General features: G+C 57.0%; 1 protein-coding gene across 5 annotated transcripts; it reads right to left on the bottom strand.

Moving 5' to 3' along the window:
- Window positions 1–838: 838 nt before the first annotated feature.
- PPARA (peroxisome proliferator activated receptor alpha) lies at window positions 839–52,796 on the bottom strand. Of its 5 annotated transcripts, none has more exons than XM_081129446.1 (8): window positions 52,778–52,796; window positions 50,691–50,838; window positions 24,328–24,577; window positions 18,120–18,280; window positions 14,592–14,730; window positions 13,377–13,579; window positions 6,477–6,924; window positions 839–2,965 (listed from the first exon to the last, which is right to left on the bottom strand). In XM_081129446.1, exons 3-8 carry the CDS (start codon window positions 24,533–24,535, stop codon window positions 2,718–2,720), a joined length of 1,407 nt encoding a protein of 468 aa, XP_080985572.1. In that variant the 5' UTR covers window positions 24,536–24,577; window positions 50,691–50,838; window positions 52,778–52,796; the 3' UTR covers window positions 839–2,717. The 5 variants fall into 5 exon arrangements, with proteins under 5 accessions (XP_080985572.1, XP_080985570.1, XP_080985571.1 ...); XM_081129444.1 differs by lacking the exon at window positions 52,778–52,796 and adding an exon at window positions 51,811–51,921; XM_081129445.1 differs by lacking the exon at window positions 52,778–52,796 and adding an exon at window positions 51,350–51,650.
- Window positions 52,797–56,110: the final 3,314 nt, after the last annotated feature.

The raw sequence follows: 56,110 nt of genomic DNA, 5'->3' as shown, positions 1-56,110 counted from the left end.
GCGCGGCCTCTGGCGCTCTGACCGTATTCAGTATTCACCCTCCGAATCTGCCGGCGCCCGTCGCACGGGGCACGTCCTGTGTCTGACAACCTTGGACGCCACCCACAGGCCTTCCTGCAGCGCAGCCCTCGTGGGTGGTGGGTGCAGAATCCGCGTGTGGGACACCCAGCGGGACGGCAGGACGGGCGGGGAGGACCTGTGGGGTGCGAGCGGAGCTGACCATGCCGCCAGCAGTCGCGTCTTGGAGGAGCCGATGCCCCTTCGTTCCCATCAGCACTCGAGCCCAAGGTGTTTGCGGCTGGTGGTCCCTGAGGACCGGCACTCTCACGATGACAAGTCCAGCAGAGGAAGACGCACGTGTAAAGGGACCAGCGGTCCCGGGGCTGCGTCCCCCCAAGGAGGCGGCTCCACGCTTGGGGCTGGAAGCTTCTGGAACCTGTGAGGGTGCCTGGCGTCCTCTGTGCTGATGTTCGTGGACACCCGGCAAGCACACGGGCACCCGGCAAGCACACGGGCACCGTCCACGAGCCCCTATCTGAAATACTGCGGGACCCGAGCTGGTGCGTGACTGTGTTTGACGATCGACGCTCCGAGAAACCTGATTAGTTGGCCCCAAATATTCTGAGTGGCAGTTAGTGACTCTGTTATTTAGAACGAGTGGGAATGTGTCATTTTCTTCCTGTTAATAAAAGTTAACGATGTCAAGCGACTTCCGTGCTGGGGTCACGTGTGGCCTCCTCTGTGGCTTCACCGGGGACGTGGCCGGTCGTCCAGCCAGGCCCAAGAGAACCAGCGCTCAGGAGCGCGGCGAACGCACAGCCGCGCCCGCCGCGAGCTCGGCTGCCGCTGCGGGGGCGGGTCAGGGGCGACTCCGCGCGGGTTTCATGAAACTGAAGCCGAACGAACAGCTTCCCTGAGGGCCTGGGTCTCGAGGCCGGTGGTCAGGGAGCACCACAGACCCGGGTCTGGGATCCATCCCCCCAGCGACCTTGGACCGACCTCTTGGCCCTCTGGACTCCTGGGGGGGGTCTCATTCAAGGACAGAACCTTGACACGGACACTTCGTGGGACTCGAAGCTCAGTCCCTCCAGACCGGCACCGCCACTCGCCGGTGTCATCCACGTGTGGAGATATTTATGTGCTTCCAGGGGGTCCTTTGGCCGGATCTTAAAAAACAGCAGCTCTGTGCGGAATTTTTAAAAGGACGTCCTAGTGGCAACTTTCGCTCTTTCCCGGTTGAAGCCTCAGTTTTATTGTTCCTTTTACGGCTGCATTTTCCTAACTCCGGGAACTTCACCAGCATCACCCCTAAACCTTCTTTCACCATAAATGACAACGGCCTTAAAGAGCCAGATTCTCCAGAGATTTGGGGGGGGGGGGGGCGCAAGGAGACACCAAGCAGGCGGGGACAAAGCTGAAATGTCTGAGGGGACAGTGGATGCACTAAGGTGACAGAGAGGGAGAGGGACAGGGCTTCCAGTCACCTGCCCGGGGCACCGTCAACATCACTTTCCCAAGGGACCTGGCTGAGAGGCTGACCTTTAGGGCAAAAACGAGTATTTCAGGTGTGGGAACAACCACCTTACGTATGTGGTTGGAAAAGGGCACTGAGCGGTCAGTCTTTGTAAAAACCACCAGCCTGCTGTGAATCCTGAGACTAAGAGAAACCTTTTAAAGGACCGTGTGCCCCCCCCACCCCCGCCTGGGGCATTTTCCTGGTGACACCCCCCACCCCCATTATAAAGTCACATTTACCTGGTTTTCTCCGCTCTGGGGAGCAGCTACTGCCACCAAGGTTACAAAAATAAAGCTGAAGATTTAAAAAGCAACACAGGGAACGACCAAGGAGCTGCCTTCACACCTGGGGCCCAGAGACATTTACAAATAATTGTCAGGCTGCCCTGAAAATACGACTGTGGCCCCAAACAGCCCTGCTGGGCAGGTGCAGATGTGAGAGGAGCCAGGTGAGAGGACTGGGACACTGAGGTACTTTCGGGTTCATGACCGTCCTGCCCACGGACGCCAGCTACGTACAGGCCCGTGGTCCAGACCAGGGGCGGCCGAGACGCGGCCCCCGGGACCTTCTGCACCGACCTGGAGATGGGCGTCTCCATGCCCCAGATACAACCATTCACACAGGGAACCGGGCGACACCACGACCCCGTTCAGATAGCTTATCCAATAATCTTCTGAAATTCTAAATCCTACGATTAAAAAAGAGCACGTCTCCCTTCGAATTCAGGAACCGGAACCGAAGCCTTCCGAATAAATACTTTGCAGCTTTTAAAATAGCTAACCTTTGGTTACATCTAGATATACAGGATTACAAAAGTTAAAAAGTGCTGATTAGTTTTCAAGATTACAAAGGAGCCCAGCGGTCCGCAGTGGTGCCCGGGGAAGACAGACCACGATTCTGAGGTCACCAGGTAAACTCCGCGGTAAATCACTATCGCGACGTAAGGGAATCTGCAGCGATCTAACGCCAGGCAGGCTCAGGGCAGCCGGCCGCACACCACTCCCCGAGTTCTCCACGCCCCGACGGCGCGCTCAGAAGCGCGAACTGGGTGAAGGGAGGCGGCGAGGACGGTCCCGTTACCTCGGGCGCGCGGTCCGTCCCAGGGGTTAACCAGCGACGTTGGGAAAGGCGGCCTTGATCCCACTCCTCTGCAGCGCCGGCACCTCTGAACAGTCCCTCGCTCCGTGTCCACTCCCGAGCCTCAGTACATGTCCCTGTAGATCTCCTGCAGCAGCGGGTGCAGCGCCGCGTCCGACTCGGTCCTCTTGATGACCTGCACCAGCTGCGCGTGCTCGGTGACCAGCTGCCGCAGGTCCGCCATCTTCTGCAGAAGTTTCGGGAAGAGAAAGGCCTCGTCTGGGTGGTTGCTTTGCAGGTGGAGCTTGAGCACGTGCACGATGCCCTCCTGCATCTTCTCGATCTGCCCGACGTTGAGGAGGCCGGGGCGATCTGTCCCCAAAGGAGAGAAGAGACGAGTGAGTGGACAGTCGCCACGGCGCCGCCTCACAGCCGGACCCGCCTGAGACACCAGGATCCTGGTTTTACCCGGGCTTCCTCACCTGGAGCTTCGGGCTTTAGGCACCACAGGCCCGACTACAGGACAACCCGATATTCCCGAAGTCGCCAGGCTCACGGGCAGGCAGGACAAATACTCCTGGAAGTTTACACGGCTGTAAATCCACTAGACCCTGTCCTCTTGCATTTGCCGGTTACTGCCGTCAGGTGAACACCCCCAAACACTAGGGGTCAGTATACACTTGGACGATGGTTACAATGTACAACCAGCTTTGCACGATATGGGAGATGAAATTCTCCCTCCTGAGTTAAAACTAGATACGCAGGCCCTAGATGGTTTGGCTCAGTGGTTAGAGCATCGGCCCTCGGACTGAAGGGTCCCGGGTTTGATTCCAGCCAACACCACGTGCCTTGGTTGCAGGCTTGTCCAGAAAATACACCCTGTCCCCACCCCTCACCCCATATTTAAGAGGCAGTGTAAAGCGTCACCCACTACTACGATTTTCAAAAGTGTTGCTCATAATGTAGATTGTTCTTTTTGGGGGGGGGGGGCTGTAAAATACACAGCTGACCCTTGAACGATGTTGGGGTTAGGAGTGCCAACCCCCATGCAGTTGAAAATACGTGTCTAACTTTGGACTCCCCTCAAACATAACTGCAGTCCCTGGGTATCTGTGGGGGATTGGTTCTGGGGCCCCCTGTGGACACCCAAATCCCTATGTAATACACGGGGCAGATCAACATGCACGGTCAGCCCTTCTCATCCACGGATCCCCAAATAGGGATTGAAACTACTGTTTTTAACCTATATGATTTTATTAACCAATGTCACCCCAATAAATTCAACTTTTTTTTTTATATCCTGTTTTTGACCCATGGCTGGTTGAATCTGTGGATGTAAGACCTGAGACACGGAAGGTCAACTGCATATTTACTGAAGAAACCGAGTGTGAGTGGGCCCATACAGTTCAAGGGTCAGCTGTAGTTAACTTTTTAAACAGAAATTAAAAAAAATAAAGTGACCCCCCCCCCATAATTGTAACCCCATCGTGCAGGTGTAATGTGTGTCTCACCTGACATCTCTGCATCGGGTCGATACATGATCACAATGCCTTTTATGAGACTGTGATCACGCTACATATTAATAGTTCTTTAACTTCTCTGTACCCACAGCTCCCACCGTGGGCGTCCAGCTGCGCTGCCACTTACTCTCTTTGCCAGAGCGTGAGGGCTCCCCGCACCGGCTGCCCGCCTGGGCGGGAACAGGGAGACCTCGTGGGGCTGGGCTGCCCTCCCCCGCGCCCCCCCAGCTCTGCCAGCGAGTCCATCACGGCACCGCACAGCTTCCAGGAGTCTGCGGTGCAGGAGCCCCATCGGTGCCCCCAGGCTGGGCGAGATAAGCGGACTTTACAGTAGGGCGATGACCTTCTCAGACCCGGGACAGCACTATTTACAGGAATGAGACACTGAGCCAGACACCTGGGGGCTGCAGAGCCGGCTTCTGCGGAGAGGCCAAGTTCCCTTCCTGCAAAGCGAACTTCCCGACTGCTGCTGGTGACTACTGGCATTTCTCATTATGAAACGGCATGAACGTATCAACAGCGGGCAGCAGTGACTGCTCTGACCTGTGTATGGCACCTCATAGGACACACGAATATAACATTACAATAACATGATTATGACATATAGTCATGCACTGCCTAACGACAGCATATGTCCTTAGAAATGCATCGTTACGCAATTTCGTTGTTCTTTGAACATCACAGAGCACACACATACACACCTGGACGGTACAGCCCACTGCACACCTGGAGCCACTGCACACCTGAACGGTACAGCCCACTGCACACCTGGAGCCCACTGCACACCTGGAGCCACTGCACACCTGGAGCCCACTGCACACCTGGAGCCCTCTGCACACCTGGAGCCCACTGCACACCTGGATGGTACAGCCCACTGCACACCTGGAGCCACTGCACACCTGAACGGTACAGCCCACTGCACACCTGGAGCCACTGCACACCTGAACGGTACAGCCCACTGCACACCTGGAGCCCACTGCACACGTGGAGCCACTGCACACCTGGAGCCCACTGCACACCTGGAGCCCACTGCACACCTGGATGGTACAGCCCACTGCACACCTGGAGCCACTGCACACCTGAACGGTACAGCCCACTGCACACCTGGAGCCACTGCACACCTGAACGGTACAGCCCACTGCACACCTGGAGCCCACTGCACACCTGGAGCCACTGCACACCTGGAGCCCACTGCACACCTGGAGCCCTCTGCACACCTGGAGCCCACTGCACACCTGGATGGTACAGCCCACTGCACACCTGGAGCCACTGCACACCTGGAGCCACTGCACACCTGGAGCCACTACACACCTGGAGCCCACTGCACACTTTGGCTGTATGGTGCAGCCTCGTGCTCCAGGGCTACTGGCCTGCACAGCACATAACTGTCCAAAACAACAGGAGATTAAACTGAGCACAGGAGGAAATGGCACGACCAAGAGACAGATAAACACAAGATGTGCGAGGCCGCTGCTGGCGTAACACGCTGCTGTGTGACAGCTAACTTGTTCTAAGAAGTCAGAAGAATTCACTTAAAATAACAATTAAAAGGCCCTGGCCAGTGTGGCTTAGCAGTTAGAGCGTCAGCCGTTGGACCAGAGGGTAGCGGGTTTGATTCCCAGTCAAGGGCATGTACCTGGGGGCAGGTTCAATCCCCGGCCCAGGTCTGGGCATGTGGGGGGGCAACCAATCGATGTTTCTCTCTCCTCTCTCTCTCCTCCCTGGTGAGAGTATCCTCTGGTGAGCACTAACCAAAAATAAAAACATAACAATAAAAAGCGCAGTAAACACCTGGGCCAGTAACAGTTGCTCTTCACCATCGAGCGTTGTGTCCTGCGCACCTGTGCGCTGTACGATGCACGGCTGTCAGCGCGGCCGGTTGTCACACCAGTGTCTCCAAGCGCGCGGGGAGCGGCTGTGCCCCGACGTCACGAAGCCGCGAGCTCCCCAGGGACCCGAAGCTTCAGCTCCATCACCACCCGTGGTACCTGCCCACTGTGGACTCACACGTCCTTCTGTGGCCCTTGGCTGTATCAGTGTCACACAGCGCACACTGTCATTACCAACCACACCAGACACACCACCTGACAGGACTGTTATGTTCTAATCACAGAGAGTGTGTTTATACGTTACGACTGTGAACGGAACATACACAGCCAACGTGCACCATGTGTTCACATCACGACATGCGACGCGGTGTCGGTGCAGCTCTCACTGGCTTCCAGCAGGTGGCGATGCAGGGCGCAGACCCCCCCACCCGTGCCCACCCCACAGGGACGCCGCCCCCGTGGATGCCACTGCCAGTCCTGCACAACGGGCCTCCGTCAGCGACACGGGACCAGCAGGTCACGCCGACGACTCACCTCCGCAGCAAATGATGGCGGCCACGAAAAGGGAGATGTCGCTGTCGTCCAGCTCCAGGGCATTGAACTTCATGGCGAAATCGAACTTGGGCTCCATGATGTCGCAGAAGGGCTTCCTGAGGCTCTTGAGGAACTCGCGCGTTATGAAGCCGTTGCCGTAGGCCACCAGCATGCCGTCCTTGTTCATCACGGACGACAGCATGGCGAATATGGCCTCATAGACGCCGTACTTCAGCAGGGTCACCTGGTCGTTGAGGTCCAGGCCCGCGAAGCCGGGGATGGACTTGGCGAACTCCGTGAGCTCCGTGACGGTCTCCACGGACGTGCACTGGCAGCAATGGAAGATGCGGACCTCCGCCTCCTTGTTCTGGATGCCGTTGGCCACCAGCTTGGCCACCAGCGTCTTCTCGGCCATGCACAGCGTCTCCATGTCGTGTATGACGAACGGCTGCGGAGAAAGGCGCGCAGTGAGTCGGGTGGCCGGCGGCTACTGTCCCCCGATCATCACCGCGCCCAAGGCACCCGGGGAGGGCCGGAGTGTGTGCAACACGCAGTCCCCGTGGGGGCGGGCAGACAGCCGAGATATTCTCAACAATACAGATCAGTGAACAAACAGCAGCAGCCCGGCCAGCGTGGCTCAGTGGTTAGAGCGCCGGCCCGTGGACTGAAGGGTCCCGGGTTCGATTCTGACCGAGGGCACGCACCTCGGTTGCAGGCTCAGTCCCCGGCCCCGGTCAGGGTGCGTGCAGGAGGCAACCGACCCACGAGTCTCGCTCACATCGATGTCTCTCCCCGCCTCCACTCTCTCTGAAAAGCAATGGGGAAAATATCCTCGGGTGAGGGTTTAAAAACAACAACAGCCCAGCGGGCGTGGCTCAGCGGTTGAGCGTCGACCTGGGATCCAGGCGATCGGGGTTCGATTCCCGGTCAGGGCACATGCCCGGTTGTGGGCTTGATCGGTGACTCTCTCATCACTGATGTTTCCCTCTCTCTCTCCTTCTCCCTTCCTCTCTCTGAAATCAATAAAGATATATTTTAAAAAAATAAAAAATAAATAAATAAAATAAATAAAAACAACAACAAACCAGGCCCCGTTCTTAAAGAACCTCGGCATCCGCGGGGCAAGGGGACCTCGACAGCGCTCACAGCCGAGGCCGGCAGGACATTCAGTCCCCGCCGGACCCTGGGGGGCGGGGCAGGGATTTTGCTGCTGAGACAGTGAAGCACTGATCTCGGCAACAGAGCCGACGAGATAAATTAGCAAAGCGCTTTTACCATTTTATTATAATATTCTCCAAACACCTAACTACTGTAGCAGCCTTATAGTTCTTAATTTTACCATTTTATGAACTTTAACAGGTAATTATACTTAACACTGACTGTTGTTTCTGTTTCTTTCCTCTTCACCCTAAAAGTGAGGATGGGTTGCCTCCTGCACATGCCCTGGCCGGTGGCGGAGACTGAACCTGCAACCCAGGTACGGGCCCTTGGCCAGGAATTGAACCTGGGACCATCAGGGGCGCAGCTCTAACCACTGAGCCACGCCGGCCGGGGCAACGCTGACTGTGGAATGAATAAATCTGGGTTGTAAGTATATACGACTCGGAAAGCTGGTGTTTACGTAGAAATAAGCACTCGGGCATGTTAGAGCCTTGCCCGGGGGGTAACCAGAAAGCCTTGGAGAACCCGTTTCCCATGCGTGGGCCTGGCGCCTTCACATCAGAGCTCAAGTTCTGGAACAGGCGCCAAGCCCCGTGGCAGCCGGCTGCATGTCCCCACTGGCCCTGCCCTTGATCAAGGCTTACCGGAGGAAAGAGGAGATGCGGGCCCTGTAACCTGAAAGCAGCCTGCCCCGAAGGGCGCACCTGTCTGGGAGGGTGCGGGAGAGCGGCCATGAGCTCCCGCACCGGGCAGAATCACCGCCGGACGTGTGTGCAGAGCGGTGCGAGTGGCCGGGCCACCGTCGGCCGAAGATATAAACAGAGCACGCGAGCAGCCCACAACTTTAAAGATCACCGCCCGGGGGCCACATGCAATGCCACAGGCATCTGGACCATGGCCGGACGCGGCCCCTATGTCTGGGCCACAGAGCATCCGAGAAGCCGCAGCACAAAACCACCTGCGGGCACAGGAGGGTGGGTGTGCCAGGACCCCCCGACGGGCTGCCTTTGAGACGCTTACGGAATTGAGAATGTGCGATGCAGTGCTGGGAAAAATAACCCGAGTCCACATCTGAGGCAGGGGGATGTTTTCAAAGTTACTCTGAATGGGCGGGAACATTCTGCAACGAAATCTAAAGCCAAATTCCTGTGCATCTCAGTGTGACGCGGGGAGACAAGAGAGGCCTCTCTCCAGAGACCGTGCAGGCAGCCAGACCGCCGTGTAGTAAAAACACGGGGGCAGTCCCGCGGCACAGGAAGTCGGGGCTCAGGCTAAGGCGCTGACATCTGCAGGATCCCCCAATTCCAGAAAACAGACTATCAGGCTGCCTCGACTTTGTTCAAATCCCTGGCTTCTTAAAGTGTGTTCAGCAGGGGTAAAAAACGTTTTGTTTTGTTTTAAAAAAAAGAGTTCCAAGAAACCGTGAGTTGAAGGAAACAGGGCCTCCCAGAGTCTGTGACCTGAGCGTGGGCTGCGGGTCTTCCACACACCCGGCCGGGCGAGCATGGTTCCCACAGTCTGATTACAGATGCCGGACTTGCACAAGGCCCCGTGCAAAAGGCACGCAGGGAGCCCTTTGCTCGAAAACGGTTAAGAATCTCAGGACAGCAGCCGCCGAGCTTGCACCCCACGCGGCCTCCTGAGCAGGCCGGGGAAAGGCCTCCTGCCCACGGGGCTGGCCCCGGACGAGCGTTACGGGAAACACGCTCTCACAAAGGGGGGCTCAGAGGGAGCAAGTACTTCATTTCCCTTTCATCAAATCATCGCTTGGGTCTGAGAAGGCAGGCCTCACTAACGGGCAAATTTGGAAGCCATCTGAATTCGGACCAAGCGGGGGGCTTGAAGAAGCCAACATGAGTCCAATCTAGAGAGAAGCTGTAGCTAAAACGCTTGAAAATTTGCCAGAATGAACCGATAAACATTCGTGATAGGACTGTTTAAAAAAAAGATCTGTGCAGCTGATAATTCACTTTGGAACGTGCCCTTTGCGCTCAAGCCTGAACACGCACACACCGGACACAGCCGGTGGTCACTGCAAACGCGTGAGCAAAGCGTGTGGTCGGGACCGACACAGAGAGGCGGAAAGCTGCCCGGTGTCCCCCGAGGGCGCCCGCCCGGAGCCCAGCAGGCTGCCAGCCGACACGCCACCTCTGCCTGCGTCACCGCCGCCCTGTGAGCTACAGTGTCGCTCATAACCACCCACCTCCACGACACAGCTTCACGGCATCTTCTATAAAAAATCAGGCAGTGCCCCCTTTTAGAAACACTCGAGAATTTAGAAAAACTCGGTGGAATTGCTCTGGATGAAATTATTTAATGAACATGGGGTTGGGTTTTCCCACACGTTTCTATGAAACAGTATAAAATATTAAGCCCATTTTTCAATCCAAAGACAACTTAAGCTGTACACAGAATATTCCCACCGCGCGCAGGAGGAAGCCCCGGGTGGCGCCAGGCGGCTCGTCTAAGGGGCAGTGCGAGCCCTGGAGGTGCCAGGAGTCCCGTCCGGAGGCCCGAGCTGTCGAGGACAACGCGGGAACTCCTCCCGCAGCTAGTTTTAGGGCCTGTTCTCGGCCACATGGGGGAAGTTAGTTTCTTTGCTTAATTTCTACCCCCGCCCCGAACCCCAAACAAGACATTTGGCTCCATGTGACTCCGTTTGCACACCAGGCTGGCTGCAAACCACTCATGGTTTTGTCTAAAATTCAATTTCAGTTTCAGAGGATAAACATTTTTTGTAACTAAAAATATTTAAAGACTCTAAAGACAGTTCCTGACAACATTGAGCAATATGGGAATCCCTGAAATAAACACACGCTGTCCCCTTCATTTAAGTGGAATACAGTCCTGGCACGTTTGTTAGATTTAAAGAGCAGGACGACTTAGGTTTCACCTTATATTCTGAGTCTCTAAAGTCTCAATGGTCAGTGCAAACGTGTTGCTGTTTTAACTGAGTAACCGGCACCCATTTCTCAGAGATGAGGTAGCTCCCAAAGCCAGAGGCAGCGAAGACTGAGGGTGAGTGTGCGTGTGCGAGTGTGTATGTGTGAGAGTGCACGGGTGCATGTGTGAATGTGTATGTGTGAGTGTGCACGGGTGCATGTGTGAGTGTGTATGTGTATGTATGTGTGAGTGTACACGGGTGCATGCGTGAGTGTATGTGTGAGTGTGCACGGGTGCATGTGTGTGCGCACAGATGTGTGTGTGTGTGTGAGTGTGCACGGGTGCATGCGTGAGTGTGTGTGAGTGTGCACGGGTGCATGTGTGTGTGTGTGTGTGCACGGGTGCGTGTGTGTGTGTGTGTGCACGGGTGCATGTGTGCGCGCACGGATGCATGTGTGTGTATGTGTATGTATGTGTGAGTGTGCACGGGTGCATGCGTGAGTGCACGGGTGCATGTGTGAGCACGTGTGTGCGTGTGTGCATGGGAGTTCATGAGTGTGATGTGTGCATGTGCGAGTAATGAGTGAGCACGCACAAGTGTGCATGAGTGTGGGAAGTGAGCCTGGCCCAGAGCAAGCCGCGACCCCCAGGCAGCGAGGGGCGGTGGACGTGTGGTCCGCAGGCTGGGGGGCAGGCACCGCTCCAGCAGCACCCCAAATCCCGTTTTTCCGATACAGTGAAGCCCAGCCCCAGACCACGGCCCATTACTTATCTCCTCAGAGCAAAGGACAGCTTCTCCTCTGAGGGGAACCAGCTGCCCGGACGTCATCGGCTCTGGCCGAGGGTGCTGGGCTCCTTCTGAGGCTCGTGGATCTCCCGGGCCTCCCGGGCCTCCCGGGACACTCCATGGGAGTCAGATTAATATTCAACAAGAGCGTTTGGTTAAGAGTAAAGATGGGCCCTGGGCAGGGTGGCTCGGTGGCTGAGCATCCGGGCACATCCCAGGCACTGAGAGGTTGCCGATTCCTGGTCAGGGCCTGTGCCCGGGTTGGGGCTCGAGCCCCAGGAGGGGGCATGCAGGAGGCAGCCGGTCGATGTTTCTCTCCCTCCCCCTTCCTCTGTCTCTCTAAAATCAATAAAAACATTTAAAAAAACAGAGTAAAGATGACTTGTAAGTTTGCTTTAAATTCTGAAAGTCCAAGGAAGAAAAAAAAAATCTCAGAAAGATCCAAAAAGATCTGAAAGAGATCAGAATTTTCGGTCACTCAGATTTTGGGCTGCACTTACCAACTGCTCCCAGGATAGAAATTCAAAGTTAAAAGGTCAGCCCTGGCCGGTGGCTCAGTTGGTTAAGTGTCATCCCAATGCTCCAAGGCTGCGGGCTCAGTCTCAGGTCAGGGCACATGTAAGAAGCAACCAATGACTGTGTGGATGGTGGAACAACAAACCCATCTCTCTCCCCCTTCCTCTCTAAAATTAAAAAAAAAAAATTAAAAAAAAAAAAAAAAGGTTACTTTGCTTTAACCCCTATGACCCAAAGAGGGTCTAATTTGCTCAGGCCTCCGGGCTGCCCGGCGCAGGTGTGGCTTCACCAGTTTAACAGAGTTTGCTGAACTCTCCTAAAATGTCTCAGCCTATTTCATTGGAGAATTCACTGAAGAATTAAGACTCAGTAAAAAAAGAGGTTGGTCTGTTCATGAAAGTAAGGAGCTTGTGAAATGCTTTATTTTCCTGTGACTAAAAATCCCAGCTCGTAATTCCCAGTAAGGACTGTTTCAAGCTACTCATTAGCGCAAATGAAACCCGGTTCACCGGGCTCGGAGGAAAACGCCAAATGTCTTTATCTGCCAACCTCGGCCGCCCCGCTCTTGGGAGGCAGCTCGGAGATTAGTTCTGCGATGCAGACGGACTTGGTTACGGACGGGGTGGGGGTGGGACGAGGCTAGGCTGCCAGGCGACGGGGTGCCGGGGCCCCAAGGGGCACTCACTGACGCTCTTGAGAGGTCCAGAGCTGTCCAAAAAGACAGTCAAGTTTCCGTGAAGGAATCGCCCTTTCTAAGCCCTCGGCGTCACTGCCTTCTCCCTGAGGAAAGCGTGCGCGCAGGGGGCGGGGGTCAAAGAGGACGCCGCAGTTTGGGGAGAAAGGGAGCAAGAACGCGTTTTGAGTGGAGAGTGAATGGTTTCATTTTCTGGCATTAAAATGGGGATTTTTAAAAAAATGCACTTCAGGCCAGGCCGGCGTGGCTCAGCGATTGGGCGTCGACCTAGGATCCAGGAGATTGCGGTTCGATTCCCGGTCGGGGCACATGCCCGGGTTGCGGGCTTGATCCCTAGTGGGGGGCGTGCAGGAGGCAGCTGATCGATGACTCTCATCATTGACGTTTCTCTCTCTCCCTCTCCCTTCCTCTCTGAAATCAATAAAGACATACAAAAAAATGCACTTCAGAAACGACCCTAGAATCTGGTAGCTATTAACTAGGTTGTGTGTATGTGTATGTGTGTGCTCGCGTGTATGTGTGTATGTGCACGTGCATGTGTGCATGTGTGTGTATGTATGTATATGTGTGCATGTGTGTGTGTGTGCGTGCGCGCATGTGTGTGTGTGTGTGTGTAAATTACTCATTTTAATAGCTTGGTCCCCAGGAGCTTTGAGGTAGATCAAACCCACAGATGGGAGCTGTTGTTAAGCTACATTTTAGCATCTCTGGATGAAATGTATCCATCCCACTGTGGCCCGGCTGCCTCGGGGATACACAGTATCTTCCCAGCATTCACACCTGTTTTCTCACACACACCCCCACGCTAGCTGCCGGGCTGCCAAGGGAACACCCGGGACTCGCACTCGAGGACACCTACTGGGTTGTTGCTGGCCTTGCCGGCGAGGATGACCCGGGCCTTGACCTTGTTCATGTTGAAGTTCTTCAGGTAGGCCTCGTAGATCCTCTTGGCCAGGGACTTGAGATCCGCGGTTTCGGAATCATCTACGTCGTGTTCGCACGTGAGGATCTCCGCTTTCAGTTTTGCTTTTTCGGATCTTGGCATCCGTCCAAAGCGAATTGCTGGGGGTGCGGTGGGGGGAGAAACGGGATAAGGGGGGGTAAACAAGTGAACAAGGAGCGTGAACCGGGCCGACCCCGGCGCGGGACGCAGGGGCAGGAGTCAAGCTCTGAATGAAACGCAGAGGTGAGGCCAACCCGCCTCGCGTCCCACGCGACGTCCTACTTTGGGGAGGAAGGTGAGACTCCAGCTCCGTGCGTCCTGGGCCTTCCCAAAGGCAGCCGGGCTAATGAGTCATTTCAGTGGTGGGACCGGGGCTGGGGCCTGATGGCGCCTTTCGGCCAAGGAGGCGACAGGGAGCCTCAGAGTGAGCTCATAGCAAACCTAGTCTTTTTTTTGCAGAAAGTAGACATGCAACTTTTGTGCAGTCGTTATTTTAAATTCACCTTTGCGCAATAATCGGCATGTTCTAAAATCAGGGTATGATTGAACGCAATTAAATTCAGGACGGGGTAAGATGCTTAAAATGGCACGTGCTTGCCGGGTGTGATATAAACACCACAACAGCCCAGTGGTGTACAACTGGTTTTAAAACCTTGTATCAGCGCCTGGCCTGTGCGGCTCAGTGGTTGAGCAACGCGCCCAGAACCAAGAGGTCACAGGTTCGATTCCCGGTTGGGGCACATGCCTGGGTTTCAGGCTCGATCCCCAGTAGGGGCCGTGCAGGAGGCAGCCGATCGGTGATATTTCTCTTCCTATTCCTCTCCCTTCCTCTCTCTCTAAAAATCAATAAAAACATTAAAAAAAAAAAAATCTTATATCCAATAAAAAAATATAGAGATTTTAAAAAATCTTGTATCCGAGTCTTACCGTCTGAAGTTTCTAACAGTAACTCCAGTGCTGGGCCGAGTCTCAGCTATCCGAGATTCTTATTTTTTTAGGTTACTATGGTTATAGAATGACGTGGGTATTAAATGCCACAGCACCTTCGTTCCAAATACGGTCTGTTCTGAGCAGACGAGGAAGGGAAACTGAGGCACGGGCTGGGAAAATGCGAGAGACAACCTTACCTACCGTTATGGGACATCCCAACTGAAAGGCACTTGTGGAAGCGACAGTACTGGCACTTGTTACGGTTCTTTTTCTGAATCTTGCAGCTACGGTCGCACTTGTCATAGACCAGCTTCAGTCGAATCGTTCGCCGGAAGAAGCCCTGCGCGGGGAGTATTCACAGCGTCACTGTTTCAGTCACTTTTTTTAATTAATTAATTTATTTTTTTTAATTTCAGAGAGAGGAAGGGAGAGGGAGAGAAAGATGGAAACATCAATGATGAGAGAGTCACTGATGGGCTGCCTCCTGCAGGCCCCCGACTGGGGATCGAGCCGCACCCCGGGCCTGCGCCCTGACCGGGAATCGAACCGCGACCTCCTGGTTCGTGGGTTGACGCTCAGCCGCTGAGCCACGCTGGCCGGGCTGTTCACCCTGCTTGCTGTTCATTTATTATCTCCTTTAAAATGAGCTAACTTTAGAGAAACAGTTCTGAAAGGTCTGATCGAATTGGGATGAATTGAAAAATTTAAATTTCAATACATGTAAAATTAGAGACAAGAAATCGAGGCCGAATCCAAAGTAATTCCCAAGTGTCCCCATCTGGCCTGGAGGACACGACCGTCATCTCCCGGAGAGGAGCTCAGTCCCGTTAAAATTTACACAGATTTAACTTTTCCCTCTCGTCACATAACCGTATTCGTGACTAAAAACTTTCTACGGATTTTTGTAAGAGAACGTTAACTCCCTGAAAGACAAAAATTATAATAAAATATGATAAAGGGAAGCCAGCTCTACGTAAACAATTTTCCTGCTTTATAAAAGCATCTTAAACTTTCTCCAGTAAGTAACGACTTTATACTTAAAACTAAAATTTTATTTAAAATCTCTGAACAAAAGTAATAGTTTATAAGCAGCTTTCTGAAGGCGTGTGTTAGAAAGGCTGGGAAGCGGTTCGCGCTGGCACCGGGGCCCTTCCTCTCTCTACGTCCCGCCGGGCTTCGTGTCTGCCTGAGGGTCGGGCGGGCCACAGGCGAGGGGACCACAGTTCCCCGGGGAACGAGGGAGGAGGCCGTATCCCCATTTGATCAGTTATCTAGGTGTGGAGAGCAGGGTGGCAAAGGGTGTGTGAGATTATGGGAAAGGGTAAGAGAGGATGGTAAAGGTCAGGATGCAGAGACACCTGGCTCACGGGCCCGTCCTACCTGTGCACCAGGCCGGGCCACGTGGCCCGTCCTACCTGTGTACCAGGCGGCCCACGTGGCCCGTCCTACTTGTGCACCCCATGGCCCATGTGGCCCGTCCTACCTGTGCACCGGCCCGGCCCACGTGGTCCATCCTACCTGTGCACCGGGCTGGCCCACGTGGCCCGTCCTACCTGTGCACCAGGCTGGCCCACGTGGCCCGTCCTACCTGTGCACCAGGCGGCCCACGTGGCCCGTCCTACCTGTGCACCAGGCTGGCCCACGTGGCCCGTCCTACCTGTGCACCAGGCGGCCCACGTGGCCCGTCCTACCTGTGCACCAGGCTGGCCCACGTGGCCCGTCCTACCTGTGCACCAGGCGGCCCACGGGGCCCGTCCTACCTGTGCACCAGGCTGGCCCACGTGGCCCGTCCTACCTGTGCACCAGGCGGCCCACGGGGCCCGTCCTACCTGTGCACCAGGCGGCCCACGGGGCCCGTCCTACCTGTGCACCAGGCTGGCCCACGTGGCCCGTCCTACCTGTGCACCAGGCGGCCCACGGGGCCCGTCCTACCTGTGCACCAGGCGGCCCACGGGGCCCGTCCTACCTGTGCACCAGGCTGGCCCACGTGGCCCGTCCTACCTGTGCACCAGGCTGGCCCACGTGGCCCGTCCTACCTGTGCACCAGGCGGCCCACGTGGCCCGTCCTACCTGTGCACCAGGCGGCCCACGTGGCCCGTCCTACCTGTGCACCAGGCGGCCCACGTGGCCCGTCCTACCTGTGCACCAGGCGGCCCACGGGGCCCGTCCTACCTGTGCACCAGGCGGCCCACGGGGCCCGTCCTACCTGTGCACCAGGCTGGCCCACGTGGCCCGTCCTACCTGTGCACCAGGCGGCCCACGGGGCCCGTCCTACCTGTGCACCAGGCTGGCCCACGTGGCCCGTCCTACCTGTGCACCAGGCGGCCCACGGGGCCCGTCCTACCTGTGCACCAGGCTGGCCCACGTGGCCCGTCCTACCTGTGCACCAGGCGGCCCACGGGGCCCGTCCTACCTGTGCACCAGGCTGGCCCACGTGGCCCGTCCTACCTGTGCACCAGGCGGCCCACGGGGCCCGTCCTACCTGTGCACAGTCCAGCCCATGTGGCCCGATGTGGGTGTCTGGAGCATGCAGAGTGTGCAGGGCACCACTAGAGGCTGTGGCATATTCCAAAAGTTAGTGATCACGTCAGCGTACGCAAAGGAAAGGGACTTCGGACGTTAACCAACGTCACTGTTTTAGTCACGTTTCTTTCATTTTTTTATTTTTTTAATTTCAGAGAGAGGAAGGGAAAGAGAGAGACACGTCAACGATGAGAGAGTCACGGATCGGCTGCCTCCTGCACGCCCCTGACTAGGGATCGAGCCGCAACCCGGGTATGCACCCTGACCGGGAATCGACCAGTTCTCCTGCGTCCCCCGGACGTGAGCTGCAGAGCCCGAGAGGTGCACGTAATTCTAAGAGGATGCAGCGCGGCGGGAGCTGCGGGGTGTCGGGAGGGGGCCCCTCTTACTGTCATGCTGAGAAGTCAGGGGGGCCCGGGACCCAGGGGGCAGGATGCTGCAGACATGGCCACCCCCTGACCTGCTGCTCTGGGCCACGCGTGAGGGTCTGGCCGAGCTGGCAGGAGAGCGAGGACACCAGGGTGCCCGTGGTTGGGGTGGAGAGACGCCCGACACCCAGGAAGGGGTGCCAGGGGTGGGGAGCAGCGCCGGCCTGGGCGTCACCCGGCACGTGCTGCGGGGTGCTGAGCCCGACACGGTACGTCTGATCGCCGCGGGAACCACAGCCCCCCGACGTCCTAGTGAGGGAGCGAGGGGCCCACACTCTCTGACCTCGTATCCAAACGAAGGGATCACCCTGGACGTGGTGTATTTGCCTTTAAAACACGCATTTCTCACCCGGCCAGTGCGGCTCTACGGTTAAGCGTCACCTCATGCGCCAAAGGTCACCAGCTCAACTCCTGGTCGGGGCACCTGCCCCAATCCTGGGCTCGAGCCCCAGCAGAGGGTGTGCGGGAGGCAGCCGACTGATGATTTTCTCTCACCCATGTTTCTCTCTCTCCCTCTCCCTTCCTTTCTCTAGAAAATCAATAAAAACACATTTTTTAAAAAAGAAAGAACACCCTTCTCCGAGGCATTTACAGAGCCCAGCCGGCGAGGCGCCGGAGACGCTCTGGAGAGAGAAGTTCACCAGCTGCTCAGGCCGGTTTCGTACCTACAGCTTTCCGCAGGTCTTTGCAATGACAAACATTTCAGTATAAAAATAAAAGGAAGCCCTCGTAGTCCCTGACGCAGGCCACCCGTCTCCGGCCCCGGGGCCCAGCGTACCTTGCAGCCCTCGCACGCGTGAACCCCGTAGTGGTAGCCCGAGGCTTTGTCCCCGCAGATCCTGCACTCGATGTTCAGCGCCGTGCTGGAGGGCTCGTCGGCGCTGCCGGGGACCACGGGGCACGTGACCGACGAGGGACTGGAGGCCGGCGAGAGGGTGTCTGAGGACAGGCAGGAAAGACGGGTGAATGTTATTTCATTTTTTATTTAATGTTTTTATTGGTTTTATTTTTTGTTTTTTTTAAATCTTTTTTTTTTTAAATTTATCTTTATTGTTGAAAGTATTACAATGTCCTCTTTGGTTCCCCGCTGACCCCTCCACCCCGCATCCCCCCACCCCCAGGCCTTCTCCGCACTGCTGTGTGTCCGTGGGTTATGCACATATGCATGTAAGTTCTTAGGTTAACCTCTCCCCGCCCACCCCCTTCCCCCTGAGACCCCTCAGTCTGCTCCGTGCTTCTCTGTCTCTGGATCTATTTGTTTATCAGTTTATTTTGTTCATTAGGTTCCACCTATGAGTGAGATCATGTGACACTTGTCTTTCTCTGCCTGGCTTATTTCACTCAGCATAATCCTCTCCGGGTCCCTCCTGCTGTCTCGTAGGGCAAGGGGTCCCTCTTTTTCACAGCTGCATAGTATTCCACGGTGTGACTGTTTCACAGCTGCATAGTATTCCATGCCCACCCACCTACCGCTGGGCATCTGAGAGAGGAGGGAAAGGAGAGAGAACCCCTGGTGTGTGAGGCGTCCATCAGCTGCCTCCCACACCCCCTCCCTGGAATCAAGCCTGCAACCTGGGTACGGGCCCTGACCGGGAATCGAACCTGAGACCTTTGGGTGCGTCCGAGTGAACCACACCGGCCAGGGCATGACTGATGAATTTTCAAAGCACCCCCAGTCTGTGTCTCAGTCGGGCCTATGAGGATATGATTGCACATGGGAGGCAGCGGCCGGTGGCGGGGCTCCAAGCCTGTCGGTCCCTGTCCTGGGCTGTCTCACCCCCTTCTGTGCCCCTGCGGCTGCTGTTGAGCTGGCACAGCTGACACGCCCGCTGAGCTGCCGGGTTCTGGGCCCACAGGCCTGGCTGTCTCACAGACCCCCCACCCATGGGCTCCCCAAGCCCCCGCACTTGACACGTCCTACAGGATTTGCCACTTTGTCTGCTTCCTTCCAGCTCTTCCGCAATTGTTAACTCGGTAAATGGCACCAGAACCCACGTGGACACCCGGCCGGTGTGGCTCAGCTGGCGGGGCATCGTCTCATGCACCAAGAGGTCGCTGGTTCGATTCCCGGTCAGGGCACAGGCCCAGGTTTCGGGCTCAGTCCTCAGTAGGGGGCGTGCAGGAGGCAGCTGATTGATCTCTCTCATCAATGTTTCTCTCTCTCTCCCCCTCTCCCTTCCTCTCTCTGAAATCAATAAAAACATATTTAAAAAAATTTTTTTAAATCCACATGGGCCGTGCCAAAACCATAATCCACGAAAGAAAAAAATAAGTTGGACTCTCTTAAAATTAAAACCTCTGCTCTGCAAAAGACACTGTTAAGAAAATCAAAAGACAAGCCACAGACAGGCAGGAAATATCTGCAAAACACAGCCATCTGATAAAAGATTTAAAACCCAAATATACAAAGAAGACTTAAAATTCAACAATAACAAGACAAACGACTCAATTTAAAAAAATGGGCAAAGGTCTGAACGGACGCCTCACTAGAGAAGACACACGGGTCAGAAGCAAGCATATAAAAGATGGGCCGCGTCGCCGATCGTTAGGACACCGCGAATTGAAACCACAGAGAGACATCACGAACACCCATCAGGATGGCCAAAATCCAAAACACTGACCACACCGACTGCTGGTGCGGATGGGGAGCCGCGGGCACTCTCCCGCTGCTGACGGGCCTGCGACAGGCTCAGCCACGTTGACAGACAGCCTGGCAGTTTCTTGTAAGCGACGTCTTACAGGATTTCCACTCCTAGGGATTCACCCAAGTAACCTGAAAACTTTCGTCCGCACGAAAGCCAGACGTGAACGTTTGTTCACAGCAGCTTTATTTAACTGCGCAAATCAGAAGCAGCCCAGGCGCCCTTCAGCGGTGAGTGGAGAGCAAAGAGCCAGACGGAAAGGCCGCGCACCGTGTGATTCCGGAGACCCGACGTTCTGGAAAAAGCAGGACTGCAGAGATAGTAAAGAGATCAGCTGCACCCGGGCCGGTTTGGCTCTGTGGTTAGAGCGTCAGGCTGAGGACTGAAGGGTCCCGGGTTCGATTCCAGCCAAGGGCACGTGGCAGGCTCGATCCCCCACCCCCGTCAGGGTGCGTGTGGGAGGCGACCGATCGATGCGTCTCTCTCTCATCCATGTTTCTCTTTCTCCCCTTTCCACTCTCTCTGAAAAGCAAAGGGAAAAAATATCCTCGAGCAAGGATTGAAAAAAAAAAAAAAGATCAGTTGCTGGGGCGGGAGTGGGCCAGGCAGGGCTGGAGACCAGCAGCACAGGGGGTTTCTGGAGGATGTGAAACTATTCATGTGACAATGTTAACAGTGGATATGTGACACTACGCACTTGTCAAAATCCACTGAACTTTACAGAGAGAACCTCAACGTTGCAAATAAAACAACTCAGGAGGTCTGGGAGCCCAGGACGGAAGGCCGAATGCACAGAAGAATCTAGCGGCGTTCAGAGCATGAAACAAGCTCACCGACGGCGAGGTGGGGCTGGCCTGCCGAACCCTGGGAACGAGCGGGGTCTGAGGCTAAAGGCAAAGGAACTGATGTAATCACTGTACATTGGCCGATACGGTAACCAACCGGGGGCTGGGTCAGCAATTCTGAAACCACTATACAGGTACCTGGACATGAACAATTAATTCAATGAACGGTGGGTGGTGGGAGCTGGGTTTCTCGCTGCTGGAGTGGGAGGGTGCAAACAGCAGTAGGAACTCATGTTTACCTCAATACAGATACGGACGGCTACTGTAGAGGGGTGTTTGTGGGTACGTGTACATGCGTGAGTTAATATGTCTTTGCTCTATCAGCCGAGAGAGCCTGAAAGAAAAGAGACCCCAAGCAACCTACAACAATGAGAGGGGACAATACCCGGGACTCACATGGGGCTGGATGGTGTCGGGGTCCCACCGCTCACAGTGGGGTCTCAGAATTCGTGGGGCATTTGGGAAAGTACTCAAAAGGGCTCTGCCTCAGTGTTGAGCAAAAATCACCTCCAGAATCAATACAAAGCTTAAAAACAAGACCTGAAAAGACAAAATATTTTTCAAGGAACTTAACTGCCTCCTAGAACAAAGCTCAAGAATATTTGTAGGAAAACAAAAATATTCATCACCGACACAGTTCACACTGTATGACATCCAATAAAAAAAAAATGACAAAACACACAAAGAAGCAGAAAATATGACCCATAAAATGAAATATCAACGAGCTGAAACTGACCCAGAAATAACCCATATGATAGATTTTGTAGAAAAGATATTTGAAAAGTTATGATGACTGTATTTATAGATGTTCAAGAAGCCAGATGAAAGACCGAACATGTTAGGTAGAGAGAGGAGGTGAAAAGCCAGTCGTGCTTCCAGGGATGGAAACTATAATGTCTGATATGAAAATACCCTGAATGGGATTAGGAGCAGATTGGACACTGCAGAAGGAAGACTAGTAAACTTGAAGACATAGCCAAACAAACTACCCGAAATGAAACCGATTGAAACAACACTGGGGAAGAAACAAACAAAAAAAAGAACATTGTTTCATCTGCGAAATCTACCGGCATTTAAGGAAGAAATAAAATCAATTCTACTGAAGCACTTAAAGAAAACAGAAGAGGAGGGGGTGCTTCCTAAATCATCCACGAGGCCAGCGTTAATCTGACACCAAAGCCAGACAAAGACGACAAGGAAAGAAAATAGAACCAATACACCTCATGTACGTGGATGCAAAAATTCTTAATAAGACGTCAGCACATCAAATCCAACAGTATCTGAAGAGGGTAACACATGATGGACAAGGAGGGTTTATCCTGGGAATGCAAGGTGGTCTTCGCCTTTGAAAATCAAGGGATGTAATTCACTATATGAACAACACTGACAAAGAAAAAACAATCTGATTATCTTACTTGATGCAGGAAAAGTACTGGAAAAAAATCCAACGTCGATTCTAGATAAAAACTCACAGAAAACTAGAATTAGAAGGGAACCTGCTCAACTTGATAAAGAGCATGTAGAAAAAACTACAGCTAACATCACACCTCCGGGGAAAGACCGAACGCTTTCCCTCACGGTCAGGAACAAGGCGAGGGTGTTTCACATCTATTCAGCGTTGTCCCGGAGGTTGCGACCAGTGTGATAAGACAAGAAAAAAAAATAAAAGGCATCCAGCTTGAAAAAGAAGCAGGAAAACTGTCTTTATATACGGATGACATCATCGTCTGTGTAGAAAACCCTAAAAAAATGTATATAAAACCTCTAGAACTAATTAATCAGTTTAACAAGGGTGCAGGATACATGATCCATATTCATAAATCAATTGTATTTTTATCAATAGGAGTAATCAGAAATTGAAATTTGAAAAATACCTTTTACAATCACATCAAAAAATACAAAACACTTAGCAATAAATCTGACCAAAAAAATGTAAAAGGCCTGTACAGGAAAAACCACAAAACACTGCGGAGAGAAACGAAAGGCCTAAAGTAAATGGAGAAGTAAGTTCATGGCTCAGAAGACTCAATACTGTTAAGACGTCAGTTCTCCCCACGTCGATCTATAGATTCAACGCAACCCCAATCCAAGTCTCAGCAGGCGGCTTTGGTCTGAAGCGACATACTGATTCTAAAATTAATAGGAAAATGGAAAGGACCCAGGATACTCAAATGTCTTCAGAAAAGAAGAATAAAGTTGGAGGGGGGTGGAACAGGTCATTGAGGAGAAAAAGGCACATCTGTAATATTTTGAACAAAAATAAAAATAAAAAATAAAGAATTAAAAAAAAAACTTAATAATTTCCCCATAAATGTGCATTTACTCTTGTAAACTTACTCAGGGAGGCAGATCTTATCATATATCTGATAATAAAGGAAACACTTGGATAAAGAAAAAAATAAAGTTGGGGGACTTACAGCCCTTGACCTGGACTCTCCCAGAGGCCCGTTTCCTGCTCTGAGTCGACCACCACACGCGCCTCGTTCCCACCCACAGGCTGCCGCTCCTGGCTCACCCACACCCCCTTTCTTCAGTCCCAGCCCAGGACCCGCTTCTGCCAGGAAGCCCCGTGAGTCCAGCCCGGACGGAGGCCCCGGCAAACGAGGTGCCGCTTAGAGCGCGTCCTACCAGGCTGGCGTCAACGCCGCCCAGAACACGAAGCGTTTCACGATGCCTCTTCCCCAGCAACGCCGCAGGCCACCGGAGTGGACCCCGAGCTTTCCTTCCACCTGCCTTGTCGCTCTTAAGGCAGGAGGTGGCAGGCGGGTCACGCACACGTCCAGGTTTAAAAGGGAGTCGCTTTCATTACAACAGGAATCTCTGCTTTCGAGGAATACAGGCTGGGCCCTGGCCGGCGTGGCTCAGCGGTTAGAGCGTCGGCCTGCGCACCGCAGGGCCGGGGGTTCGATTCCCGGTCAAGGGCACCTACCTGGGTTGCAGGTCCGATCCCCGGCCCTGAGGGTGGGAGGCAGCCAATCGATGTGTCTCCGTCACATCGATGTTTCTCTCTCTCTAAACATCAATGCAAAAAATATCCTCAGGCCCTGCCGGCGTGGCTCAGCGGTTGAGCATTGACCTAGGATCCAGGAGATCGCGGTTCGATTCCCCATCAGGGCTCATGCCCGGGTTGCAGGCTCGATCCCCAGTCGGGGGCCTGCAGGAGGCAGCCAATCAATGTTCTGCTCTCACATCCATGTTTCTCTCTCTCTCCCTCTCCCTTCCTCTCTCTGAAATCAGTAAAGACATATTTTACTATATATATATATGTATATATATACATATATATATATACATACACATAAGTAAATAAAATAAAACTAAAAAAATACCTCTAAAGAAAATATCCTCACTGCTTGAACTACAGGTTGGGCAAAAGCAGGTTTGCAGTTGTTCGTGTGGAAGCCGCCGCAGGAAGAAGCAGCTCCTCCCGCTAAAGGGGACCAACCGTCCTCTCTGGAGACGCTGCTAAGCCAGGCTTCCCAGGAGACCGCGCACTCACCTGTGACGACGGACCCGTCCGAGCCCGGGCCGCTCCCTAGGTACTGATAGTCCGTGAAGCTGAAGCTCCCGGAACTGTCCTCGCCGATGGACTGAGAAATCTCCTGGATGTTGCCCATTTCCTGCAGGAACTCTTCCGACAGCGGGCTGTCCAGGTCATCGGCCTCGAGCGGGAAGAGGGGGCAGATCGGGCTCTCCGTGTCCACCATCCTGGCCCGACGGCCCTGGTCGCACAGCCGCGCGCCAACCCGCTGGGAGGAGAGAGGGGGGACTGGTGAAAACGACAAGAACGCCGGGCTCCCGCTCACAAAAACATCATTGACTCATGAGGATGTCCGTGAATCAACAACCTAAAAACTGACGTCGTTGCCCGGGTGCTGTGGCTCAGGGGTTGAGCATCGACCTATGAACCTGGAGGTCAGGGTTCGACTCCCCGGTCAGGGCACGTGCCCGGGTTGCGGGCTCGATACCCCTGGGGGGCGTGCAGGAGGCAGCCGATCACTGACTCTCATCATTGATGTTTCTCTCTCTCTCCCTCCCTTCCTCTCTCTGAAATCAATAAAAAAATAAAAAATACTGACATTGTTGACGATCTTGCCTTGGCTTGAGTCTGGATGAGCAGACCAAGGAAATGAAAGTCTCGCCCGGCCGGGTGGGCTCAGCGGTTGAGCGTCGACCTAGGATCCAGGTGATGGGGGTTCGATTCCCGGTCAGGGCACAGGCCCGGGCTGTGGGCTCGATCCCCAGTCGGGGGCATGCGGGAGGCAGCCGATCAATGACTCTCATCATTGACATTTCTCTCTCTCTCTCTCCCTTCCTCTCTCTGAAATCAATAAAGATATATAAAAAAGAAAAGAAAATAAGTCTTCTTGTGGCTAATCTGCACCCAAGGATATTTTCTCCATTGCGTTTTAGAGGGAGGGAGGGAGGGAAACACGGGCACGGGGGAGGCACATGGACTGGTCGCCTCCCGCACGCACCCCAACCAGGGCCTCGGATTGAAGCTTCAACCCAGGTACGTGCCCTTGACCGGGAATCGAACCCGTGACCGTCCGGTGCGTAGGGTGATGCTCCAACCACTGAGCCACACTGGCCGGGGAGAAAAATGAAAATCTTCCGACACAGAATGTTTAGGCACCGTCGCCGACCAGGCGGGAATCAGTCCTTCGTCACTAGTCACACCGTGTGCGGAGCTCGGTCCACCTGATCTCAGGCGGACACGGCCACAGTGGACACAAAGTCCCCTGCTCCCCCGGGACACCCTCCTGGTGGGGCCACGAACGGTGAGCAAATAAACAAACACACGTCTGGCGCATCGGATGGTGACGCAATGAGGCAGGAGAGTGGACGGGAAATGGACTCTGCTCCACGCGGGCGGGCAGGGGCGGCCTCGCTGACCAGGGGCGGCCTCGCTGACCAGGGGGCAGTAAGAGCTGGAGGAACCAGGGAGCGAGCCGCGCAGACGTCGGGGGGGGGGACAAAGGCCCAGCGAGTCGGGCAGCAAATGCCGAGGCCCCAGGAGGGAAACGCCGGCGGGTCCCTTCTAGGAGTGAGCGGGCCGGCGTGGCGCAGGCGGGGGCGGGGACAGCGGGGGGGGGGGGGGGACAGGCGCCCGGCGCAGAGCCACAGGCACCCCCGGGGCAGCGCTCGCGGTCTTTCCTAAGGACACTGCGCCGCAGCAAACACATCGCAGTTTTTTAAAAAATCTAAACAGGCGCGTTCCCAACAAAGCCAGACAATGTCAACTCCCAAACGAAAGGCCCCTCTCCCCGTGGGTACCGGGACGGGCTGGACTGGGCCCCCCAAATCCACGTGCTGGAGCCCCGGCCCCTCCGATGTGGCCGCACTTGGAGACAACAGGCGGGGGCTCCACTGAGCGCAGTCGTCAGAGTGGACCCTAATCTAAGCCGACTGGTGTCCTTGCAGGAAGAGGAAACCAGGACTCACAGACACCGGGCGGGACGCGGACCGGGCAGGCGGCCGCCGCAGCCCGGCGAGGAGAGGCCCCCGAGAATCAGGCCCCCGCTCGGGGATCTGGGCCTCCGGGCGGCCGGAGCCGCGGGATGAACGGCTGTGTCCAAGCCGCCCGCTCCGCGGCCCATTACGGGGCCGAGCAAACGGGCGCAGGAACAAAGTCAAGGCGTCTCTCCCGCGCTGGCCCGTCGGCCTCTTGCGCAAACACGGAGGCCACAGCCGTGACCTCCAGACTGATGCCGTCACCCGAGCGCACTGGGCCTGCGCTGCCCGGCGCCCGCCAGCCAGGGGCACTGCCCGCGCCGGTCCAGGCCTCGGTGCCTTCGCCACGGCAGCCCGGGAAGCCCGGCGAGCCGCCCCTCACCCCGGGAGGCGCACAAGCCGACGTTCGGCTTCCGGAGCTTTCCCATCCGCACCGGTCACAGGGACGCCCGCGGCTCACGGGGCGGAGAGGACCAGGCCCGGGCGCCAGCGGCGGGACTCACGGCGCGGCCACAGTCCCTGCTTCCGGCGAAGGCGTGAGGGTCCCCGTGGCCCTGCCACTCCCTCCTCAGCCCGAGGCCCACGGGCTCCCAAAGGCACTGTTTCCTGAGTCTGTCCAATTGAAAAGTCAGAGCTCAGAGCTGCCGCCTGTGAATCAGAAACTCCCGTGTGAACCACAGCCTGGCCGGCGTGGCTCAGCGTCGAGCAGCGAGCTGGGACCCAGGCGACCGGGGTTCGATTCCCGGTCAGGCCTCAGGCCCGGGTTGTGGCTCGATCCCCAGCTGGGGGCCCGCAGGAGGCAGCCGATCAACGACTTTCGTCACTGACGTTTCTCTCTCTCTCCCTTCCTCTCTCTGAAATCAACAAAATGTATATATTTTTTTTAAATGTGAACTACTGAAATGATATTTTTAAGTCTTAGTAATTAAACATTTAGCCACCAAAATATGAGAACTACCAAGCAGGGCATATAAAACTATAGGACATTTTAAAAAAAAAAGAAATAGAAAAGAGAGAGAGAAGGAAAACTACTGGCAGACTTAACCCCGGTCGGTAACCTTTAACGATAAGGCATCTGTTGTTCTGGACGATCAGGCCGATGGGGTAGCCAAGGCGGGCAGGGTGCACCCCCTCCGGTTCCCACCCCCCGGGCCCAGCTCTGGGGAGCCCCCGTTGAACTGCGCCCAGGCCTGTCTCCCGGGCCCGTGTGCTGTGTGTCCCCGAGGGGGGGGAAGCTGTGCCAATCCCGTCCCCTCACTTCCAGGACCGTCCCCACCCAGCGGCAGGTGCTGGGTGTCTGGCGCTGAGCCACGCCTGGCACCGAGGCGGACGCGCCGAGCGCCTGCTCCGTGAGAACTAGGCGAAGGTCCGTCGGCGAGGCTCACCTTGGCGCGGCGTCACCACCTGGATGGCAGGCGGCACCCGGTCGGCCTTCCAAAGACAACACGGGGGACGGGAATCTGGAGCAGGAGTCAGAGCGCGTCTGCCTTGGGAAAGCGACGGGAAGCGAGCGGGGCGAACTGCAATCGTCGCAGGGATTTAAAACCAACGCGTTCATGGGGGGGGGGGGGTGTCTAAGCATCACGGTGAAGAAAGTCCCGAGTTGCAGGATTTGGGAGCAAAGGTGACACCGATCAACACCTCCAGCCCCAGGGGGAGGCTGCGCCCACGGCCTGGGCACGGGACCCGCAAGCAGGAGGCGCCCGGTACAGGCCGCTGAGCACAGGCGCGGACGGATCCTCGGGGGGACGCTCGGCAGCCCCGAGCCTGGGGCACGTCCTGTGATACCGCAAGTCAGGCGGCTCGAGGACAGTAAGTGCGTTTCGCCGTCTGACCGGAATGAAATGACCACCAGCTCCGGGGGCCGTGCCCGACCAGCGCTGTATCCCTCCGGGGTTCAGGGAGCCTCTGCGCCCCAGAAGGCTCTTCATAAACATTTTCTGAAATTAAATATTAGCAGCTTGACACTGTCCCCGCTCTCGCTGTTCCACGCTCGGGATCAGACGCCCGGGAACGAATGCAACTGGACTTGAACGCTGACCCTCAGAACCTGCCTTTGGCGCCAAGGGGCCGGGCAAAGGGTCGCGGTTGTTGCATTTCCCTCGGCTACCAGCGTCCCTCTGCAACGGAGCCTAATTCCCTGCGCCCCGAACCCGTCAGGGTGCCGCTCAGGAGGCTTAGAAACGCCATCTCGCCCGGCCCGCGGGGCTCAGCGGTTGAGCGTCGACCTGGGATCCAGGCGATCGGGGTTCGATTCCCGGTCGGGGCACATGCCCGGGTTGCGGGCTCGATCAATGACTCTCTCTCATTGATGTTTCTGTCTCTCTCCCTTTCCTTTCCTCTCTCTGAAATCAATAAAGATATATTTTTAAAAAAAGAAACGCCACCTCGCAGAAGACTGTCCGCATTTTCTGTGGCCACGCGGAGCCTGGCGAGGCCTCCCTGGATGACGGGAGGGCAGCTGGGCTTCTGTCCCCGCGGCGGGCGGGACGGCGCCCACACGACGGGTCGCTCTCTCTGTTAACCGTTCGCCCCCTTGTCAGGCTCTTCACACTTTCCCCGCATCGTTTTTTTTAGATATTAGATTTTACACCCAGAAGCCTTTCAGCTTAGCTGGCGGGTCCAGGGCTTAAAACAACATTTCAACATACACGAAAGAAAGGAAGCGAACAGGCCTCTGTACCTTCCCCTGGCGCCAGGAATTCACAGAAACGGGTTAATCGTTACCCCCCGTAATCAACAGGCTCACAAAGGGTAGAAAACGCCGACGAGACACACTTGAAGCCGGAGAAAACAGCACCGGCGCCGCGTAGCAGCGGCAAGGGGCCCGGGCGCTCCGCGCTCCGGCGGGTCATCGGCCGCGCCCACGGCGCACAGCACGTGGGTTTCGCCGGCGACACCCAGATCTTTCCCAACGACGCCCGAGGCACCGGGATTTGTAATCGGAAGAGCCTGGCCTGTGAAAGTGGGTGACAAGCCCCATGGCCCGGAAGGGGCGCCAGCAGCCACTGTCCCTTTACCGGAACGTGAAGAAAGCACGTCCCCAGCCAGCTCCCGGGACCTGCCCGCAGGCGGGACGGCCTTTATGACCCCCTTCAACCCCCTCTCCTTCCCGTTCTCCGGAGAGGGGGGTCAGTGTTTTGAACGCCACCGAAACGAGGAAAGAAAGCGGCCACCGCGGACACATTCAGCGCCCGTCCCGGTGAAATGTGAGGGCGCCGGGAAGCCTGTCGCGGGGTTAAAGGGTCGTGGAAATGAAACGCACGTTCACCCGGTGGACACGGGCCCCGTACAGAGCCACGAGCAGTGACGGGGACGCCGCCGAAGCGTCCGCCGGGCGCGTGAGAGAGAAACAGCGGGGGCCAGGCTGGCCCAGGAGGAGACGGGATGACGCTCCAGCTCGAGGTCGGCCCAGCGGGCGTCGGGGGAAACAGGTCACACGCACGACAGGCTGAGCCTCATCGGCTTCGGATTAAACCGGCCGTCACCTTGGGGACAGGAGGCTCCTGCACGACCCCCCGAGCCACGGCCCTGCCGAGCGCGAGCGCTCACCTGCCGGGGCCCGCGGCCCGGGCGGCGGGGGCGGGAGACGGAAAGGGGGCCGAGCGCGCGGCTGGAAACCCTGGGTGAGCCCCCTCGGGCCAGGCCTCAGCGACTTCAATCTGCCCGATACCGGGGGGGGCGGGCGTAGCGGGGTCCCGTTTACAGGGAGACAGCGCAGAGGTTCCGAGAGGGAACCACGCGGGCGACTAGGAGGTGAGGAGACACCGGGAAACGCGCCCCAGAGGCGAGCGGGGGCCCCTGCGCGGGAGCCTGGAGCGCCGGGGGTGGCTCCGTAAAGGAGGGACCCTCGAAGGGAACCAGAAAGAAACCGGCAGAAAAAACGACGGGAGAGAGGGTGTTTCTCCGAAAAGGGAGTAGCCGGAGCCCCACCCTGGGAGCTGCGTCGGGCACGGGCCACCTCCGCCCGCGGTGCCCACGAGCGTCTTGCGAGGAGCTTAAGTTTCCACCTGGAGGAGGCGCGACGTTTCTCTCTCCCGCGGGTGGCGCAGAAGGCCTCGCATCCCGGAGACGGTCTCCTCACCCGCAGGCCCGGGTCCCTCCTGTGTTCTCTTCGAAGGACCAGCTCCTGGCTCCCGGGTCGTCTCAGTTTTTCCTGATTTCAGCGCCGTGACTGCCGCTCGGCCTTACCGCCGGCTTCCTTCCGCGCGCTCTGCGCTTGTCTTGCGGTTAAGCCGCCGGTTCCTCGGGGTGGGGATTGAGGTCACTGACCTGAGACGTAGTGAGACTGACAAAAACACAAAGACGGATGCAAACCACACCACCGGGAATGGAAGGCGGGCCGCCGCCGGCCACGGGTCAGTAAGAGACGGCTGCACCCAATTTTAGGCTCGTAAACTCGACAACGCAGGAGAAACGGACCAAGGCGTCGAGAACCGCCAACTACCAAAAACTTAACCCAAAGGAAACAGGCCACCTCAACAGCTCCGCAACCATTTAAAAACTAAAATAGAAAATAGCAGCAGCACCGAGTGCTGGCAGGGATGTGGTCAGACGGGACCACTCAGGCCCTGCGGGCGGGAATGCAAACCGGTCCGGCCGTCGGCCACACGGGAAAACCCCGGGGCGGCTTCTCGTAAAACCAAACACACAGCCGCCTTGCGGCCCGCGACTGCGCTCCCAGTGGAATACGTGAAAATTATGTTCACGCAAAAATCTGTGCACACGCCCCAAACACAGTGACCATCGAAATCTAAACTGTTTGGTTATAAACGCTCCCATCAGGAAAGTAAAGAGCTCGTCGAACGGGAGAAAACACTTGTAACTTATACATCTGATAAGAGGCTTGTCTTCAGAACATATAAAGAACGCTCACACCCCAACAACAAAAAGACAAACGTCCCAATTTAAGAACCGGGCGAAGGATTTAAACAGACGTGTCTCCAAAGAGGGTCTAGAAAGGGCCACCGGGCGCGCGGAAGCCGCTCAGCGCCGGGGGTCACAGGGAACCGCAAACCGAGCCCACGGGGGGGGGGGCCGCCTCCCACCCGCGGGGACGGCCGCAGTCGGCAAGACCGACGGTAACGCGAGTCGCCAAAGGTGCGGCGGAGAAAACGGAAACCTCGGGCACGGCCAGCGAGACCGAGAAGACGCAGCCGCCCGGAGGAGAGTCTGGCAGTTCCCCAAAAACGCTGAACGCAGGTCACCCTATGACGCAGCAACCCCGCTTCCGGAGAGATGGAAACGTGCACACAAAGCCTCACCGCGGGCACTCGCAGCCGAGAGCGGGGACGCCCGAACGCCCACCGCTGCAGGGGGGTAAGTGAAACGGACTATTTCCCTTACACACATATATATATAAACCCTCGCCTGAGGACAGACTTTCCACTGCTTTTCAGAGCGAGTGAGAGAGCGAGGGACAGAAACACTGACATGAGAGGCACATCGACTGGGTGCCTCCCCCACGCACCCCAACCAGGCCTGGGATCGAGCCTGCAACCGAGGAACATGCCCTGGGCTGGAATCGAACCCGGGACCCTTCAGTCCGAGGGCTGATGCTCTAACCACTGAGCCAAAATTTTCGATGATGAAAGGAAATGAAAGTATTCGTTGAGCTACAACATTGTGCTCAACGAAAGCCGCCAGTCGCAAAAGGCCACGTAGCCCGTGAACCCGTTTTTTATGAAATATCGAAGATGCGCAATCATTGGTTGGGGGGGCCCGGGGTGGGGGAGCGGAGGGGATGGCTAAGTGGTTTCCTCCAAACTTGGACTATGGTACCGGCTGCGTGACCCTGTAACGACCACGGGATTGTGCGCCGCAACTGTGAACCGCATCCCAATGGGGGTCTTTAAACAAAACCGGAAAACGGCGGGCCAATGTCCACAGCAGCGCTCTTCATAAGGACCCCAACCTGGAGACGGCCCAGGTGCCCTCCGGGGGGCGAGGGGCCCATCGAGCTCGGCGAGGCCACGCCAGGGAATACCACGCGGCCAGGAAAGGAGGAAGCGCTGACGTCCCCGCAGCCGGGCTCTCGCGGGAACGAGCTGAGTGCACAAACCAGCCCCGCACATCCCTTCCACGCAGTTCACGACGTAACTTCCCTGAAGTGACAGAATGACAGACACAGACCAGGGGGCCAGGGCCGAGGGGGGGCTGGGGGAGGGCGGGGTCCACGGGGCTCTCGGGGGGGCCGCTGGGCGAGGACAGTGCTGTGCGTGTCGGCCGAGCCGAGGTCCTCGGCCTGTTGTGATGCTGCATTACCGGTCGGCAAGGCGTCGCCGCTGGGGAAAGGGGGGAAACGTGCCGGGGTGGCCCTGCGTTATTTCTTAGAGCTGCATGTGAATCTACAATTATCTCAGAATTGAAAAACTTTAATTTAAAAAGGTGCTAAAGGGGAGATCGATTAGGAGTGATGTTTGGAGAACAGGTGAGCGGCACCTGGCCGGTGTGGCTCAGCTGGTTGGGCATCGTCCGTGCAACAGGAGGTCGCCGGTTCGATTCCCGGTCGGGGCACACGCCCGGTTCCAGGCTCGATCCCCGGCAGGGGCCGTGCAGGAGGCAGCCGATCAATGCTTCTCTCTCGTTGATGTTCTATTTCTCTCCCTCTCTCTCTCTAAAAATCAATAAAAATATTTTAAAAAAAGAATAGGTGAGCCGTCACTCATTTTTCCGAATTCGATCATAGACATAAATGTAGTTGGGATGTATAATGTAGACACTGCCTTTTGTTTAGTTTGCTTTTAACTTTTTATTTGTAAGTAATTTGTTTTACAGAAAAGTTGCAGACGCACCAAAAAATTACTACAAAAAATACTGTCAACCCTTGACCCATGTTCAGCCGTTGGCCTTCTCACCTGCCTTTCCATACTAGGCAGGTGGCCATAGTGTGTGTGTGTGTGTGTGTGCACGTGCGTGTGTGGACGCGTGTATGCGCGCACGGACACATATGCATGTGTGTGGACATGCACACGTGTCTGGATGTGTATGTATGCAGGTGTGTGTGTGAACGTGTGTGCGCGCATGGGCACATGTGCACGTGTGCATGTGTGTGCATGTGTGTGGACATGTGCGCACATCTGGACGTGTGTGTACATGGGTATGTGTGCATGTGGACCGTGTGTGTGTGTGTGTGTGTGTGTGTGGACATGTGTGCACGTGCATGCACATTTTTGCGCTGTGTGCAGGTGTGCATGTGTGTGCGTGTGTGTGCGTGTGTGTGCATGTGTGTGCTGTGAATAGGACATTCTTTCTACACACAGCCCTGACCAAGTTCAGTAAATGTGACAGACACAATAATCTACACTCAACCTCACACTCAGATTTTGTCAGGGGCCCGTCGTGGCCTTGATCGCATTTTCCCTCCAGTACAGGACCCAGGCCCAGGTACTGCATCTTGTGGTCATTCCTCTTTGCATCTGAAACGGTTCGTGGCTTTTCTTCATCTTTTATGACACTGAAATTTTAAGGAACCCCATTTCCACGTCCCCCCGTTTCTAAGCAGAAGGTAGGAACTGCCTGGGTCCTCCTTGGGCACCTGTGTTCCAGTAGGAATCTGTGGAGATGCGATTCGAGCCCCTGACTCGACCCAGGTGCTGGCGGCCGGCTCCCGAGGCCACCTCCTGGGGCCACCTCCCGAGGCCACCTCCCGAGGCGGCCCCTCCGCGGCGCCCAGGCCCCCGCAGCCTCGGGCTCGCTCTGTCGCGGGCCAGCTGGAAGCGCCCACGTGCCTCCCCGTCCGGAACTAGAGGTTCCCAGTGCCGTCCGGCTTCAACTCCCATTTGCCGTGACCCACGAAGGAAAAGAAAAACCGATTATTCTGTAAACTCCCAAGTAAGAAGGGAGCGAAAGAACAGAAACAACATCTACCTGCCGCCGATGTCAAGCATGGGACACAATTCAGATGTCCTGCGACATCGCTAACGACACACCAAGCGGCTTCCGCAGCAGCTGCTCCATGTGGAACGAATTGTTTTCTAGAGAAACTGGGGGGGGGGGCAGCTCACCACCAGGAACAGGGCGACCTGTTTAAGGAAAGTGTGTGCTTTCCGCTGTCCATTCAAGCTCCGCATAAAAACCAGAGAAACGGGAAACCCAGGGAGGCTTCCTTCCCAGGACCCAGGCCTGGGGCCGCAGGGCGGGTCGTGTTTTGGGGGTACCCATTTAAGCTTCCACTCGGCCAAAGGCAGGAGCACGTGGGGGGCCTGTCACAGCCGCCGAGCTTTAGAGCAGCAGGCGCCGAGGGCCACCCTGCCAGCGGGAGAGCGTATGGGAGGCGGGAACAGCTGTCCACAGGCCTTGTACCCAACGCACCCTGAGGTGACCTTGGTCTGTCTGTCTGCAGAGTTACAGCTCAGGGTCCTCAGGACGGCCTGGTTTGTTCTGAATAAATCTGTTTGCTTCTTAGGTCACTTGTACCGGTCCCAGCTCCACCCGGCACACGGGGAGGGCATCACTGCCTCCCACCTGCACCCCTGGAGCAGACTCCTCACCTGCTCTCTCCCCAGGGACAGTCTCAAGGACAGCCCTGGGCATTCTGCCCCCTCCTGAGGGACCCGTCTGAGGAACCTCGGTTCCAAATACCTGGGTTCGCAGGTAAGGAAACAGACCAAGGATGGGCCCCATCCAAGGTCACGTGGCTCCTCGAAGGCCAGGCTGGAACTGAGCTCAGTCTCCCTGCCCCCAGCAGTGCTGGGCCCTCCCGTCACACCCCCCTGCCTGCCCAGTTAGCAAGCCCTCTGTTGGCCTGGTGACGCCTGGCAGCTCCTGTCCCGGCCCCTGACAACAGGCAGGAGGAGACTTCACAGCTAAATCCAGTGTGTCACATGCGTGTCACATCCCACCAAGCACCCGCCTCCCCAGGGGCCGCTTTCACGGAGAGGCCACGCAGTCGGAGCCCTCGCAACGCCCCAAGGTCCTTCACAGTGACCTGCTGCCACTTCTCTCCGGGAACCTCCTGTCCTCTCCTCTCGGGGACATTCCTCCCCAGTCACAGTTGCTCGTGCTCCTCCCAGGGGCCTGGCTGGCAGCCTGCTCTGCCGGGACGCGCTCCAACCCGGTGTCACTCAGCCACCCTCTCGCCTTCCAGTCGTCACTTTCTTGGCGAGGCCACCCTGGAGGGTCCTCACGCTCCCTGGCGCTCCCGGCCGGCTCCCCCACCCTACGCGGGCCTCCCCCACACTGAGCACCCTTTAACACACCAACCCTGCCCTCGTCCCCACGCCGCCCACCTGCCCCCCGCCAGCGGCAGCTCTGTGAGCAAGGGGATTTTGTGCTCTGCCCGCCTCTGCATCCCTGAGTGCGCAGGGAGGGGCCTGGCACCGGGCAGGAGCTTTGTCAATACCTGCCCAGGTCTGACGGTGAACGGGTCCATCTCCTCTCGTTTCCTCGGGCAAACCCTAGATTCTGGCAGAAAAGCAACCTGGCATTTGCTATCCACATGGCACGCTCTCCAGTCTCCGGGCCGTATCCCGCTCCTGCGCCTGGGATGCCTCCCATCCCTACATGTTCCACTTCTTCCCAGAAGCCTGCCCAGATCCACCCGGGGAAGGACCCTGTCCAGCCTCTGTGGGAGTCGCCTCAGCTCACATCACAGGCTCATCGATGCCTTTTCTGCCCACTGATCCTTGACAAGAAGTCATGTCAGCCACCTTCCTCCTCCACACGTTCAGCACTGACCGACTGAGCCTCACACCAGTGACACGCTCTGAACATAGTCCCCTTTCTTCCAAAAAACCTCACACCATTTAAATGAATGGACCTGAGGAAGGAGCCCACGGGGAGGACACCCCAGCGTGTAGAGGGCAAAGGCTGGCGTGGAACCAGGGCTTGTCTGAGAAACAAGAATGAACGCAATGTAAAGCGATGAGAGTGCTAAGGGAACAAACAATCTGTTTAAGAAAAAATGGACATTTCTACCATGAAGCTCTGGAGGGGCATCTTCAGGCCTCCTGGAAGAAGGTGTATTTAGGGGCTGAGGGCCATCGACACCATCTGTAATTGGTCTGAGAGTCCACGCCATTCACTTAGCACCGTGTTAGATGCCAGGGTCCCTTGTGCGGCACTTGAGGCCTTTCTAAGGGGAACAGTTACCTTCCAACCCTGGCTTGTCTCGTCCATGAACATGGTATAGCCCTCTGTTTATTTGGGCTCCACTGAATTTCTCTCAGTAATGTCAGGTTTTCTGAGTAGAGAGGTCTTGTATACCTCCTTTAGACTTATTGTGAGGTGTACAATATATACATCTTAAATTTAATTGTTAACTGTGACACTATTATTTAGAGAAGTTCTAGGTTTACCAAAAAATTGAGTAAAAAAGTACAGAAAGGCCCTGGCCGCAGTGGTTCAGTGGTTAGAGTGTCGGCCAGCCCACGGCCCAGTCAAGGGCACGTACCTGGGTTGCAGGTTCAGTCCCCAGCCCTAGTTGGGGCGTGTGTGGGAGGCAACCAATCGATGTGTGTCTCTCACATCAATGTCTCTCTCCCCCCCACCCCGCCTTCCACTCTCTCTTAAAAATCAATGGGAAAAAAAATCTTCAAATGAGGATTAACAAAGAAAGAAAGAAAGCACGGAAAGTTCCCATGAACCTCCTCAATCCCCCTGCACAGGGTTCCTAGTAGGAGCAACTTGCATTAGTTTGGGGCATTTGTTACCATTGATGAGCGAATATCAATATATTGTTATTAACCAAAGTCCATGGTTGACATTCAGGTCCACTCTTATTTCAGCGCTATTTGTTGAAAAGATTACCTTTTCCCACTGATACAACTCCTGGCTCGGTTGAAATCAACTGGCCGCCCGTGTTAGGTCTATTTCTGGACTCGCCGTCCTGCTCCATTCGTCTACTCGACTACTTTGTGCCGATGCCACAGTGTCTTGACTTCGGCAGCTCGGTAACAATTCCTGAGACCAGGCGGTCTAAGTCCTCTGACTGTTCGTTTTCAAAGCTGTTTTAGCCACATCAGAGCCCCCCTATTTCCATATAATTTTAGAATCAGCTTGTCGAATTCTACAAATAAGCAGCCGAGTGCGATTCAGATCTCTGTGAACCTGTAAACCATCTTGGGAGCACTGCCAGTTCGATGGCCCGAAGTCTTCCGATTCTAGAGCATGGGGCAGCCTGCCATTTATTTGGGTCTCTTAACATTTCTCTCAGCGCAGTCCTGCAGATGTCCCTGGACAGGTCTCGTGCACTTGATCCTCAGGTATTTCGTATTTACTGACGCTCCACTGCTTTTAAATGCTAAGCCCGCCTTCTGTTCCTGGAGGAAACCCAGCTTCCAGCACAGAGGTGTCCCTTCATCTTCCCGTGGCTTCCACTGTCCTGGTTGAGAAATTCTCTCTGAACTGAGGCTCCTTCGAAAGTGATGGCTTTTTTATTTTTCACCTTTAGCTTCTTTAAAGATTATCTCCTTGTCTTTGCTTTTGTCAGCAGTTTTACAACCGTGTGTGCAGGTTTTTTGTTTTTAATTCTGCTAGGAGCTCTTCAGGATTCTTGAATTTGAGATTTGATGTCACCGGTGTTGGAGAAACTTAGGCCACTGTCTCTTCAGAGGAGATGGGGCACGTTCGGGGCGGTGTGGCCCTGGACAGCCACTACCTCTTCAAATAGTGCTTCTGCCTCATTTTCTCTCTCTCCTGCCCTTAGGATCCCAATCACATGCACAGCCAAATCCGCACTCCACCTCCTGACCTGTTATAAGTCACCAATCCTCTCATCGGTCATGTCTAAGCCGCTTTTATGTCTACTTTGTACTTCTCAGTTTTATAATTTCTACTTGATTTTTTAAGTCCATGTCCTTCTTAAAATACAATTTTTAGTACTCGACCAAAATTCCCAATCTTATCTTCCATCTTTTTGAATATAACAAGTTTATTTTAAAGTTTGTGTTTTATAAGCCTCGTAGTTAAGAGTCACAAGGGTCTGTTTTTATTATCTGTTATTTCTGCTGGTTCATGAGGTCGTCTCGTCTCATGTGCTTGGCTGTTTGTGCTGTGTGTCCTACTGCACAGTCTCGATGTGAATGGCAGTGCCAGGCCATGAAAAGTACCATGCGGCCCTGGCTGGGTGGCACAGTTGGTTGGAGCATCGTCCTGAGCACCAAAAGGTTGCAGGTTCGATTCCCAGTCAGGGCACATGCCCAGGTTGCGTGTTTGATCCTGGTTGGGGCGCATGCAGGAGGCAACCAATCGATGTTTCTCTCTCTCTCAAATCAATTTTTTAAAAAGTATCATGCAAAGCAGAAATCGTGTGAGGTGATTTTACTAATGGTAAAAATCACAGCTGTTCCCTGGCCTCCAAACACTTTTGTCAAAACATTAAAAACTCTCTTATTACCTGTTGCAAATAAACAGGAATACAAAGATGCAGTAAAACTAGTGTTCACTTAGCATACCGTAACGAGAATGTGAGAAACACTAAAAATTAAAGTGTTTTATTTTATTGTAAGGAACTTTTCAAGAGCAGTTTGACCCGTGCCTGCCGTCTGCTCATTAAATAGCTCAGTACACGACACAGAGTGAGCACCTTTTCAGCGCTTTGGCAAACTGTCATTCACACTTCTTCAGACGTTTGGGATCAGCGGCCAGCTTTTGATACTTTGCACTTTTTTAAAAACTCGATTTTAAAGAGAGTGGAAGGGAGAGAGAGAGAAACATCAGCGAGAGAGAAACATTAATCGGCTGCCTCCTCCACGCCCCCAACTGGGGGCCGAGCCCGCAACCCGGGCAAGTGCCCTGACCGGGACTCGAACCGGTCACCCCCTGGATCGCGGATGGACACGGCCACGGGGCCGCTCCGGCCGCGCCGTCTTTTGCACTTTGAACGTCAGGAAGCACCTCAGCACCCCTTGGCCGTGATGTGCGTGGCTGGGATCGGCTCCCCCAGGACACCCTCATCGTTTCCACAACCACCTTCCTCATTTAGGTGAAGCCACTGTTACCAGGCTCCTCCACTGCCCATCCAGCGACTCCCGAATGGCAGCCAGGTCCCCGTGGACCTGCAGCTATTTTTTCTACGACTCCCTTGACGTTTGATGAGAATTTTACTTCCAGCACAATCATCTTGTGCTTTTTCCCGGCACTTTCATCCACGGGCCAATCCTCCGTTCGCTTGTCCATCTCTATAAAACGCCACGTGGGTTTTTACTGGGAGACCAGGGGCAACAGGAACGCGGGCGCTGTGGGCCGTGGGCGCCGAATGACGGGCCGCGGGAGCCACTCGCAGGCCTGCTGTGAAAGGGGCGACGGGACCGGTCACCGGCCCTTGTGCAGGTGTCACCTAGGCTGGGATTCTGGACCCGAGGGGGCAGCGGGGCCTGCACTTCACACAGCCACTCGCAGGAACTGAACTCTGGGCCCTGCTGCTGGGGGACGGCTGGTGCTACTTAAATTAACCAAATAGGCCTGGCTCCAGGGGCGCAGCGGTTAGAGCATCGGCCTGCACGCTGGTGGGGAGCGAGTTCGATTCCCGGTCAAGGGCATGTACCTGGGTTACAGGTTCGACCCCCCACCCCCGTGGGGTAGGGGTGTCAATGCCCCAGGGATGCTTCTCTCTCTTTCTCCCTCCCTTCCCCACCCCCTACCCTTCCACTCTCTCTAGGGATCAAGGTGAAAAATATCCTCACTCCTTGGGTGAGATTTAAAAAACAAAACAAAAAATTAACGCAATAATTGCCCTGGCCGATGTGGCTCAGTTGGCTGGGCATAGTCCTGTGACCCAAAAGGTCGCCAGTACGATTCCCGGTCGGGGCACATGCCTGGGCTGTGGGCTCATCCCCAGGAGGGGCCGTGCAGGAGGCAGCCGATGGATGTTTCTCTCTCTCTAAAGATCAATTAAAAAATAAATTAACGTGGTAATTAAAACGTGTGCAGCTCAGAACTGAGCAAAGTGAGGGCTGTGCCTATATTTGAAAATTTGTTCTTGGAAATAGGGGCCAGAGTGACGGTGTTCCTCCAGGGAGATGCGTTCGCTCTGCCCGGCATCGAGGCCTCGACAATCTGGGGTCACCTCAGTCAGTTGTGAGGCTGAGATGCCGGAGCTTCAATCCTCAAGCAGCTGATCAACCCCCCGATCACCTGTCCTCGTGGGGGCAGCTCTTTGAGGTTCCAACCCAGAGTCTGAGATGATTTCCAGGGTCTTCCCTTCTTAAAGGCTCTATATGCCAAATTTGGCCTCCTGGCCCCACAGAATGCTTCGGCCCTGGGGTATTACTTTGGCCAACACCCCAGAGACAATATAGACCCAAATTTCAAGCCTCCATCGTCTCCAGACCCCAGCCTGGCGACTCCCCCGCCCCCCTGAGCTCGCCCGGCCTCCTCCGCACATTCGAGGATTTTTTCCCACCGTTTTGAGTTGGTGCCCAAATTACTAAGCTATTATCAGGAGTGGGCTCCCCACCTAATGTGTCTGAACTCCTAACACCGTGAATGCCCGTGAGCTCCGCAGTTGGTGACGGGGTTTTCTCACCTTTTACTTGCTAAGTGGAGCTAAGACGACCCTCCTGTTCCCTTCAGTAGGATCCTCAGGCCGGCTACGGGAGCCCCTCGCATTTCCGCAAGGTTTTCAACACCAGCCTCAAGGTTTTCCTCGTATTTGAGCAGAGTCACTCAGACAACTTGCTAATACAATTTTAGACCAGAAAAGCTGTCATCTTTCCGAGAAGCACAGGGCACAGGGAACGAAGGAGCGAGGACGGCTGTTCCTTCCACAGATGTTCTTGGTGCCTCGCACGCCAGGCCGGGTTGCAGCGACCGTGGGCCCGGGAATGAAAAGACACAAGCAGCCCTGCCCCCTGGAGCTGCGGCCCCGGGGGGGGGACAGCAAGGGACCCAACGGCGGAAGCTCATACAAGTTAGGCGGCGACGCGGGTGGGGTGGGGCCACAACCATCACAAGAAGGGTCAGAGGCGGCCTCCCAACAAAGGGAATGAGGCCAAAGATGATGTCCTTCCGCCTGAAAACGCGGACAAGGGGCCAGGAGAGGCCCATGGGCCCCACGACCTCCCTACCCCCTGGCCCCGCCCCGCCCAGGGGCCACGGCGAGTTCTCCCCCCGCACCAGGCTCCGCACTCACGTGCCGTTTCCTCCATGTCACTCTGAAACCGCACCGCCTGGGCGAGGCTGGGGTCACCAGCCCTGCCTCAGGGGCCGGAGGCACTGGGTGACTGCGACCTCTCATGCTAGGGACCTGCCCTAATCGGTCACCATGCTCCAGGACGACCAGGACACGCCGGGGTCTCAATGCTCCGCATCTCCCCCAGCAGGTGCCAGCTGTCAGTCCCACGGGGGTTCCATGGGGCAGGACCACGGTGTGGCGCCTAACGGCCCCCGAAGACGTCCACCCTCCGCTCCCAGAGCCCATGGACACGTGGCCTTGCACGGCAACAGGGCTCTGCAGACGTGATGAGGGTCCCATGATGGGCTGATTTGTGCCCCCCCCGCCCCTGAAAGAGGTGCCCACGTCCTACCCGCCAGCGCCCTGGAGGGGACCCTATTGAAATAGGGTCTTTGCAGGTGTCATTAGGTAAATGAAGTCACACTGCAGGGGACCCTTAACCCGGTGATGACTGGTATCCAGATAAAAGGGGAATTTGGACACGGACACACACAGACACACACACACAGACACACACACACACACAGACACACAGACACACACAGACACGCACACAGACACACACAGACACACACAGACACACACACATACACAGACACACGCAGAGACACACAGACACATGCAGAGACACACAGACACACACAGAGACACACAGACACACACAGAGACACACAGAGACACACAGACACACAGAGACACACAGACACAGACACACACACACAGACACGCACACACACACACAGACACACAGACACGCACACACACACAGACACGCATGGACACACACAGAGACACACAGAGACACGCAGAGACACGCACACGCACACAGAACTTTATGTGACAACAGAGGCAGGGGCTGGGGTGAGGCCTCCACAGGCCTAGGACTGCCCGGGGTTGATGCCCCCCCAGGAGTTAAGAGAAGGCAAGGAAGGGTCCCACCCAGAGTTTCAGGGGAGCATGGTCCTGCCGGCCCCTCGACTTCGAACTTCTGGCCTCCAGAACGGGACTAAATTTCTGCTGTTTAAAGCCAGATCACCGGTGGGGCACCGTTACGGCCACCCCAGGACGGAGCCCAGAGGGGAGACCGGCCTGGATGACCCAGGCGGCCCGATGAGCTGGTGAAAGCAGAGACCTTTCTCTGGCTGCACCGAGGCAGGTGGAGACCAGAGGGACTGAGGGCGTGGGGTGGGCTTGGCCCACACTGCTGGTTTTGACAACTGTGAAGCCACGAGCGAAGGAAGGTGGGCGCCTCTGGGCTGACAACCAGCGAGGAGTCGGGGCCATAGACGGTTTTGACAACTCACAGAATCGCACACGGACAGAGGATGAATTCTACTGAGTTAATAAAGCTGCATAAACGTGACCGAAAGAAACCCTCAAGCCCAGCTCCCTTGCCTGGTTTTTAGGGATCCCGATGGAAAGAGGCGAGTCTGGAGCTGGAAGGCGGCCCTGCCCACGGAGGAGGGCATTTCCCAGGCACCTCGGGCAGCCAGCCCAGCTCCCACCTGACCTGCCAGGGCCCGGGACGCCTCCCTCCCTCCCTGCCTGTCACCCCAGCCGCAAAGCCAGAGGCCCGCCTGCCCCTGGAGGCCTTGTCACTATCCGCCTGTTACCCTGGGACAGGAGCTTACACTTGCCTTGGGAGCCGTCTGCCGCCTTCACATGTCAAACCAAACGGAGTCAGGCTACGGGCACCGCCGGCTCTCACCCCTCAGAGCCGCACGCGGAGCAGTCGTCACACTCGTGTGACTAAGACACACTCGGCGGGAGGGCCCGCCCGCTTCCGGGCTGTCGTGACAGGAGGCAGGTGCCGTGTCGGGACTCACGGGGATCCCGGAGGCCGGGTCACTGCGGGTGTGGTCAGACCTAACACCCACCTAGGACCCAATCCTGCTGACCTCGGGGGGCCAACGGGCTCCACTGGGCACCAGCTCTGACGCCCCAAGACAATCATCGGAGTTGCACTGGGCCTGAAGTTCTCGGATGTTTGTTCTCTCTCCTCTCTCCCGACTTGGCTCCTTTGGTGGGAGGAGACTCTGAGTTTAAAGACTAATGTGAACCGAGCCGCACGTTCGGGCCGCTGTGAAATGTGGTCCTGCAGGAAGCGCCCACCCGCCCGCTGCGCTGGCTGTGACCCGCCACGCCACCCGCCACGCCACGCGCCATGCCACCGGCCACGCCACCTGCCACGCCACCTGCCACGCCACCCACTGCGCGACAATGAAGCCCGTTCCCCCGGCCTGGGAGCCGTGTGCCTTGTGTTCTGCAGTGCCCGCCACTCCCCATGGCTCTCCCAGCACCCAGACCACCGCCCGGCACACGCAGTAGGTGCTCAGTAAAGACCTGCCGAGTAGATGAAGGAGCTCGGGAGTAAATGACTAAGGTACCCAGTGGACACGGCCGCAGTAAAGGCAGGAGAACCAGAGACAAGATTGCTGCATCCAGCCTGGGGCAGGATCAAGGAGGGCTTCACGGAGGAGGCGGCGTTTGATTAAGTCTTGAAGGAATCTCAGACGGAAGGTGGGCCCACAGAGCTGCAGGCTCACGACGGGTCCTGCAGCACAAGGGTGAGCCGGCGGCAGTGGCTTCTGACCTCCGACCTCCAGGGTCTGCGACCGGGAGGGGGACTTGCACCCAGCGTCACGCAAATTAACACAAGGCACCCGGTTTTAGGTGAAAAGTACTGAGGTTAAGTGTTTGCCTCGGAGGTCTGGCTTGGACAGGCAGGGCAGGGAGGTTTCCCTGAGAAAGTAATTTTTGGCTGAAATTCAAGGGCAGAGATTATGGGGTGAAGGGGGGTTGGAGGGTCAGGGTTCGGGAGTGCCCCGGGGGCCTGAGAGAAACGGGACAGGGCCTGCGTAGAAAGAACAGGGCCCCTGGGGTTCCCACCCCCACGGACGCTGGGAAGCGAGGGCGGGCGAGTCCCTGAGGCCCAGTTAGTGAGCAAAGCAGCCTCTACAGGCTCCTAGGACGTCCAGTGCAGCCCCATGGGGAGCACTGGCACTCACCCCACTCGCAGATGCGGAAACTGAGGCACAGCCCAGACCAGCAGTCCGCCTGCCCTGTCCGGCCTCCACTGCCCCAGCGGGAGGCCACTCCTGGGACGGGGGGAAGAGCAGGGTCGGGCCCCGGAAAAAAAACTGGGGGCAGCTCAGAACCCGACACACTGAGTAGGAGCCTCCAAGAGGGTCAGGGGTCGGGGGACATCAGGAATGTAGGGCCGGAGGTCACGGAGTGTTGACCAAGTGCAGGGGACTCGAGAGGGGTCAAGGCTGCCTGGGTCCAGCAACCTCGGACATTCAATGCTGGCACGGGGGGGGGGGGGCGGCCAGCAGAGACCACGGGAGAGTGAGCGCCCGCCTCCTGGGCCGGCCACGCGGCCTCGGGGGCACCCACAACGCGGGCAGCCATCAGAGCTGCCCGCCGGGCAGGCGTTCATGCCACAGCCGGGCCTCGTCTGTCCAGCTCCTAGAGCTAAGTCCCCGCTGAGCTCAGTTTAACCGCCCGACCCTGTCCCTCAGGGGTTTCCTTCGGCCGGAGCAGCCCGGGCATCTCACTGGGCAGGGAGCTTTCCCAGTGCCCTCTGGAAAATGGCCCGTCCCGCCCAGGAAGCCCGCACCCGGCTTCATTCGCCCCGAGCGCACAGGGGGCCCCAGTCCCGGCCCTTCCCTCGGCCGTGAGTCAGCCGCGGGGAAGCTGCTCTTTCCCCTTCGAGAAGCTTCCCTCCCTTCGGTCCTGGGCCTCCGTCCCTACGAAGGGTTTCCAGGCGGCCTTGAGCGGGTTAAACATTCACCTTCCCTTAGACTCCTGACCCAGACGCACAGCGACCTCGCTGCCGTCACCCAGGTGAAGGGACAGCCGGGGACGGCCGGGGACTGCGGGTTCCCGGGAGAGAAACGGCCGCGTCCGCCCCTCGCTCGGGCCTCACGCACGGCCCCCGGGGACGCTTTCCGCCCCCCCTTCCCCTGGTCACCACGGCCGGCTCCCCGCTCAGCGCACCGCCCTGGCCGTCCTTCCTGTCCCTGGGCGGACGGCGACAACCCCTGGAGCTCAGGCTGCTGGGCGCCCCCACCTTGGCCCTGCCTCCCCCCAGTTCCAGAGCCTGCTCCCTGAGCCAGACAAACGCCCTGGCCCCCCGGCGGCCCCCGCGCTCCCGGGTTCTCCCTTGTCACCCACGTTCTTTCGACCTGTTCGCGCGGGTTTTCTCGCCAGGAGGGGCAGCTGCGGCCGCATCTAAAGGCCCGCGGGGGCCGGAGCCCCGACCTCGCCACGTCCAAGTCCTCGCACAACTGAGCTTTAGAAACTCCCGTCTCCTCGCTGAGGGCGGCTTCGGTCCGTTCGCACGGCTCGAGAGCCACAGCGATAGGTCTTCCTGCCTGGAAACCGCCCCCTCAGTGAGCTTTTCCAAGGACAGGGCCCACGGAGGGGCTCCTCACTCCCCTGTGCCCCGGCCCACCTGCTGGGGCCACCGGCGATGGCCCGAAGCTGAGGCTAGAGCTGGGGACAGGCCCCGGTGACAGACTGTCACGTTTCACAGTGGAAAGAAAAGGCCGTCAACCCAGGCAGAACCGTCCCCCACAAACCCTAAAGCCCAAGGCTGCCGTAAGCACATCGAATACGCCGTTTGTCTCTATCCTGTTGTAGTTGTTAATCCTCAGGGATGGCTATTTTTTCCGCTGGTTTTTAGAGAGAGTGGAAGGGGGGGGAGAGAAACATCGATGGGACAGAGACACACAAGCCCCGACTCGGGCCGGGGATCGAGCCTGCAACCCAGGTACGTGCCCTTGACCAGGAATCGAACCCGAGACCCTCTGGCGTGCGGGCCGATGCTCTGACCGCTGAGCCACGCCGGCCAGGCTGTCTGTCTCTACCGTAAGTCGCTTCCACCCTCCACGGGCTGGTTCTAGCTAAAACATCTCAACCTTCTCTGAAGAACGTCCCTATTAAACGTCATTCCCGTGAATCCCGTCCCCAACGCACAGACGGAAAACCAGTGGACGGCAAATGGGACACAAACCCAGCTGCTGGGAATCCCACAAAACGCGCTCCGACGAGGCCGCCGTCCAGGGTTCATCGAACTTACTCATGTTCCGAGGGGGAGAGAGATACAGCCTGCGAGTTGTTGGCAGCCCGAGAGACGCGGACTTGTCCAAAAAGGCAGCTGGCTGAAGGCGCTTCTAAAAATTATTTCGATAAAAAACATCCCATCTAACCCACGGGGCACAGAAGAAAACTTACTTTCGGATCATCAAGATTTGACTGTCACTCGGTCCCGCGATCCCGTGGTCGACCAGCCACACGGCCCGATCGTAACCAGGCACTGAAATGCTCCCGTCAGGCTGACAACCAACTTACTAGAATATTTTGGAAAGGGACACGTCCACGTGTCAACCTCCAGATAACTGGGTCTCGCTCCCGGGAGCTTGGCAACGCGTGGCCCGGGTGTGGTCATCACATAACCGCAGCCTTACTCAGTTACGAGCGGCCGCGAGAGGTCGCGGGGCCTCGCTCTCTCTCAGACACGGGAAAGGGGGCTGGGGCGCACGATGTGCTGAACCAGCCACTCAAAGGGCGCGTCAGACGCCGGACACAGGCCGTGGGCCCTCCCACCCCCGCGGCCCAGGGGGACGCCTTCGCCACGGTTCGCCCGTGGCCTCCACGCTCGGAGGGTAGAGCAAGCGGGTGGAACGGGAACCCCTGTTCCTCTGTACTTGCAAGTCTCTTGAAACAGGGCAAAGAAAGGCCGGCGGCCGCGGGGCGCACAGGGCTACGGGCCCTGTTCTCGTTTCTCCTGCGCAGACCCTGGCTCCGCGGCTGGAGCGTCAGCGGGACCCCGCCGGGCTAAACACAAGCGCCTCCCAACCCGCACAGGTCAAGGCGCACCCCATCCCTACTGAGCCGGTCGTTTGAAATCTGAATCCACGACCTTATAGAACAAGCACTTTATTTTATTAGAGTCTCAGGAGATTTCATGAAAAACCTACCGAATGCACCAAACCTAGTGATAATGACGCGCAGAACTGTTTCCTCTGCTGCCACCACCTTCGTGACGTTGACGGGATGGCACTGCAGGTGTGTGCCCAGCCTGCCACGCAGGACACCCCTGTCCCAATGGAAGAATGGGCTCCCAGCCCCGGCCGGATGGCCTAGTGGTTAGAGCACTGACCAGGGCACCGAAGGGTCGAGGGTTCAACTCCGGGTCAAGGGCACGTACCTGGGTTTCAGGTTCGATTCCCCGGCTCGGTGGGGGCATGTTCGGGGGGCAACCAATCGATGTGTCTCTCCCACATCAACGTTTCTCTCCCCCCCCCCACTCTCTAAGGGATGAGAGAAGCTGAAACGCCGAGGGGACACCCTCTTGCTGTGGGGAGGCCCACGGTCTGTATTCTAGGCCCCCCCCGCCAGCTGCCACCCACACTTGAGAACTGTAGAAAACAGAGGCCCATTAATAAACACTTGTTGAATTAAATTCTGTTCCAAGAGCACTTAGAAGTACCTCCTGAGCATACAGGCCCCGCTGGGCAGAAATGAGCACGACTACGCCGCTCTCAGCGAGCCCCACTTGGGGGGAAGTTAGACTAACGGGGCCGTGACGCAGGACAGCACCTGGGATCAGCCCAAGGAAGCTGTGTCCCCGCCCAGGAAGGCATCGCCGGGCCTGTTTCTGCAGCCCCCCAGGATGAGGGGCGTCCTCTGCATGGTCAGTATAACAGGGGTACCGAGTAAGGACCCACGCCAGACGAATGGCCCCCAAACCCGAGGGTGTAGCCACGTTCCGAGAAAACATGAGCCACTCCTGGTGGTCTGGTTATGACTGGCGTAGAACTCTTATTTACCTACTCACAAATGAAAAAGTGAGCCCGGCCCGCGTGGCTCAGCGGTGGAGCGTCGACTCATGAACCAAAAGGTCACTGGTTCGATTCCCAGGGTTGTGGGGTTGATCCCCAGCAGGGGGCGTGCTGGAGGCAGCCGGTCAATGACTCTCATCACTGTTTCTATCTCTCTCTCTCTCCCTTCCTCTCTCCAAAATCAATAAAGACATATTTTTTAAAAAATAACTACTAAGATAAACTTTTTTTTAAATGAAAGAATCGTGTTTCTCTCTGAAAGCCTCTGAGAAACCATAAAATGGTCAGTACGATAGCGCAGGTGTCCGATGTGGCCAAGTGGGAGGTGCAGGCAGGTGGCACGTGGCTCCTTCCTTCAAGACACCTCCTGGGCTGCACACGGGTTTTCACATTTTACAAGAATCTTCACGTAAGACACGACTTCTCAGCCTCCCAGCCCTCGTGAAGGGGGAGCAGCAGTTTAGAGAGGTGGCCAAGGACCTCAGGGCCTGGTAGGCAGGTGGCACCTAATGGTCCGACACCTCTCCAGCCTTTACCAGCTGCCTCCCTAATGCAAACCGACGCTTGTAAACCCTTTTTCGCGTGCTGACCTCACAACAAATCCAGCTCAGCCGCAAACAACTCCACTGGGCCCGACCGAGCACGGATTACACCCTTCCCTTTCCGTAGCGCATAAACTCTTCCAGGCAGCTCCAAGTCACTACTGCACGGTGCCAAGTCATTAAATGCCCTCGAAGCAAATAACAAGCACAGCTCCAGACCACGAGCCGGGCGGACCACGCTGTGCGTGTGGCCCACAGGACAGGCAGGGACACTCGCACGCACGTGCTCCTTCCCACGGGAATCTCACCGCCCGCCAGCGACAGAGACACGGGGAGGAAGAAACTCGCGCTTTCACATGCAGCCCACGAGGACCTCCTTAAAACAATCTAACACCGAGTTGGAAATGAAAATTCTTTGCCAATCTCCCCTGACCACGTGGCCTCAGTGGTGAGCTAGCTTGTTCTGAGTGATTAATAAGCCACAGACAACAGATACAGCAAACGCCTACCCTACAGGCGGAAACTACGCCTTTCTTTGAAATGTCTATGAAACATTTAAGACTGACTCTATGCCTTGCCACCGAGAAACGAAAATAAAAAGAGGCCCTCGACTTCCAAAAAAGCAGGAATTATACAGCCCAAATGCTCAACCAACAATCACATGGAAATTAGACACCGCCCGCCCCCCAGCCCCTTTGCCACTGAGAACAGATCCTCACGTGCAGAGGCTGTGGGAGAGCAAAAAGAGGGAAGAGAATCTGGAGTGTTTAAAAATCTGTTTACACTAAGCAAAGAAACATTTTAATTAAAATTTTCAAAAAGATTGCTTAAAGAATATTTATTATAAAAACACAGAGGCCCCCAGACAGCGCGCCAGAAACAGCACTGAACGGGGGAGACACTGAGGCGGAAACAGTTCCCCTCCGCACTCCAGCTGACCCCCCTTTTAAGACAAGGAAGACAAGCTTGAACTTTCTTTTTTATATTCTGCTATAAAAAGTGGCTTCATGAGCAGATCCACAGCTGCCTTGCTCAACAGCAGCTACTCAATCAACATTTGTAGAATAAGTGAACTTAAAAACATAAATTTCGATATATCGGTATATAGGGGTTGGCTAAATCCTGCACCTAAACACAATGGAATATTATATAGACATTTTAAAGGGCGAAACACAAAGTCATTCTCATGGAAATGTTTTTCGCAGCCCAATAATTAGCGCAGATTACAAAACAGTTTGCAGAGAAGAAACACGGTTGTTTCTTCTGTCCTCTCAAGAACACATGCAATGTTTAAAAATCTCTGTTTACAGGTTTGACAAACGACACTTAGTAAAAAGAACTATTTATGATTATGGAGTAACTTATAAGTCTAAGAGACAAGAAAAGAGAAACATTTTTTTCTTCTACCGTCCATTAACTTGTTTTCGCTTCAAAGTTGCACGAATGCTGCCAGGGTCACTGCATTGGCCCCCCATGGACAGTGACATGCAACCTGTGGCACCCCGCCGCCTTCTCCCTGCCATCCCGGCTGACGGCAGGTCTCGACCTGGCCTGCTATCTAAAGAAAGCCATCTGCGTGATAGTCAAATGGGACTTAAAACAGCCCTTTACTCGTCTGTGACTTCGGCGTCCGTTAGGTAGTGACACTTCTCACAGTGACACTATCTAGTTTTGAATCCCAGGGAACCTGCCTGCCCTAAAGAAATGAGGTTCCTAGTGACACTGACACAAGAAACTTCAAAGAGAATCTACCCACATTTATCTTACTTTCAAAGCGGGAACAATGTATCCAATGTTGCATCCCAAAGTAACAAATTAACCTTCAAGGGGCTGGTCTGTAACACAGCAGAAGAAAACACACATTTCGGTCTGGAAACATGAGTAAATGAAACCTTCTACTCACCTGCAATGACAGGGTCTGGGTACTGGGCTTGTCTGGCCACCGACTGTTGCTCTGCAGAGGAGGCCGGGCCCTCGCGGCCTTGGCAGCAGGAGGCAGAAAAGGCAGCGATTCCGATAGGTCCTCTGGATTCTCCCCAGCGCTCCACCACCTTGGAGAGGAAAGTCACCCTGACCTGCTGCTGCAAAGGCGGCGTGTGGCAGGGTCGCTCCCAGGATCCCTGTGGCCCTCCCCCCACCCATTACCCCGCCACCCTGCCCAAGCAGCCTTGGGGTCGGAGGGGGCCCTCTGCTTTAGGGAAGGGGGGCTGGGGCTGGGGTGAGGGCGCAGCCCCGGAGGTCCCCGGAGCGCCCCTCTAAACCCACGACATTACAACCACCACGGACTTTTTTTTTTTTTTTAGGAAGAACTTTGACATTTGGGGCACGCGGCCCCTCCTTTAAACTCTAAAAGGCGAGGAAGGGGGGGGCGTGCGTTTTCTGTCCCTGTGGGTCTGGGGTGGGCGCGGGGCGGACCCGATCCCCCGGACTTTCGCCAGCACCACCTTGGCCCCTGGAGGCGCGCAACCAGGGCCCGGGGCTCGCCCGGCCCGACCCGGGGGCCCGCCCGCGCCGGGCGCACGGAGGGCAGGTCCTCGGAGGTGCCCTGGGCGCTGAACTAACCCGCCGCGAGCTGCTCCCTCCCGACCGCGGGCGCCGAGCGCGCGGCCCGGAGAGTCGCGCTGTCGGGGCCTCGGGCTGCTCAGCTTCGGGGACCCCCGGGATCTTGGGCAACGCCCCCTCCCGTCGGCGACGCCCCAGCTCGCGCGGAGTGGAGGGCGCGCCCGACGCCCCGCCCGCTGGCCTTGCCTCCCGGGAGCGCGCGGGGACCCGAGTCTCTGAGGTCCCGGCCAAGAGCTCCGCGCGCTCCCCGCCCCAGCGACAGCCGCGGGCGCCCGACTCCGGGAGGGAGGCGGAGGGGGCGGCCCCGGGCTGCGGGCTCCCCCGCACCAACCCGCGGCGAACGCCCTCGGCCCGCGCCCCGGGCCCCGCGCATGCGCCGCCAGCCCCGCCCCTCCCCCGCCCGCCGCTCTGGGTCCCCGGGGGGGGGCCCGGCCCGCAGAGCCCTGCGCGCGCTCGCTCACCCCGAGCCCCGGGGCCCGTCCGCCGCCCGCCGTCCGCCGGGCAGCGCGCGAGGGAGGCGGCTCGGGGCCTGGCGCTAGCGGCCGCCTCCGACCCCGCGCCCGCCGCCCCCGCCCCGGGCCGCCGCGTCTCAGCCCATGCCCGGCGCCGCCCCCGCGCCCGTGCCAGCCGCGCCCCCCGCGGCACGCGCCGCCCCTCGCGCTCCTAGCCCAGCGGGGCCGCGCGGGCAGCGCGCGGGGGGCCGGCCCGGAAGCCCCGCCCCGAGGCCCCCGCGCCGACCCCGACCCCGCCCCCGCCCCGAGCTCCGGACCCGCCCCCGGGCCCCCAGCCGCGGCCCCGGGCGGGACACACCCCCAGGACCGCGGCGCCCGATTGGATGCCCGCGAGGCGGGGCGGGGCCGCGCTCTCCGGCCTCTCCTCCCGCCCCTCCTCGGCTGCACGCGTGGGGAAACTGAGGCGGGAGGGGCGGAGGGACTGCCAAGGTCAACGCGCGGGGGCGAGCAGGGCGCCGCGAGGGGACATCGCGTGCAGCCGGGCATCCGGCGCGCGCCCGAACCCGCGCACCGGGCGGGGCTGCCGTCCAGGCGGGGTGGGCACCGCGCTGCGGGACGGATGGAGGTTCCCTTCCGGCGCCCCGGCTGCGCTGGCGAGGTCCCACCTCCCTCCGGAGCCCGGCTCTGCGGGTCTGTGCCATGAGCCGGTGTAGACACCGGCCGAGGCACTGTGCCCTCGAGTTTTGGGGGTTCGCGGAGTGCGGGGCGGGCGGGGAAGGACCCTGTCTCTGGGACCCCAGGATGCAAACGTAGGAGAAAGAAAACGCGAGATGGGAGGGCGCGTCAGCAAGTAGTGGAGGTGCCGGGGTGACTGACGCACGGGGGACCGAGGTGGGTGAAGGGCAACCAGGACGCTGCGCGCTGGGGTAGAGCCGTGCCCGCTCCCCCCGGCGTCGGAGTGAGGGGCTGATCTCACCCTGCCCAGGGGCTGGGTCTGTGCCAACCCAGAGAGGAGTCGCGGCCCGGCCGCCACTGGTGGGGGTCGGGGGGCTGCAGAGCAGCTTTGTTATCGCAGCGACGCCTAGCTCCCCGCGCGGAAGGCACGAAGCCCCCTATGCCAGAGCGTCAGGACGCTCCTCCTTTGGGAACACAATGTGTCCTATGCCAGCCTCCTCCCCGCGCCCCCCCCCCCCACTGTTCTATTTGTAGATGCGGGCGAGCCTCCAGGAAGACCTACAGGGCAGGAAAGGCCCCTCCAAATAAGTCCTGCATTAGCAGAGACCCTGGAGAGCAGGCCCACCCGGCCTCGCACAGGTGTCCCTGAAACTCTCCCTTGGTGATTAGCCCCATTCCTGGGGTGAACTTTGCCCCACCCTGCAGACACCCACAGAACCTACCTACCCACGCCCACACTGACAAGCCCAACTTTTATTGCACTTGCCAATATTTATATTATGTTTCAGTTTACAAAGTGATCCCTGTACTTTATATCCTGGATATCACACAGGTTGCACAGGCAACAGTGTTACTTATTTACACACCCAGAGGCCACGTTGTATCAGGTGCCGTGAATGTAGCAAGGAGGGAAGCTGACCGTGACATCCAGGCTCAAAGACATCCCCTGACATTCTCCAGATCCCAGACTGTCAAGCACCCAGAGTCCAAACGCAGGGGTGCTGGCGTCTTTTCCCAGATGCACCGCGCTGGTCGAGACCCAGTTCAACCAGGCAGTTGGAAAGACCCGGCAAACATGGTTTTAACTGAGGACGGAGCAAGCTGTCTAGGGTTCAGCAGGGTAGTGGGCACACCCAGCAGACACAGAGAAAGGATATTTCTGGGTTCCTGGAGCTCCTAAGGTTTTAGGGAGTGGAAACTTGTTCGTGCACGTGTTGAAATTTGTCACCTTTGAATAGATGCTCTCCGCCAGCCCTCTCCCCTCCCCCAGGTAGTGCAAGGAAGGACAAGACTCTTCTCATGGGCCAATCCTGGCCAGAAATTGCTCCGTCGGTGCTGCCCTGGCAGACTATGAGTTCCTGTTTGCCGTGGAGACCTTGTCACACAATCTGCTCAGGAGAAACGGGCACAAAGGACACCCCTGCTCTGCCCCCAGCTCCTGGAAGTCCCTCCCTCCCTCCCTCCCAACCTCCCTGAGCCTTGATGGTGTGTGGGCAACTCAACCGAACAGAGATGACCTCCTGTGCAGGGACCCAGTGGTATGTCCCTTATAACTTCAGGGACAAATTAGTGCTCCTGAGACCGTGTCTGTGTTCCACCTGTTTCTTCTCGGAGGCTCCTTGAGCACCGAGAGCGTTGGGGACACATGTTACTTAGTCCACGGCCCCCGTATATTTGGTGCCGATGCTGGTTCAGGTACAGTTGCAAGTTTTCTATTCCTGAAGGTGTTTGGACAGATCAATACGATTGTGCCCACGTTGCAATAGGAAGACTGAGGCACAGAGGCCCCTGCTGCACCAGGAGAAGAGGAAGGTCTGTGCAGCCCCTGCCCTGCTGAGCCACTCTGGCACCTACTGATGGGCCCAGTCCCACCAGAGCAGCCTGGGCTCCCTCTTGCAGTGACCCCCACCCCAAGGAGAATCAGGAAGCTGGGACACTCAGTGGAGGGCAGTGGGTAGTGGGAGGTGACTGGAAGTGGTAGGGGTCTGCCATTTGAGACTAGGTGGCAGGTTAGACCCAACCCTGTAAGCAAGTGGTGTCGGCCGCCTGTGTTCATAGAGGATGTGGACCTGGCAGCCGGCCCTGATCCCTGCCGGGGACATGTCTCCATGGGTCTGGGAGTCCAGGCCAAAGCTGTCCATTTGCCCTGTGGCTTAGGTAACCCTTTTCCAGGAAATGTCCAAGACCTCTGCGGGTCACTGCTCTGCCCTTTGCTGATGAAACGGAGTGTGTGCTCCCAGGGTGCCATCGGCCGGGGCAGTGGCCTCTGATCTCCTGGAAGTGTGCCCTTCGGTCAGGTGGTGAAAGTCAACAGGGACAGCAGCCACAGACTGGAAAAGGGACAGTTCACTGTTGGCAAGTGCGGAGCTGCTCCCTGGCCACGTCTAGACCTCAGCGGGGACCCACCATGGGCACGGCTGTGGCTGCCATCCTAGGAATGATGGCCATACCTCGTGGGTCCAGATACCAAAGCACGGAACTCACAGTCCCACCAGGCACCTGGGTTTATCCCCATTTTACAGGCGAAGAAACCAAGGACTCTTGCTGGCCCAGGTCTCTCAGAGGGAGCGGGAACTGGATTCCCAGAGGCCACCCCCACACTGCCATCCCACTGGCCACAGGGTAGCCCAGAGGTCGCCGTCTGACCCTGAAGCTCAGGCCATCCTGGCCTGAAAGCCGCTGTCTCGGGCAGGCCCAGGAGCAAGGTGTTGAAGGTCAGGGTTGGAGAGGGGCCGTGCTCCAGGGCAGAGAGGCAAGGGTACGAGATGGGCAGAGGCAGGCAGGGCCCCAGCCAGGCAGTGATTTGTGGCCGGGTGGGGAGTGTGGCTTGACTCTGTCAGATAGTAACACATCCTAAGTGGATGCTAAGGGATACGGGTTGACTAAGGGTCATCACTGGAGGTGCTTGTGGGGAAGCTGTGCGCTCGCTGGAGGTCTGCAGGGTCTGGAACCTGCTGCAGGCCAAGCGTCTGCTGCAGCCACAGACACTCGGTCCCTTTGACAACCAACCCGCCCCAGCCAAGTTCACAGACTGGCTTCGCTGTAGGCCCCTCCTCGACGTGGGCCTCTGTCTCCCATGGGCCCCTGCTGTTCCTGAGAAGCCCAAGGCAGCCCCTATGCAGCCACGGGGCCCCCCCCCATCCCTCCCGAGAGTCAGGCACCCTCCTCGTCAGCACACTGTCCCGTCCCCAGCTGTCTTAAGGGCAGGGGGACAAGAGAGCCTCACTGTAATCCATGTAGGTGAGTTTGGTCTGTAAGGGACATGGGCTCTGCGTAGAGGGGGGTTTGCAATGACGTGCCCCCTGGGGTCCCACAGTCAGCTGCCCTGCTGTGGTGGAGGAGGTCAGGGGGGGCCGGAGGTTCGATGAGGTCGCGCAGGGAGTGCAGGTCCACGTGCACACTGCGGCCTCAGCCTGGGCGCTTGCCCCAGGTCCCCCCTGAAGTCAGTGACAGGACCACGCTCGGCCTTGTACTCGGTGATAACCTTGGACAGGCGACTTGGCCTCCTGCCTGAACTCCCTCGTCTGTAAGACGGGGCGGTGACGCCCACCTGCACGGCCCTGGGTGAGAATCAGGACGGAGTGTGGAGGAGGAACATTCGAGACACGGGGACCACCTGCCTGCGGGCTCTGCC

This window comes from Miniopterus schreibersii, assembly GCF_964146895.1.
Source record: "Miniopterus schreibersii genome assembly, chromosome: 2".
Classification (NCBI taxonomy): domain Eukaryota; kingdom Metazoa; phylum Chordata; class Mammalia; order Chiroptera; family Miniopteridae; genus Miniopterus; species Miniopterus schreibersii.
The sequence above is the reverse complement of the archived record's forward strand: the minus strand, read 5'-3'. Positions and strand labels throughout refer to the sequence as shown.

Bases quoted from the DNA above. Each gene is read 5' to 3' on its own strand.
- PPARA (XM_081129446.1), bottom strand. From the start codon at position 24,535: ATGGTGGACACGGAGAGCCCGATCTGCCCCCTCTTCCCGCTCGAGGCC. The intron at 18,281-24,327 runs GTGAGTGCGCGG...GCCTGTCCTCAG, and splicing joins GGACGGGTCCGTCGTCACAG to ACACCCTCTCGCCGGCCTCC. The intron at 14,731-18,119 runs GTACGCTGGGCC...CTCCCCGCGCAG, and splicing joins ACGCGTGCGAGGGCTGCAAG to GGCTTCTTCCGGCGAACGAT.